The following is a 70,523-nucleotide window of genomic DNA, read 5'->3' on the forward strand; positions in this document are numbered from 1 at the left end:
TCTTGCCTGCATGCATATCTGCATACCACATGGATGCCTGGTGCCCACAGAGGCCAGAGAAGGTGTTGGATCCCCTGGAACTGGAGTTACTAACAGTTGTGCGTTGCCATATGGATGCTGGAAGTTGAATCTGGGTCCCCTGCTCCCCCCCTTCCAACCTCAACTTTGATTGTTTTCGTGACAGGGTTTCTCTATGCAGCCCTGGCTGTCATAGAACTCTCTCTGTAGACCAGGCTGGCCTCGAACTCACAAAGATCCACCTGCCTCTTCCTCCTGAGTGCTGGGGTTGAGGGTGTGAGCTCCCACCACCCAGCTGAGCAGTATGCATTTTTAAACTCTGAACCATCTTTTCTAGACCTGCTCACATACTTTGTATGGAAGAAATTGATTTTGTTGTAAACACTTCGAAGCGGAAGTAGTTGAGCTACAAGGCTGAGAGCGGGGACACTGGGTCACGCCCCTTTTAACTGTGGAAGACGCAGTCGTCTAAAAAGTCAATAGCACACATTTCTTGTTGTCTATGCCATGTATAGACAGTGCACACACAATACATAATATTAATCACGTCAATAATTCAGCTCTTGGGGAATGGCCTTCCTGCAGAGGGAGGCTGAGGCCATCCACACTTATATTCAGCACTACCTCAAGCTTTGTGAGCAGGCTGGATGCTTGTCTCTGCTCAGCATGCAGAGACCCAAGTGGTCTGCAGAGCCAGACTTATCTGAAAGCTGAGCTCTCTCTCTGAAGTACCTCGCAGCCCCTCCCAGCCTGCTTCCTTTGACTGTCTTGAGAAAGTCGTATTTACCCTGCTCCAGTGTTAGTAACAGGAAGTGTGGGGCTGGAGACATGCTCAGTGGTTAAGAGCTCATTTTTTTGTTGTTGTTGTTGTTGCAGAGAGCCACAAATCTGTCCCTTGAACCAAAGGTGGGCCACTCATGCCCACTCTAAATCCCAACTCCAGGGGATCCAATGCCCTCTTCTGGCCTCTGAGGGAACTGTACTTGAATGCACAGGCACACACATAAACACATATACACATGTTTAAAAATAAGAATAAAATCTTTTTTTTTTTCTTCTTTAATGATAGGAACAAAATATACCTAAAAGTGAAGTTTTTGGAAAAACCATTTGCTCTTCTCTGTCTTGTATCATTCCTCAAACTTGGCCATGGCCTCCCACCTGGCCTTGCGCTTCAGGGCTGGGTCTCTAAAGACATCCTTAGCGACAACAGTTTTGTCCAAGAGGATGTCCACAAAGTACCTTGTGTACATGAGGTTATTATAGTTATAAACTTTCACAAATGATTTGACCTTTGATCTCTGGGCAATTTTCTTCTTGCCCATGGCAGCTGTCACTTTTCGGGGATAGTGACATGCCCACTGTCATGGCTGTCAGGGCAGTCTGAGGTGCCATCAGCAATGCTCTTCACCATGATGGCTTTGAATTCAGCCAGGACTGGCACCACATTCCTGGGTTTCATGAACTTACCCATTTCAACATCAAGCAGCCAGCACCAGCAGAAAGGAAAGGACTCAAAGCTTTTTAAATAAAAGAAAAAGAGCTGAGCGTGGTGGTGCACGCCTTTAATCCCAGCACTCGGGAGGCAGAGGCAGGCGGATCGCTGTGAGTTCAAGGCCAGCCTGGTCTACAAAGCAAGTCCAGGACAGCCAAGACTACACAGAGAAACCCTGTTTTGAAAACAAAAACAAAAACAAAAACAAAAAAAAGAACAAGAAATATAAAGATCATCCTTTCTTTCTTGTATTAGATATATTGTGTTCCCCTCCAGACAAAGAATAGCAGCACATAGAAATGTGCTGGGAAAAAAAATGTTATCAAACAGAGTCAGAGAAAATTCCCTGAACAGCGCACAGACCGGTTTGGCCACACATCACTGCTCATGGCTCAAGGCCAGGCAGAGGCCAACAAAGGCTGGAGCCCAAGAACACCAACCCAGAGCCACATCTCTCCTTCTGCCACGCAGCCATGAAGCTTCTTCTTCCTCTCTTTGCCAGCCTCATGCTACAGTGTCAGGTGAAATCAGGTAATGTGGGCTCCAGGGCTTAGGGAGGGTTGATGTGAGGAAGCAGGATTGAGCCGCCTGTGGTGCTGCGACCCCTAACAGACGCTCAAAGAGGACATTCCCAAAAAAGATGGCTGGAGAGTTGACCCAATTCCCAGACTGCGTCTGATGGAGATGCCAAGGAGCTACAGGGAAAATGGAGTGTTGTTTGTGTGTTTAGGAACTGTATCGCATCTTATGCAACCTTCCTGAGGGGTGTGTGTGTGCGTGCGCGGATGTGCGTGCGTGGGGGTGTGTGGGGTGTGGGGGGCGTGTGTGTGTGTGTGCGTGCGCGCGAGCGTGTGTGTGCGTTGGGGGGATGTGGGGGGGGTGTGAGCTTGCTCTATTTCTGACTTAACCATCTTTTATATTTTTAAGATCTCTATGGTGTGTGTGTATGTGATGTGTATGTGAGAGAGGGAAAATATAGTGTGATATGTGACAGAGAGAGAGCGCAGGCAGGTTCATGCGTGTGGAGGTCAGAAGACAACATCAGGTGTCAGTCCTCACCATCCGTCTTGCTTACCACAGGGTCTTTTATTGTTTGTCACTTGTACGCCAGGCTACGTGACCCATGGGCTTCTGGGGATTCTCTTGTCCCCTCCTCCAGCTGCACTGTAGGGACACTGGGGTTTCACATGCCTGCACCACTGCATCTGCCTTTATGTGGCCCCCTAGTGCAAAGGTCCAATGAACACATATGCCTGTTCATGAAATCCTTACCTCTGTGCTCAAAATCCCTTTTAGGACCTAGTAAGCAGATCTATGTCTCCATGTCAGCTTTTCCAGGAGAGTCTTATACTTTCCCTCAGTGTCTGTCTTCCTGGAAACCCTCCAACTACCATGGGGTGGCTAGGGACACATTATAGCACACGACAGCACAGAGAACTGGCCACTGTTCTTGAAAAAGGAGAAAGGCTGAGGCTTGTTTCTGCAAACAAGAACCACCCAGCTGCTTGGAATAATTCCAATGAGTCAGACAAAGAAAATAAAGAGTCTCCCAGCACTCAGGAGGCAGAGGCGGGCAGATATCTGTGAGTTCAAGGCCAGCCTGATCTACAAAGTGGGTCCAGGACAGCCAGAGGTGTTATACAGAGACAAACAAAACAAAACAAAACAAAACAAAAAAGAGTCGAAGGTGCTTGTAATGTTTTTGTGTTGGGAATGTAGGCGGGTAAGTCTGCATCGCCCTTGAGTAAAGTCATTTAACTGTGTCAAACTTCAAAACTGACATGAGTGTAATGGTCAAATGAGTGTGACTGTCTCTAGTTCAAAATGTTTCCATTTTGTACTCCTTCAGTGAACAATGTGAAGATAACAAAAATAATATATGTGTGAAGAATATCATTTGGAAATTATTTGTTTTATTAACATGCATTACATATATATATACATATATATATATATATAACTGGATTTATTGTGATATCTTACTCTGTATATATTTCATTGTATTTACTCCCTACCCTCTCTTTGCCCCTTCTCACTCCTGCTGATCCTGTTCTCACTCCTCCTTTCTGCTCCCCTTTCTAACTTCATGTCTCTCTCTCTCTCTCTCTCTCTCTTTTTTTTTTTTTTTTTTTTTTTTTTAGTGGCCCAGTGAGTTTTATTAGGGTTGCCTTCTGAAGCGTGAGCAATGGGTTATCTACAGGGGGCGTGAAAAGAAAAATATCTCTCTTCCCCTAACCACCATCCTTAGCTACATAAATCTCAGGGACGGGGTAGCCTCTTGAACCCTCTTCCCTTCCACAGCAGGATGTTGACAGACCCAATCTTGTGCAGGTTGTCACAGGTGCTGTAACCTTTGGAAATTGTCTGATGCTAAATAAATCACTCCTAATTTATATAAAATTTATAAAAATCGGTAAGGGAGTAATAGAGAAAGACGATTTCTTAGTTGAGGAAAAAAAAGTGAGACACTGGGATGAGTCATTGCACAGATGAAGATGAGTTACTAAGATCAGTGGGGAATTAAGCTAGACATTATAATATATGGGTGATCTTGACAGAGACAAGGTTGGACTACAGTAATAAACAAGATCTCTGCTGAACAGAATGTCGGGAGAGGCTAGAAGTGACAAAATGTCATGTTCCAGGAACCATGAGCTAGTGATCGACAGAGATCAAAGCCCATGGGCTCAAAGAAGACACCTCTAAAAATCCTATGAACTCTGTTTTAGAATTCTTCCTTAGTTTATCTCACGTAACGCCAGCCCCATCCCACTTATTTTCTTGCAAATTATCATTGCATCCTTCTCACACAGAAAGAAAAGCACTGCGTATAGTGTCATGTGGACAAAGAGAAATAGCCCACCTGAGTCCACAGCAGCGACTAGCCGAGCTTCGACAAAGGAAAGCTTACCCTGACCAGCACACCTTGTACACATCTCACACTGAACTCACTGATGTGTTCACAACTAGCCTATGTTAACAGTCGTGACTCTTGGATTACTTGTATGGCAGATTTTACTGGCATTGGTGTTTGCTAGGAATATATAGAGGGGGATGGGAGGCTCTGCTGGTGTGGAAGACGCAAGACTGGAGATCCAAAATGCTGCATTATGGCTGGAGATGTAGCTCAGTGGGAGAGTGACTGCCGCAAAGTCCTGGGTTCAAAGTCCAGTACCACCAAACAAAAAGAATGGGAGGGAGAGAGGGAGGGAGAGAGGAAGGGAAGGAAGGAGGAACTGAGGGTGAGAGGGAGGAGGGAGGGAGGATAGGATGGAGGAAAGAAAAAGAGGGAGGGAGGAAAACAGAAAGAGGGAAGGAAGAAAGGGACTGAAGGAAGGGAGGGGAAGAGAGAGAGGAAAGAAGGACGGAAAGAAGAGAGGGAGGGAAGGGGGAAAGGAGTGAGATGCCATTCTGAAATCAAGGACTTAGGTTGCAAATCTTTCCTTCCTCTTTATAGCCTTGATGTGTGTGTGTGTGTGTGTGGGTGTGGGGGTGTGGGGGTGTGTGTGGCATGTATGTGTGGTGTGTGTGTGTCTGTGATGTGTGTGATGTGTGTGTGTGTGGTGTGTGCGTGTGTGTGTGCATGTGTGTGTAAGCCAGTATTAGGTGTCTTTTCTCAGGTACCATTCACCTTGTTTTGTTGTTTTCTGTTGTTCTTGAGACAGTATTTCACTGTGTAGCCCCTAGCTAGACTGGAACTCTCTATGTAGACTAGGCTGCCTTAAAATTCACAGAGATCTGCCTGCCTTTGTCCCCTGGGTGTTTTAGCAATATTTCTAAAGTTACTCAAGGAAAGGAGACTAAACAACAGATTTATTTTGGGCCCCACCAGTGTACAGTGACTGTCCAGGTCTTCCGTAAGGTGCCACCGTCATCAAACACTGTCCCTGAAGGCTGACACACTCCCACCAGCAGTCTGAACTAATCATTAACTTTGGCCCCTTGGTTTCTCTCCCCTGCCCCCCATGCAGAATTTTTTGTCATAAAAAGATGCCTAATGGGCTTTGGGAAATGCAAAGACAGCTGCCTCACTGAGGAAATGGAGATACAGACCTGCAAATCCAAAAAATGCTGCGTTGGCTCCAGAGTGACCAAACTGATTAAAAGCTACCTGCGACACGAAATACCCCGCTTACCCGATGACGACATCATCGAGATGCTGAGGAGCGAGAAGAATTCCAGAGAAGAGATGAGAAGAAAACAGGCCTTGGTCACACTCTCCCAAATCCGAGCCGCCAACCACCTTCCGCCCAGTATCAACTCCGCCCTTGTCCCAAATGCCTCCCCTGTCAAGTCTGTCACCACCAAGATCGGGAGAAGCTGCCCCAGTCACGCTGCTTCGGCCAAGAGGCACACCAAACAAAGCAAGGATTCTACCAAGGCCTCCCTTCAGCCCCCAGCTGGACCGCCTTAGACACGGCAGCGGGGAAGCGCGCCTTTCTCCTAGGGTGTCAGGCTCCTCTCTACCTCCACAAGCATTAAAATCAGATGTAACTGTTCTGTAAACACACATATAATAAATACCATCAAAACTCCAGTTTGCGTGACGTTGTCATTCTTGCAGGAGTCCCCCAGAGGACTGTGCTAGGGAAGAGAGCAAACCCAGGCTTGGCAAATGCTGAGCATCAGGCCTCCATATGTAATATTTATGCGACGCTCCCCCATTTGTGGCAATGCGAAGGAGAAAATAAAACATATTTTCTCTTATTGCAGATCTTGGGGTAAGGGCCCCTACACAAACCAGAACACAGAGAAAATAGAAGCTGGTGACACTCGTTTGAACTCGTTTCTTAGTGTAAGACATCTGACACAATGTCATATCAGTACAGAAATTATTCTGACATTTGTCATCTGTGCGGCCTTGGACAAATCACTTATCCATACATTACCATCGATTTAGTCACTCGTTACTGGAGATATCAATACTTTAGTGCAGGCCAGAATTTAACAATCTCAGAGCACACCTCCTCTCTAAGGTCCACATGACGATGGCATGACTTGACTCTCAACCCCAGTCTTTGGAAAGCTTTATTGCAGGATATATGTTTAAATACAGCAACACAAACCCCTGCCTGTGTTTCATCTGTACTGCTTGATAAATCTGGCACATACAAACACCAATAAAGTTGTTGCCAGAGGTGAAGGCTCTACTGACCATTGCTTCTACCAAAAAACTAGAAAATTCAGGGTACAGAAGCTGGCGCTGTCCTTGTTACTCTGACGTTTCAATAAAGTACCAAAAAAAAAAAAAAAAAAAAAAAAGCCTCTACAAGGAGAGAAAGGCTTGGGGGCTTCCAGGTTGACTTACAGCCCATGCTCATGGGGAAATCAAGGCATGAGCTTGAAGCTGTCGACCACATCCTAGTCAAGGAGGAGAGAGAAGGGCATGTATTCGTGCCTGCTCCTGTGCTCAGTAGCTCTCTCTCTTGCATGCTGTAGGGCCCTGGCCAAGGGAACGCTGCTGCCTGCTTTGAGGCTGGGATCTTCCCACATCAGTCGCCTAATCAAGACTGTCTCCCATAGACAGGACCACGCCACAACCTGATCCAGACAACTTCTCGTGGAGACAGTTTCCTGAGGGGATTTAAGAGAATGTCAAGTGGGCTGTTAAAAGTAACCATCACAGTGGAGGGAGAAAGGTTAATCTAAGGCTGAAACTTTAGAAAGGTTAGCAGATGCACCTCTCAGAATCCCAGTGTTTGAAAGGGGAAGTCTCAGAGGGGCGTTTGTTTGTTCGTTCGTTTGTTTGTTTGTTTTTTGTTTTTCCAGACAGGGTTTCTCTGTGTAGCCTTGACTGCCCTGGACTCACTTTTGTAGACTAGGCTGGCCCTGAACTCACAGCGATCTGCCTGCCTCTGTCTCCCAAGTGATGGCATTAAAGGCCGCCGCCACCACTACCACCCGGCCTACTTGTTTATTCTTTGAGAATTGTTTACATTATATGTTTATCATATTCTTTCCCATCCCCCAACCCTTAGCTTCCTCCACTTCCCTACCCCCCTCCCAAACTAGAGAGAGAGAGAGCCAGGGTTTCTTTATGAGGCCTTAGGTATCCTGGAACTAGCTCTGTATACCAGGTTGGCCTTGAACTCACAGAGATCTGCATGAATAAAGGTAAGAGGACAACTTGGTGGAATCAGTTCTCTTCTTCATCCTTTACAGAGGTTCCATTCCTGAAACCCAGGTCTCTAGTCTTCGCTACAGGTGCCATTGGTGTTAACTGCTGGTTCGTTGAAAAGTTATTACTTAGGTCTTAGTTCTTTTCTATAACAGAGATTTACATCAGTGTCTTCCATGGTTTTTCTTCCTATTTTTTTGAGGCAGGTTCTCTCATTGACCCTGAAGCTCTCTGACTTTGCTAGACTGTCTGGCTAGCAAGCCCCAAGCTCAGGTCTTCTTGCATAGGAAATATTTTGCAGGCTGACTCATCTCTCCAACCAGCTCTTTGTTTGTTTTTTTAATTTCAATATCACAACTTACATCTTTTCCAAGACCGTTTCTCAAAAAAAAAAAAAAAAAAAAAAAAAAAAGGTAGACTTTGGGATCTGGCATCATGGCTGTGAGGGTGAGGGCATTGGTCATCAATGCTTACAGCCTGAGTCCAGTCCCCCGAACCCACACAGTAGAGAGAGAACCAGCTCCCAAAAGTTGCCCTCTGACCTCACACACAATTTCCCACATGATCATGTACACACTCATAAACACACACATTAATGATGAGTTGAATTTAAACGGAAATGGCTTTAAACGTAGGAGAAGCAGATTAGAAGCCAGGCATGGAGGTGCATGCCTGTCATCCCAGCACTCAGGAGACTGAGGCAGGAGAACTGTCACAGTGCAAGACCAGCCCAGACGGCACGGAAGGAAGTGAATGAGAGAAGGAGGCAGAGACAGAGACTGAAGAGGTGGTTCAGAGGTTAAGAGCACTTTCTGTTCTTCCAGAGGACCTGGGTTTGTTTCCCAGCACCCATGCCAGGAGCAAGAAACTGTCCTTCTGGTTCCAGGTGATGAATGTTTTCTTCTGACTTCTGTGGGTAGCGGCACACAGTTCACACACACACACACACACACACACACACACACACACACACATACATACAGATACACACATATACATACATACACACATACATACACACATACACACATACACACATACACACACACGCACACACACACACACATATACATACAGATACACACATACACACACATACACATACACACAACACACATATACACACAACACACATATACACACACAACACATACACACATATACACACACACAATACACATATACACACAACACACATATACACACACAACACATACACACATATACACACACAACACACATATACACACAACACACATATACACACAACACACATATACACACAACACACATATACACACACAACACATACACACATACACACACATACAACACACATATACACACAACACACATATACACACACAACACATACACACATATACATACATACAACACACATACACAACACACATACACACAATATCTATATCTATCCTAATTAAATAAACGACCAAACTTTGCAGGTCACAGACGCGGGATCCTTATTGCTGAATCGCACAACACGAAGCGAAGAGTCAGCGGCCCTGAAGCAGGTTCTCTTCTCTTCAGCGGGACAGCGCACAGCTCTTGAGGAGAGAGCTGACAGGGAGGGCTCCACCCCAGTACAGTGTGCTGAACCGCTGAGCTTCCTGGCGCACAGTCCACTCACAGAAGTGCCACCGTAGACAACTGTTTGCCTCTGACAGTGACACTCGGACCCTCTGGGGAGGGGAACAGCCTCAGGTCCCTAGTGAAACATCTTTGCTCACTCTGAGAATTTTTTTTTTTTTTTTTTTTTTTTTTTTTTTGGTTTTTTGAGACAGGGTTTCTCTGTGTAGCCTTGGCTGTTCAGGCTAGCCTCGAACTCACAATGATCCACCTGCCTCTGCCTCCTGAGTGCCGGGATTAAAGGGTATGTGCTGCCACCGCCCAGCTGAGATTATTTTTTATGATTTATTTATTATTATGTATACACTGTTATGCCTGCATGTACACCTGCACACCAGAAGAGGGCACTCAGATCTCATTACACATGGTTGTGAGCCACCATATGGTTCCTGGGAATTGAACTCAGGACCTCTGGAAGAGCAACCAGTGCTCTTAACCTCTGAGCCATCTCTCCAGCCCCCACTCCAAGAACCTTAATACTCCAAACTTGGAAAAAATCTGCATGTCACAACTGCTCTGCCTCATGATGGTAGCAGCTATGCCCAACCCAGATAACAACACAGGGTGTGCCTGTTGAAGGAAAGAAAAAGATAAAAAAAGAAGAGACTGACTTCCTTTAGTGCCCTACAAGCCAGCTAGTAGCAGAAATGCTGGTGGGCATCCTCAACAGAACGCAGCATGTAAGTAAGCCTAAAGTTTACAGGGTCCCAGACATGGCTAGTGGGGAAAAATATCATAAACTGACAGTGTTGCACAGTCCGCTGAGAGTAGTGCAGACCTCTTGTAGCTGAGACAACCCTCGCTTGAGTGAGGGGCTTACTTGGCCATCCCTCGTGTCAGGGCCACTTGCCTAGCCTGTGAAGGGCTGCATTGGATCCCAGCAAAGATGGGCTTAAGATGAGGGCCAGGCCACTGAGTACTCTGTGAGTGCTCAGCCAGTGTGTGCATGGCTAACTAGTCAGTCCAAATTGGTTCGTCCTAACATGGAGGCTCTCGCTTCACCCTCGCTAAGCTCACTTGAAGTCTAGCAGAGCTGAGTGCTTTAGGCAGTCACTCGGTGGCTCTGTCTCTCTGCCTCACCGCTCCTGCCCAGTTGACACGTCCTCATCTCTCAAGCGTGGTGTTCTTGCCTCTGGCTCCTCTTGTTCCTATCGTTAGCTGACCCTGAGTAACCCAGAATGCCCTGTTGTTGAGAAGTAAACGACAGACAGGAGAGGCCGTGGGACACACCCGCTTTAAAGGGTGGAAATTTTCAAATGGATGGCAGTAGGCAGATGGGGGGTGGGTGTGAGCTGAGGCTGCCCCAGTGTTGCCCAGTGCTGCTCAAATTCGAAAGTTTTATTTGGGAACGACTTCAATATTTGTTGGTTATTTTTTTGTGTTTGTTTTTGTTTTTTTATGTTTTGGTTTGATTTGGTTGCTGTTGTCCTTGTTATTTTTCTCCAGATAGGGTTTTTCATGTAACAGCCCTGGTTGTCCTGAAACTGTCTTTATAGACCAGGCTGGCCTCAGACTCACAGAGTTCCATCTGCCTCTGCCTCCTGAGTTCTGAGATTAAAGGCATGCGCCACCACCACCCAGCTCACTTCAATATTTATACCTAATGAGAAAATACTAAAATTCAAAAAGCAGCCTTTAATCCCAGCACTCAGGAGGCAGAGGCAGGTGGATCCCTGTGAGTTTGAGGCCAGGACAGCCAAGGCTACGCAGAGAAACCCTGTCTCAAAAAAACAAAAAAAAAGAAAAAAAAAAAAAAACAAGAAAAAAAAAAATGAACACTTCTCTGTAGTTCTGTTCCTAGAATTTCTGAGGAAACTCAGGACTGCCTGTAACTCCAGCTCTACAGGACCTGAAACCTCTGACACACACACACATACACACACACACACACACACACACACACACACCCCGCCAGCTCCCGCACATGTGTGCTCATCCCCCCCCCCAGAGACATGCATGTATATAAACAATTTCAAAGTTGGATGTGGTGGTGCACAGCTTTAATCCCAGCACTCAGGGAGGCAGAGGCAGGCGGATCGCTGTGAATTCGAGGCCAGCCTGGTCTACAAAGTGAGTCCAGGACAGTCAAGGCCACACAGAGAGACCCTGTCTAGGAAACAAACAAACAATTTAAAATAAATCTACACACACACCCAGGCATAATCATGCGTGTCTGTAGTCCCAGCGCTCAGGAGGCTGAGGTTGGGGGTGGGAATTTGAGATCAGCATGAGCTGCATCGTAAGAGCCACGTTCATAAAACTGAAGTGAGGTGAGGTGAAGACAGGCAGCCATACGTGAGCCAGTGGCATTGGCCACACCAGAGAATCCCCTTACCTGGAAAGGCAGCTCTGCAGAAGCCGGAGGACAGCACTGCAAACTGTCACACGAGTCACACAGACACATAAAAGACGCGTAAGGTTACATCCGACTTCTCCAGTCCTCATCTGAACTCATGACTGTGGGAGGTGCTCTTTAAGACAGAGTCTCATGCTGGAGTACTGAGATGTAATCCCACACCCGGCAAGACTTTATTTTCAAACTTCTTTTTTTTTTTTTTCATCCTTGCATAGAGATAACTGAGCACCCAGGAACACTGGCTGCCATGGTCGTATGACTGGAGCCTCTAATTGCAAATTCCCAAAATCTCATGGAAGTCATCACGATCTCTTGGCCTGAAGCAAATACACAAAATAGACCTGGAGTACTTTGGTACACTTGAGAAAAGGCATCCAGGGTCACATCTAAAGAACAAAGGAGGAGCTGAAGAGATGGCTCGACACTTAAGAGCACTTGCTGCTCAGGCAGAGGACCAGAGTTTGGTTCTCAGCAATCACACTGGGCATCTCACAACAGCCTGCACCTCCAGCTCCAAGAAATACAATGCCCTCTTCCAATCTCCTTGAGCACTTGCATTCATGTATGTGCATGCACACGTTCACACAAGTACACACACATGCAGAGGTATACACACACATGTGCACATATGCACATATGCATACACAAACACACATACACACACTTAGTTAAAACTAAAAAATAAATCTTCAAGGAACAAAAGAGTCAACTTCAGGAGAGTTTTACTTGGCAGAGATGGAGAAATGTAGCCTCAATAAAAATAAAAACCATATGCATTATTCACATAGCCAGATATGGAGTCAGTTTAAGTATCTATAAATTGAAAAATGGACAAAAGAAAATATGGAATTAAGTCTTAATTAAAAAAAAAAAAAAGGTCCTGGGGCCTGGAGAGGTGGCTCACTGGTTAAGAGCACTTGCTGTCTTGCATAGACCCCCATGATTGCTGTGATTCCAGTTCCAACAGATCCATGCAGGGTTTCTGGCTTCCTCCAGCAGCAGACAGGCACACTGCACACATACACGTGCAAGCAGACATTACAACACATAACATTTTTTATTAAAATTCATAAATCTTTACATTTTTTTCTTTAAAGTCTAGCATGGACACCAGGTTGCAGTGGCACATGCTTTTAATCCCAGCACTTGGGAGGCAGAAGCACATGAATCTCTGAGTTTGAGACCAGCCTGGTCTACAGAGTGAGTTCCAGGACAGCCATGGCTGCACAGAGAAATTCTGTCTCGGGGCAGGGGCGGGAGGGGGCGCGGGAAGCTGTTCAAGCCTTGGATGAACCAAATTATTGAAATGAAGTAACAAAATTACAATGTCAGGCGTGGTGGCACACACCTGCTATCACAGCACTTGGGAGGGGGAGACAGAGACTTGTGAGTTTAAGGGCCAGCCTGGGGTATGAACCTTTACACCTGTCCCAGAGACGGAGACGACACTGTTTTTATAACCGTACATGAATTAGATGAAAACAGTAAACATAAGGAACAGGATCTGAACCCAAGCAAACGTCTCCGTGTGTGTCTCCCCAGTACCTGAGGCCCCTGTGTATTAATGACTTTCTTATCTGCTGACTTGCAGAGGGGCTGTCTCACCCTGGTCCTCCATCACAGAGGAGGCAGCTTCGCAAAGACCTTCAGGACATAAAATTCATACTTGCAGCAGGGCAAGGCCTGCCCTCAGTCCCCCTGCTGGTGTCCACGCTGAGTCCTCCCACTGGTGTCCACGCCAAGCCTTGCAGCGCTTGCCGAAGGCACATCAGCTCGTTGTCTGCGTGACGGGTCTGACGCTATGTGACGTAGGCAGGGGACTATTCGCATCGTGGACTTGGCCCCACAGCAGAGTCCACACTCTCCCAAGGAGAGCTGGTCCACCAAGCACAACATCCACTTCTTTCACCTTTGGATACTTTCCGTTCGTCATCTTGCCTGTGACGGTGTTCTACATGTAGGGCCCGCATTGTGGGTGAAGTGACGGCAACGCTGTCCCCTCAGCCACCATTCCCGAAGCCTGAGGCAGGGGAGCAGCTGTGACTTGTAGGTTCTTACCATCGAGGTGAACGTTTTTAAGGGTGTGTTTGGAGCAGGATTTTTTTTTTTTTATGATGATGATTTGAGTGTGCACATGACATAGCACGTATGTAGAGCTCAGAGGACATCCCTTCTTCCGCCATGGGCTCTGGGGCTCCATCTCTGGTCCTCAGGCTTGTATGGCAGGCACTCTTTGGTTTGTTTGTTTGTGGGTTTGTTTTTGAAACAGGGTTTCTCTCTGTGGTCCTTGCTTGTCCTGGACTCACTTTGTAGACCAGGCTGGCCTCGAACTCACAGTGATCCACCTGCCTCTGCCTCCCAAGTGCTGGGATTAAAGGCGTGCGCCACCATACCCGGCGTGGCAGGCACTCTTACAGCTGATCCATCTCACCAGCCAGACTAGAAGAAAACAGTGTGATTTTTCGTTTCCCCATTTTGGCTTTTCTCCAATCAAAGTGTTTCCAATGCCCCCCCCCCCCATAAACAATAAATAAATGAATAGAGGCCAACTTGGTTGCATATTTGGCAAGGGGAAAGAAGATTCTTTGTCTCTTCCAGGTTAGAATCCTACAGGACAGCCAGGCATGGTGGCGCACACCTTTAATCCCAGCACTTGAGAGGCAGAGGTAAGTGGATCTCTGTGAGTTCGAGGCCAGCCTGGTCTACAAAGCGAGTCCAGCACAGCCAAGGCTACACAGAGAAACCCTGTCTCGAAAAGCCAAGGAAAAAAGGAAGGAAAGAAGGAAGGAAGGGAGGGAGGGAGGGAGGGAGGAACCTACAGGACAAGACAAGCTGTGCTGGTGGCTTCCGTGAGACCACATTGCAACAACGGGATTAGTTCCCCACTATGGATCCCTAGACACTGAGAACCATTGCAAAGATCTTCTGCAGTGTGAAGAGGTCCAGGGAGCACCAGTAGATGTTCCAAGTGACAGAGCAGGACAGCCAGTGTCCTCCCCCAGCCTCTGCTCAAGCCCTGTACACACATGTGCATGCACCACACGCGTACACCACATGCATAGACTCTCACACACAAAAATAAGTAAGCGAGAGGGCTGGAGAGATGGGCCAGCTGTTAAGAGCACTAGCTGCTCTTCTAGAGAATCTGGGTTCAACTCCCAGCACTTATACGGTGGCTCACAACCATCTGTAACTCCAGGTCCAGGGGAATCTGACAGCATCTGTGGGCACTGCGTGCATATGGTGCACATATGTACATGCCGGCAAAACACCCATACACATAGAATAAACATAAATCAATAAAAATAATAACAACAAATGGTCTATCATCTCTAAGCCTTTAGTTGACATTAAAAAAAAAAATAGCTAAGTGGGCCAGAGTACCCTGGGAAGGACTCCTTAACCTTCCCGTGGCCTTCCGACAGGCTTCAAGACGGCTTGATGAGGGACAAGCACTTGCCACTAAACCTGAGGATCTGAGTTCCAGCCTCTGGACCCAAATGGTGGGAGGAGAGATCAGATTCCCACAAGCTGTCAAGTGTCCACCATGGTGCAGCATAAATAAATAAAGTGTAATATAAAGATAGAGACTATGGTATAGAATTCAAATGTAAGATTACTTTTCACACACACACACACACACACACACATATATATATATATATATTCTACTCTGAGGTATTGTACCCATATAACTCAATTATAATACAAGGTTTCTTCCAATGCTTTTGAAAGTGCTAGCAAGCTGTTTAGGAGAAACAAGTTATACAATACAAATTAAATGTTAGTAGATTAAATCATGGTCATGTCAATTGCTAGTCCACTTTTATCACAAGAATATACATCTCAGCTGCAGCAGATAGATATGACTCTATAGAAAGACAAAGTCTTCAAAAACCCCAGAGACATGCAGAATATGGCATTCTAAAATGTTTTTATTACTTTAAAGATTCATCGACAATGAGACAGGCTAACTCCTGGCAACTCCCAGCCGACCTCAAAGAGGATGATGAGCATCAAAGAACCTCCTTATGGAGATGGCTTCAAATGTGGCAACTAGCCAGTGGGCAAACGGTCCTCATTTCTACCACAGACAGAATTCTGCCTTTAAAAAAAAGGGCAAGCTTGGATGCAGACAGAGTCAACGGCCAAACTCTGCCAAAACAGGGTAAGCAAGTCCTCAATAGTTCCTGCCTCACAAATATGTCTGTCAGATATGCTGGGCCAGAAGGCTGAAGAAGATGCTCCAACACTATAGAGAGTTTTGGGTGACTATTCGGTTAGAAAACTGTCTCCGTCATCTTTTCATTTGGAAAGCTACTAACCTGCACTCCAGGCATACTCAGATAATCAAGTTTATCCCTTCTCAAGTCTCTAAGGGAAGTTTGTTTGTTTTTTTGTTTGTTTGTTTGTTTTGGTTTTTCGAGACAGGGTCTCTCTGTGTTAGCCTTGCCTATCCTGGACTCACTTTGTAGCCCAGGCTGGCCTCAAACTCACAGCTATCCATCTGTCTCTGCCTCCCAAGTGCTGGGCTTAAAGCCGTGCACCGCCGCGCCCAGCTGTCTCTGAGGAAGTTGAAGACCATGTAGCTTAGTTTTACAATGAAGCTTAAGTGTTTAGGGGTTAAGATGTTTTTAGATCTAGATAGGTGTTCTAAGTTGATAATGACAATATGTGATGGGGATTAATTTACATTCAGAAATTTAGATGCACCAAGATAGGAAAGATGTCTTCTTCAAGGCTGTCAAATACAAATAGCCAAAACACTAAGAATGTAACCTTTATATAATTCCTGATTGTGTCACAGGTCTTCTTGACATAGGTGATCTATTGTATATATGTGTAATCATAGAAATGTATATGTACAAAAATAAAATAACAAAAAATAAAGACAGAGACTATAAAAATACGGAATACTTAACAATTTGCTGAAGTATTTAGCAAGAGCATGTGAATTCTACAACTTAATGTGAAGTGCACTGTGAAAGTGACTGGAGCTGGCTTTGATGGCACATGCCTGTGAAGAAGATGAGGCAGGAGGATCAAGAGTTGAAGGCCAGCTGGGGCTGCAAAGCAAGAACCTATATCTGGGGCAGGGCGTGGTGGCGCAGGCCTTTAATCCCAGCACTAGGGAGGCAGAGGCAGGCGGATCGCTGTGAGTTCGAGGCCAGCCTGGTCTACAAAGTGATTCCAGGACAGCCAAGGCTACACAGAGAAACCCAGTCTTGAAAAATCAGAAAACCAAAACAAACAAACAAACAAAACCTATCTGAAAAAAAAAGGAAAGTTGGGAAGAAGGGAGGACAGGAAGGAAATGGACCTGTATGGGTGTGGGTAGAAGGAAAAGCATGTGTTTAAACCAGCACACTCCACCTGAACTGAAAGCAGAGAGAAGGGAGGGGGGGCGACCGAAGGGGGTGGGGAGTGAGGAAGCCAACTGGGCAAGAGGAGAGACTAAACCAGTGAGGTGTCACTCAGTTGGTGAGTGTATGGAAAACCTCGAGTTCGGTCTCCTGCTTGAAAAAACTAAAGATAAACAGTATGTAAATTTCATAACAAAACCCACTTATTTTAACCCAAAGACCTCGAGAATAGAATTCAAAGCAAGGGACCAGCTAGGGCACACAGGCCGGGCTTAGGGGAAACACTATATACCTATAAGATGTTTTTAGGTCTAGTTAGATGTTTTAAGTTGATAATGACAAGATACGATAGATACTGATTTACGTTCAGAATTTTAGATGCACCAAGATAGGAAAGATGTTTTCTTCAAGACTGCCAAATACAAATAGCCCAAACACTAAGAATGTAACATTTATATAATTCTTGATTGTGTCGTGCTTCTTCTTGCTATAGGTAGTTTATTGTATATACATGTAATAATATAAATGTATATCTAAAATGAAAATGTTTAATTAATTTTTAAAAATTGTCTCCCCAGAGACCACCTCTGTATACCCTTCCCAATAAAGCCTCCTACGTGGGAAAAACAAAAACAAAAAAACAAAAAAACCCTCCATCTCAGCCACAAACCTGCCGCAGATTACTTTTGATTGGCCTTTGTCGCCATCTGCTGGCACAACCCGGCATCACCGCATCATTGGAGATGGGTTTAGGGGCAAGGCAAGGAAACCACTGCTCAGGCATCCACAAAGTTCTCCCAGTTCCCGTCGGTGTCCCAGACGTGTGAGATTCAGATGGAGGGTCTCACTTCACTTCATAAGGCCCACGGAGAGAGCGCTCTGACGTGGGAGTTCTGTCCAGTATCACAATTAGTCCAGCTCACTGACCCCAGAGAGGCTTTTCAAACCCTCCTACTTAAAATAAAAAAAAAAATACCTGGTGTACAGAAAGGAGAAAGAGAATGTGGAGGCCTGGGGGAGAAGAGAAGAGGATCTGTAGGAGAAGACGGAAGAGAGGGAGGGAGGAGGGAAGGAGAGGCCCCACCAAGCATGGTAACATGTCTGCAATCCCAGCACTCTGGAGGCTGAGGCAGGAGGATCACTAGTTCCAAGCCAGTCTGGACCTGGAAAAAAGAAACAAAGCCTTATGGAAATCTGCTATGTTGTACAACTACAATACACTGAATTTGTTGCTGTTTTGGAACAGGGTCCCTCTGTGTAGATGGTGGTCTTAGAATTCCCTGTGTAGACCAGGCTGTCCTCAAACTCGTAAATATCCACCTACCTCTGTCTGTCTCCAGAGCGTTGGGATTAAAGGTGTGCTGTAGCGCGCCCATCCCTACGCTAATTTTGTAATGGTATGTATGTAGACACATGGCTGCTGCTGTGCCATAAAGATGAATGAGACTGTGCATACGATCCAGAAAAACACGTGTGTGTGTGTGTGTGTGTGTGTGTGTGTGTGTGTGTGTGAGACTGGAGATCCTTATACGAAATGAAACAAGAGCCAGGCTCAGAAAGGCAGCAAATGCATGCGTGTCTCTCTCATAGCTGGAATCCTAAGCAGCAAACTGGCTTACAAGTGGGGAAGGAAGCAAAGGGAAGGTGACAGGCATGGGTGTGGCATGTGTAAAATGTCGTGGGGGCACCCTTTGCTCTGTAAGATGTCCAGGAATTTTAAGAAGAATTAGCGAAGACATAATTCCTAGTCCTCTGGTGCCGGGGGCACACCTGATCATAACCCTCATTCTGATGACTCCCTGCTCTGGAGAGTGCAGTGTGCCCACACGCTCCAGGATCTGTGCAGGGGGGAGGCTGTTGGGTGCTCCGCTCTATCGCCCTCTGCTTTATTCCTCTGATGCAGAGTTTCTCCCTGAACCTGGAGTGCCAAGCCTTTCCAGCTAGGCTGGCAGACAGTAAGTCCCAGTGATCCTCCTGTCTCCACTCCCAACAGCACTGAGGTTATAGATACGTACAAGGCTATGCCCAGCTTGTCACATGCCGGGATCCGAACTCAGGTCTTTGCACTGTTGAGCAGCAAGCATTCTGGGTTTTTTGTTTGTTTTTTAAGATTTCTTTATTATTATGTATACAGTGTTCTGTCTGCATGTACACCTGCAGGCCAGAAGAGGGCACCAGATCACGTTATAGATGTTTGTGAGCCACCATGTGGTTGCTGGTAATTGAACTCAGGACCTTTGGAAGAGCAGGCAGTGCCCTTAACCTCTGAGCCATCTCTCCAGCCCACAGCAAGCATTCTGAACCACTGAATTAGGACCCCAACTCTAGTTGGGTGCAGCGGCACACGCCTGTGAAAAAGGACTTGGTTCTGTAAAGAGCTTATCTGCCTAAAGTTGGCTCAAGCTGTTGAAGCAGAATGCTTCAGACTCCGTAACTTACATACACAGATATTTGCTTCTTGAAGTCCAGAGGTTGGGAAGGCTGAGACAGAGGTGCCAGCCAGCTAACTGTCTTTAAGGGCTAGAGCTCTGCATCATCCAAGGTGTGACCACTGCACGCATCTTCATGAGGACTGGACAAGCCCTGTCTGCCCATGGCAAGATAACAAGAAGCAGTGAGTGAGCTCATCCCAGCAGACCTTTTGGAGGGTGCTCACCCCAAGGGGCCACACCTCCTAGCTTACTACCTTAGGGGATTATATTTTGACATGGCATTTGGAGTCAGAACCATATAAGCCACAGCTCCACCCCAGTGGTCGGGGAGCTAGCATCAGGAACCCTGTCCACCTTAGCTGAGTTCCTGGCTGACCATGGCTAAGGCTGGCTGCCTCTGTGAGACTGGCCTGATGACTTTGAAATTTAATTTCTTCACCTTTCATTCCTCCATCTACAAAATGAAAGTCACAACAATGCCTGCCTCTTTAGGGGTGTTCTCATGAGGACTTAAGGTGCTGAAGTATGTAACTAAAGAGGGGTGATTTCTATTTCCAAGATTTTTATATTGTGTCCAACATTGTCGATTTGAAAAACCAAACAAGGGAGCCGGAGGAGGCTTACTTTGGGAGACTGGCTCTCATCTGATGGGGACCTGCAGTGCACCGCTGTGAATAGCTCTGCACCTAGCCTGAGTTGGAGCCACATCCCTGTACATTTGAGGGAGGGGCAAGGCAAGGCCAGAAAAGATACTGCCATCAACACTGGGGACCCAGAAATCTTCCAGGTGAATGGATTCCAAGAGTCTCTCCTCTAGGCCCCCAACTGCAAGGGAAGCTGAGCTCCCACTGGACCAGGAGGGCGATGAGGAGAGGCATCATGCCGGCACTTCTCCCAGATGCCAGCAGCACAGCAGCCTGATCCTAACATGAAGGCCATTGCCAGGGCATGTCCAGCAGAGCTTGGGTGGGGCCCCATACACCAGAACCAAGCAAACACAAATCCAGCTTTATTGCTACCAAGGAACAAGCAGGCTGGACTGGGAATTCTTGCCTGGTCCAACCAGCAGGGAGACGGGGAGGGGAGAGGCAGTGGGCCAGGTTCATAACGGAACTGTCATCTCGTGAGTCAGCGGATGGAACTCGTGGTGCTGGGAAGGATGGGGGGCGGGGGGCCAGGCACCGCCATCTAGAAGGGGAACGGCTCCTGCAGGGGAATGTCGAGCTCAACGTCCATGTCTGGGGTGCACCTGGCAGGAAGTAGAAAAGGAAGGAAGAAAGGAGGTGGAAAATGGGGGGGGGGCAGCAAGAACAGCAGGGCATGGTGCTGTACAGGACCTTCCTCTGAACCAAGCTCCCACCACCTTCATATGTCCGACTGTGCCCACTTACAAAATGTCATCACAGCTCAATCTGTTGCCTGGTGACGTGCCCTCACAGACGGAGTCAGGAGGGTCACAGGGCCCTCAGCTGAGCATCTAACCACTCCTCCCAGCCAGGGGTCTTGGGGAGAGGCTAGAGTTTATAGATTGAGGAAGAACAGAGGAAGAGGGCTCCATCCACACAGCCAAGGGAGCTATCACCCATTCTGGATGCAGGCTGCCCAGTGTGGTTGCTTTGGGTTCACTTCACCGAGGCTCCATAAGCAAACTCAATAAAACTCGTTGGTTTCCCAGGAGGAACTTTGGTGGAAGCAAACGTTGGTTTGTCATTAGAACCTTATGGGGGTAGCTGTTGCTTAACATCCCCTCCTGGAAGGAAATTCTCTAGACACATGGTAATCCCAGCATTCGGGAGGCTTAAACCGGAGGACCAGTAATTGAAGCCAGTCTAAGCTACAAAAAGAGAGTCGGTCTCAAAATACAAAGTGGGGGTAGGACACAAGAGAAGGAAAGGCCGAAAGGGAGACAGGGAGACAAATGGGGAAAATTCTACAAGTTTCAAATGCTCTGCCACTACACAAGGTCCTGCAGTGGCCTCCTGAAGAGCTCTGGCCTGTTCCCGTTCTACCATCTGGTCCTGCCATTGAGCCCAATTCTGGGGGAAAGCAGGCCTTCCACCGTTGACCCTGAGTCTTCCTTGGAACCAACCACCAGGTTCAGCTACGCCAAAGGTGGGCAGGGAAAGCGAAGTCTAGGCTAGTGGCAAAGTGGAGGCACACCCAGGACTTCGCCCCCCCCCCCCCCCGCCTCCATGCCTAAGCTCTCACCACCACCACCACCACCACCACCACCACCACCACCACCACCCCGATCGCCTTTCCCTAGGAACGGGTCTGCTCGGTCCATCGTGACAGCTAGGGCTTCATACTTGGGTCTCTGAAGGAGAATATCCTTAAAAACGACCTCTCGGGGGTTCGAGACTTCTGCACACATTTGCTCCACTTCCTCCTCTAATGCCGGCATCTCTTTCCTCAACTGTGCAGTACGCTGAGAGGAGAGACACAGAAAGGAAGTGTGTGAAATCTAACCTTGGCAAGAAGGGAAACCACCACCCGTAGCAGGATGGTGTCTCGGGAGACGGCGTGGGCCTTGTTGTCACAGTGCACTGGATTTCATAGGGGCCACTTCCCTGTGAGGTGAAGGGACAGTGAAAAGGGGAGGCTGGTTACAAAGGGGTAGGACACACAACATGAGAAAACAGGGACTGGCGGACATGGGGACCTTGAGTTGAAAACGGATAATGGTGCCAAGATGAGGGCAGCCATTCCAGAGAGGGTGGGTGGGGCCTCACTCCCTAAACCCCTATCCTGGGCCAAGGGTTGAGGGCAGTGGTTAGTGCAGGTAGGGGACATGCGATGATGCTAATGGGTTGTGGCCTGCAAGGGCGGCCCGAGAGGCAAGATCCAGGCCAGCGTGAATGTCCTTTGAGATGAATGAGTGGGACTGCAATGGCACAGTCAAAGGAGAAGGCCGATGCCAGAGTGAGGGCCCCCTCCGAGGGACCGGGTCAGTATAAGCCAAGGCCCACCTGCAGCTAGCTCCCTCACAGAGACCATGGCCTTCCCGCTGTCCTCACCTCCCTCAACCAGTCCACGTGCCTCTGCAGGTTCTGGCTGTTCCGTGACTTCAGCAGAAGTAGTTTCTCATGGGGTTTTTGGGTTTTCTGTGGAAGAAAGAGAAGTGTGTCCCTGGGTCCCCTAGGCAGGAGTGCATAGGAGACTGACAGGGGCATGGGAGACGGGGGCCAGGGCAGCTGGGAGGACCAGGCCAGCAGCTGCCTACTCACCACTACCAGGGACATCAGGATGTTATTCTTCTTCTCCTGAATCTCGCGGGAAAAACGTGCCAGGACCACTTCACGCATCTCCCTGAGGTTGTCCAGCTCATCCTAGGTGTCAGCAGACAGGGCTTGGCTCCACCACTTGCACCTACCCTGCAGTCCAGGCTTAGGGGCCAGGGACTCCCTTACCTGTTGCCTGTCTTTTGCCTGCTGCACCTGGCGTATGCAGTTGGCAATCTGAACGGACCTGACTGGGTACTCGTGATCCATGTAGGTGCTCAGGAAATTGACTTCCTCCTGGGTCTTCAGGATCTCAGCATTCAGCTGATCCACCTCCTGCTGCAGGCCTGTGGAGAGGCAGCAGAGGGAAGCAAAGGGTACCTAAAAGGGCAAGTGTCTGGGCCTTCCTTCCGAGGACCTTCCCAGGAGGCCCCAGAAACCCAGATGTCCTTGGCCAAAGGACTGGGATCTGGGCTGAGGTGCGTCCACATGAGGTGGGAGGTGGTGGACGCTAAAGCTGCCAGTGTCTGTGGCCCCAGGAAAAAGAAAGGAAAAGGTACATGATCCCTGGGCCAGTCTAGTTCTGCTATCTGCTAAGTGGTCCTCACCAAGACTGTCCCTAACTGGATCCCAGCATCTTCAGACACATGCTCCTGAGAGAGCAAGACCAGGGAGACAGGGCAACACTGGGGCCCAACACATGATTGTTGGCACATTTAACACAAAATCTAAGCCTGACGCAGTGGCACATGCCTGTAATCCAAGCACTTAGGGAGGCAGAGGCAGATGGATCTCTGTGAGTTCAAGGCCAGCCTGGTCTACAAAGCAAGTCCAGGACAGCCAAGGCTACACAGGGAAAAACCTTTCTTGAAATAACAAAAGAAAGAAAGAAGGAGGAGGAGGAGAGGGAGAGAGAAAGAGGGAGAGAAATAGAAAAGAAAAACCTAGCAGAGATGATGGCTCACACCAGTAATCCCAGGACCAAGAGGGTAAGATGGGAAGGCTTCTGAGAATTCAAGGCAAGCCTGGCCACAGAGACCCTGTTTCAAAAAAGAAAATGAATAAAAGACAATGTCTGGCTTGCCTTCCTCCATGGAAGGAACCCTCAGGATCTCAGACTACCTGGCACAAGTCCCCCGCCCAACACACACACACACACACACACACACACACACACACACACGCATGCACACACCACACACACATACACAGACGCACACATACACACATGCATGCACTACAACACACACACACACACACACACACACACACACACACACATGCACCTCCTCAGCACCTAGCCTATGCAGGGAGGGAAAAACCCCTACAGATCTAGAGCAAGGGAAACCAGAAGACCTGAGTCCCAGCCACTGCCTCTCAGAGGGACCATAATAAAAAGCCAGGCTAGGGCTGGATTCAGCTCCTAGCCACATAGCCTACAGCTGGTACTTCCTCACACTCGTCTTCAGTCTCCTCATGGATAAAGCGTGAGAGAAGTCCCTGCACCCCGGGAGATTACAGTGAGTGGGCAGCCACAGACCAGCAAACGCTGGGCCTGGAAAACTGAGTTCTCTTTGTTCTAGGTAAGCTATTAGCTCTAGCTCTCAACAATGCGTTCTCCCTTAGAGGGCGGCAGTGCTAGGGGCTGCCCTCCCCCAGGCGCACGGGTGAGAGGCCCAGGCGGTCAGCCCTTACTGTTTGTCTTTCTCTCCTCCTTTTCTTTCCACTCCTGGAGTTCATCTTTCAGCTGCTGCACCCGCTTCTTGTTTGAGTACTCCAAGATGTCAATGGTATTCTACAGGAGGGAGGGGTAAGGTCGGCTCACCCCAGACTCTGCTGGCTCTCCAGCTCATAGGGGGCTGCAGCCACAGAGTGCCTCGACAGCCCCATTCCCAGGCCCAGCTGTCATCTCCCGCTCCAGCCCTGCATGGACTCCTTCTGGTTGAGAAGACTCTCCAGGATCCAATGGTCCCATATCCCTCCCTTACACCTTGCTGTCCAGTCATCAGAGCAACTCTAATGTCTTAGGTCACTCTCATCCCACGCCTGTTTCCTCTGCCCGCAGCACCCGTCCATCCAACCTCTAACAGCAGAATATGGCTTTCCCCCAAGAAGTCTTCCTGATGCTCCAATGTCTGTGTCAGAGGTCCCTTTGGGGACCTCCCCTCGCAAATTTCCTCCCTTCTAGTACAGCACATGCCCAATGCTAACTGCAACTTCCTGTGACCCCATTAAAGAAAAGGCTTCATGTGGAAAAGTGTCTCATAATGGCTGCTCCCAAGGGCCCATATAGGTGTACCCTGGATGGTCCAAAAATGCCCCGAAGCTGGAGGGATGGCTCAGTTGGCTTCAGTTCCCCATACCCATAGCACAAAGCCAGGAGCAGTGCTGTGGATTTCCTGGGGATCCCTGAAGCATGCCAGCCAGCCTAGCCCAACACACAAGTCTCCAGTTCCAGGAAGACTCAATAAAGAATATGGACAAGCCGGGCGCGGTGGCGCATGCCTTTAATCCCAGCACTCGGGAGGCAGAGGCAGGTGGATCGCTGTGAGTTGGAGGCTAGCCTGGTCTACAAAGTGAGTCCAGGACAGTCAAGGATACACAGAGAAACCTTGTCTCAAAAAACCAAAAAAGAAAAATAAATAAATAAATAAAAGACTATGGAAAGCTCCTAATGAACACCACCAAATGGCTTCCCCATGCAAGTGTTTGTGCATGTCTGTGAGAGAAAGAGAGAGAGAGAGAGACAGAGACAGAGACAGAGACAGAGACAAAGAGACACAGAGAACAGGAAGCTCCCTTGGGCTGAGAAACGGTGTGGCTTTGGTCTCTGGTAGGACTGGACTGTGTCCATCAAAGCTCCATATGTGTAACTGCTTCTGGAGCTGAGACCCTTAGGAAAGCAAATAAGAGTGAAGGAGAGGAGCTGGAGAGATGATGGCTCAGAAGTTAAGAGCACTGACTGCTCTTCCAGAGGCCATGAGTTCAATTCCCAGCACCCACATGGTGGCTCACAACCATCTATAATGTCATCTGATGCCCGCCTCTGGTCTGCAGGTGTACATGCAGGCACAGCACTGTATACATAATAAATAAATAAATCTAAAAAAAAAATAAAATAAAATAAGAGTGAATGAGGTCACAGGACAGGCCCTCGGCCCAGAGGACAGATGTGTCCCCACGAGACAGCAGCACTCTCTCCGTGCACACGGAGAAAAGGTATATAAGACCATCTGCAAAATAGGAAGAGAGGCTACAACAGAAACCGCCCTGCTGACCCCTTGACCTTGGACTTCTGACCTCTATCCTGTTGATGCCCCCCACCTCAACATCTTCCTACAGCAGCCTGAGAGACTAATCTCTGCACCTCAGAGTCCAGGTCACCTCTGAGCCAACTCCAGCAGGAAAGCAATCATTTGTCCACTCTCTGACTCTTCTCTAGCCCTGACTCTCGGTCCCTGGTCCCTGGGACCTTCCTGCCCTGGCACCCCAGCACCAGGAGGATGCTCTGTGGGCTCTCCGCAAGTGGCTCTTCACCCACACACCCTACATGCTACCACTGAGCTTCACAATAGCACAGCTGGCTCCAGACCGTACGCTAGTTACTCCCCCAGCAAGGTGACAGTGGACTCAATCAACTGTGCTTTCTAAAAGCAGTGACATCAGGGCAAGGAAGGCAGAGAGCCTAGGCTAAGACTGCCTGGGTTCAAATTCTGGCTCTGATTCTTGCTCTCTGGGTGACCTGGAGCAAGTTCCCTAACCTTGCACTTTCCATTCCTTCATCTGTAAAATGAGGGCAAGAATAGTGCCCAGCCTGTCAGGTTGTTGGAAGATATTTATGCCTGTATATAATGTATATAAAACATTTGCTGTCTCACTATGGGCATCTGGCAGGCAGTGGAGGCAGCACCAAATACTTTCTCCTGCACAAGTGCTAGTGTGCGACAGCTACAACCTCCCTTTTGAAGTGTTATGTGATCCATTGCACCAAGCTCCAACACAGAAGGTAAGGCCCCTAAGTCTCCCTTCCAGTAAGTAGGGATGAAGGAAGACACTGCATTCTCTCAGTGAGAGGCAGCTGGGCATACAGGAGTCGGAAGCAGCCAGCAGAGGGCGCGCCTGCGCGGGAAGGAGGAGGGCAGAAGGGAGGAAACAACTCACCCCGAGGACGACCTGCTGCTGCAGCATCGAGCGCGCATTCACCGCCCAGCTGTTCTCCATGTCCTGGATGGACTGGGCCAGCTCCTGGTTGAGCTTGCTGAGGAAGCCCTCATGGTGGTAGAGCTCCTGGAGTGAGGTCCGCTGGCTTCGAAGCATCGACTAGGGACGCAGGGCAAGAACAAGAAGGAAAATGCCACTGTAGTGTGCCCAAATCTGCTGGGGCCTGAGGACCCTCCCGCCCCCTGTGGCCTCCCGAAGTAAATGCTGCTGTTCCCCATCCCCTGTAGGATCCTCCTGGAAATGGAGGCCCTGTCATCTTTTCACCCACTACTCTCCAGACATCCTCCCTCCCAGACCCACCGCCGCATCTCTGCGATGATGCTGCATCCTACAGTTGATGGCTCATCGCTATCTAATTAGCAAACATTCAGTAGGTAAGGATATATGCCCTGTTACCAAAGACCTCTTAGAATCAATGAACACTAACAAAGAATGTATATGACAACAGCCCAATTAGGTAAGAAGGCAGAGGCGACAGGCTAGGTGTGGACTACAAGCAGGGAAGGGTGGAGGAGAGACCACACACATTTTCTTACCAAACAACACCCCTGTGGAAAGTGAGTCTGAAGGAGTAAGTGATTTGCCTAAGGTTACAGCCAGTGGTACATAAGACCAATAACGAAAAGCTGGGCGGTTGTAGCACTCGGGAGGCAGGGGCAGGTGGATTGCTTTGAGTTCGAGGCCAGCCTGGTCTACAAAGTGAGTCCAGGACAGCCAGGGCTACACAGAGAGACCCTGTTTTGAAAGGAAAATAAAAAGACCAATAACGTTAATAGTTAATGACAAACAGTAACAAATGACCTACTGGACATGAGGGTGGACAAGTGCTGTGACTTGCTCTACAGATGACACATAGAATCATCCTCCAGCTCCCAAGTGGAGGCTTAGGTGACACTGCCACACAGCCCAGAAACAATAGACTGCAGAGTCTCCATGTCTGCCTTTCCATTAGCCTACCTCAAGAACTCAGTGGAATTTGTGCTGCAAGAGGCTCACGTATGGTGGCACGGGCTTGTCACAGGGCTTATCACAGGATAAAGCATGAGATCACCTGGCTAATCCGGCCAGGGGAACACAGAAATACCCTGTCTCAAAAAAGAAAAGCAGCCAGGAGAGGCTGGCCCCATAGTGTCAGGAGGATGAGCTCTCCCATGTCTGCCACTTGTCATCTGGGGGAACCAGGACAAGTTAATTAACCTCAAATAACTCCGTAGTGTAAGCCAGCCTCGAACTCATGCTGCAGCCTAAGGCTGTCCTCCTGCCTCCCAAATGCTGGAATTCCATGCAGGGCCTACCATGTCCTCTGGTTTATCCCTTCACATTTTATATATGTGTTTAATCGCCTGTTTCCCCAAGGCCAGAGCCCAGCCCTGATGAACCTCCAAGCTCAGAACAGGGCCGAGCACACAGCAAGTGCTCAGTTAGGGCCTGCTGGCCGACTGACTCAACGCTTACAAAAGACAGCAAGAAGAACCGCTGAGGGACACAGTTTCCTGCAACAGCATCCATGTCCACGCTGTGTATCAAACAAAACCACATACACTCCCCTGAAGTCAGGGTAGGAGGAACATTGGAAGCAGATCTTCTAACGAACCATCGACCCACTAACACCATGCAGGAAGGCACTGGGTTACACTTCTAATGCAGAGAACTAAGGAAAGTCCAATTCTTTTAGTCTAAAGACAACAACCCAACCTTAAGTGTTTTGGCCCCCAAGCCACTGTTTTCTGGACCTGGCACAGGTAACTTCTTTCCCCATTGGCAGAATAAGAATGGTAAGCACGCCCATGGCCTTGCCCGTGGAGGAAAGTGACCAGTGCTGCCACACAGTGGAGCTGTGTGCTGGGTCCTGCCCTGGGCCTCTCTTACCCTCATCAGCTGGATTTTGCTCTGCGTCTTCCCATGGTGCGGATGCTCCCTTCTTCCAAGTCTTAGATTCTTCATTCGGTTTGCCACATCTACAGAACTGTAGGAGTGCACCCCTGCAAACAGATGGGAAAAGGGGGAGAGAGGGTGAGGGTGGACATGGGCCTGCATGCAAGTGGCTGAGCCCAGGCCCACAGTCCTACTCACTGACAGATTTACCACATGATACAGACAAAGGAGGAAACTGCAACCCACAAAGAAACCCTTAGCCCCACCCTGGGCCTTGTCATAGGGAGGGACAAGCCCATGAAAATGCAGGGACATGGGGACAACAGAGGGATGGCTAGCAAGGGCAGATGGCCAGGGACAGGACCCTTCCCCTCAAATAGTAAACTTCAGTTTCCCTTCAAGGTTCATTTTGTTCCCTGGAAAGTAAGCTTAATGGAAACACTTAGATAAGCCAGACCAACCCCACCATCAACCAGAAGGAAGCCAAGAAACACCAACCATCACCACCACCACCACCATTACCACCACCAGCACCACCAGCACCACCACCAGCACCACCACCACCACCATCACCACCATCACCACCACCACCATCACCACCACCACCACCACCACCCACCACCACCATCACCACCACCACATCACCACCACCACATCCACCACCATCACCACACACATCACCACCATCACCACCACCACCATCACACCACCCCACCACCATCACCACCACCACCATCACCACACCACCATCACCACCACCATCACCACCACCACCATCACCACCACCACCATCACCACCACCACACCACACCACCACCACACATCACCAACCATACCACACCACACCCCACATCACCACCACCACCACCATCACCACACCACCATCACCACCATCCACACCACCACCACCACATCACCACCACCACCACCACACCACCACCATCACCACCACCACACACCACCACCACACATCACCACCACCACACCATCACCACCACCACCACCACCACACCACCACCACCATCACCACCACCACCATCACCATCACCACCACCATCACCATCACCACCATCACCACCACCACCATCACCATCACCACCACCACCATCACCACCACCACCATCACCACCACCACCACCACCACCACCACCACCACCACCACCATCACCACCATCACCACCACCACCCCTTCCACAGCCAGGCATAGTGGCGTACGCCTTTAATCCCACACAGAAGGCAGAGACAGGAGGATCTATCTGAGCTCGAGGCCAGCCAGGACTACACAGAGAGTCCCTGTCTCAAAAAATAATAACAATAACAAAATAAAATAAAGAACCCCTCTCCATGTTCTTACAGGCCCTGACAGGGCAAGGAGGAGGAAGTGAGGGACAGGGCATCAGCAAACAATCCTGGCTCTCTCCACCTGGCTGGAGGTTCAGGGAGAGACCTTGCTTTAGAGGAGTAGGTGGGACGTCATAGAGGACAGGCAACAACATCTTCTGGCCTCCACATTTGCATACACGTATGTGCATCTGCTTACACATGTGCTTACACATCTGCACACAAAATGAAATCATCTTTTTTAAGAGTGAAAGTATGGAGTTGCATGGGAGTATCACATGGACTTCATCTGAGATGGCCAATGTTATCTCAGAGTGCTGCGTCTTTCTACAAAACACCAGCAATGTACACATGACCTAGTTTTTCTTTGCCAGCACCGGATGTTGTATGACTTTCCCTAGTGGGACATGAGCAAACATCTGTTCACCCAGCACAGGATGACAAACCCAAGGCATGCTTCCACTTAAGTCCGGCTTTAGAACCTGTGAGTTTACTGGGACCACTTACAAGGGTATCAGGACGGCACTGCAGCACAAGTGGCAGTTCCTGAAAGTTTCATGCCACAGCAGGTACAGAGGTCAAGGGACAGCTCTCTGCAGGTGAGTCGCTCCTTGCGCTGTGTAGGGCCTTGAGGCTGCACATCGCTCCTCAGGCTTCCTGAAGGGCACCTTAGCAGGTTGAGCCATCTCACTAGCCCCCGATTTTTTTTTTATCTCGATGGATTCCAGTATACCTACTTTTCTTCGCTGGATTTAACTGCTGATGTAACATCTAACAATTTCCACACTTGGTCATAGATTTCTGGCCTGCGTTTTTCTAAAAGTTGTACAAAGCTGTGTCTCATTTTTATCTCATTTTATCCTTTTTTTTTTTTTTTTAGTTAAGCTTTTATTCATTTTTATTGTTTGCACATGTGTGCATGTCTGATTTTCTGTCTGTGTGCCACATGTATGCCATGTGCCAGGAGGCCAGAAGATAGCATCATATGCCCGGGAACTGAAGTTACAAGCAGTTGAGAGTTGCCTGTGCCAGGAGGCCAGAAGATAGCATCATATGCCCGGGAACTGAAGTTACAAGCAGTTGAGAGTTGCCTGTTGTGGGTTCTGGGAACCAGACCTGTGTCCTCTGGACGAGCAGCAAGGCTCTTAACCACTGGACCATCTCTCCAGCCTCCCTGTCTTCACGCTACATTTTGTTTGGGATTTTTTATTGTTGTTCGTGTTGTTTTGTTTTTGTTTTTTGAGACAAGGTTTCTCTGTGTAGCCTTGGCTGTCTTGGACTCACTTTGTAGACCAGGCTAGTCTTGAATTCACAGCAATCCACCTGCCTCTGCCTCCCAAGTGCTAGGATTAAAGGCGTGCACCACCACACCCGGCTTTTTGTTCTGCATTTTAAGACCAAATCTTGTTAAGTTGCCCCGAAAAGCCTTTAGCTGACTATCCTGCAAACTCTTTTTGTTGTTGTTGTTGTTTTTCGAGACAGGGTTTCTCTGTGTAACAGCTCTGGCTGTCCTGGAACTCACTCAGTAGACCAGGCTGGCCTCGAACTCACAGAGATGCGCCTGCCTCTGCCTCCCAAGTGCTGGGATTAAAGTCTTTGAATAGTTAGGGTTGCAGGCCTGTTCCACAAAGCCTAGCTTGGCCAACTGACTTTTTAAAATATTCATATGATATTTTTCATCTACTCTGAAAAATGCATACATATATATAAATTTCTATCATATTTATTCCCCCTCCCTCACCCGACTGCTCCCAGATAACCCCCATGTCCTGCTGGGGGATGGTCTGATGTATTTGATGCTAATTAATAAAAAGCCATCCCACTTGGGCAGGGCAGAAGATAGAAGTATGGCTAAGGTTCTCCAGCTTAGGGGGGAGGGGGAGGAATCCTAGGAAGAAGAAAGGAGAAAGAAGATGAGGAGAGGATCCTGAGAGGAGAAAGAAGAAGGCCACCATTGGGTGGAGGAGAAGCACATGGCCGGTATGGATGGAGAATTCGGCCCACATGAAGAACATTAGCAAGTAGTTGGGATTATGGATGGGAGGTAGCTTGATAGAAGTTATTGGAAGCAGATGGCCTAGGATCCCTGCCCCACTATGGGAAATAGTTTAGAGGATTAATGTCTGTCCTGACCCAGGTTAACTAAGGCTATTTTAAAATATAACCAGTGTCAGGGTCTTCATTGACCGCTAGGCAGGCATACTGATAATACTAATAATACATACAATTAAAAACAACAATGTCCTCCACCCAACTTCACCTTCATGTCTTTATAACGGAATCCAGTTTCTGCTGCCCATATACGCAGGGGTGTGTGGGACCATCCACTGAAGCACCGGCAACCTCCAAGGGTAGCAGGCACGCAAGTGGTACATAGACATACATACAGGCAAAACAACAATTCACATAAAATTAAAGCAAAGCAAAACGAAACGAAGAGATGGTTTGGGATGTAGCTCCATGGCTGTAGAACTGTGCTGCCACGCCCACAGTGTTGCCACGCCTACTGTGCTGCCACACCCATTTTTACATGGGTACTGGTGATCTGAACTCAGGTTCTAATGTTTCTGTGGCCAGCACTTTTCTTACTCAAAGCCCCTCCTCCCCCCCAGCACCTCTTCACATAAGGGGTGTCCCAAATATCTGCTATTTAGTCTAAACTTGGTGTCAGAGGCAGGAGGATTTCTGTGAGTTTGAGGCTGACTTGTTCTACATAGTGAGACCTCCCTTGTCTCATATATATATCTGGTTTTTGTTTTTTGCTTGGGGGAGATAGGGTGCAGTGTGGCTTTTCCTGGGGAGGTGTGAGCTTTCTAGGCAGGGTACCAAACAACAGATCAGACACATTATGATACCCAAGTCTAGCCACTGGAACCAGTGTTTTCTGGGGTTACTTGTGGGAGTTAGGGGTTATGTACAGGAGCACCGATGGCATAGATGGCCCAGAGGCAGCTGCATCCCCCAAAGCCCACTCACATGTGGGTAAAAATTCATGCAAACAATGTTCCTAGAGCTCCTTGGTTGCAAGCAGCTCTGCCATATCTCTCTGTGCAGCTGTAATTATTCATAAACCCTAGAGGAGGGGTCCTGTGACTCCTGTTTAATGAACTTCCTGAGCCCTGTAAATTTCCTTTACTTCCTGGGCCCTGTAAATTTCCTTTACTTCCTGGGTCCCTGTAATTTTCCTTTACTTCCTGAGCCCTGTAACTTTCCTTTACTTCCTGAGCCCTGTAACTTTCCTTTACTTCCTGGGGCCTGTAAATTTCCTTTACTTCCTGGGCCCTGTAATTTTCCTTTACTTCCTGGGCCCTGTAATTTTCCTTTACTTCCTGAGCCCTGTAACTTTCCTTTACTTCCTGAGCCCTGTAACTTTCCTTTACTTCCTGGGCCCTGTAACTTTCCTTTACTTCTCCCTCCAGGGGGATGGGGAATGTTTCTGTTAGGAGGAGATAGCTACACACACAAGGGCTGCTCTTCGAAGCTCAGCCTCCTGAATGCTGGAGGGATTACCTGTGTGCCCCACCTGCCTAGACCACAACAATCCTTTTCCCCCAATTAAGCTCACTAAGCTTCAGAAAGATGACTCTTCCAAGTGAGTGACTAGCTCTGCCAGGAAGCAAACCCACATCTGTCTGGGCCAAGACCTCAGAATTCCCCTGGAGAGGATAACCATGATGTGACAGACAGGATTCTATTAATTCCCCCAGACCATGTGCTCCCCTCTTGAACATAAAACCAGACAGCTCCTCGCTTCCCAGTCAGGCACGCTCATGTGATGGCCGTTACAACCCCTGGAATGCGTCACTTCAGATCTCGGTCCCCTTGTTCTTGCTCTGTCACCCCTCTCTACTAACACAGGTCCTCAAGGACTGACCAAACATTAGATCTATGTGGTAAAATGAGCCTAGATCCCTAAATCATTGTCTAGAACAGACAACTCTCCCCCCCACACACACAAATGCATTCCTGAGAAATGAACTTCCATATTTGTCACATCAGTTATAAATGGTGTGTTGGTGGCCAAAAGCAGCCACTATAGCTTGTCCCCAACACCCATAACAGCTCCCAAGAGCCTCTGCCCACCTGGTTGCATACTAGTCAGCATCTTCATTTCGCTTTTGTTGGGGTTTTTGGTTCGTCCCAGGGGCGGCAGGGTAAACGGCTTCAAGTTCTTCTTTGACCGCTGTTAAGGAACACAATGCCACCGTACACAATACAGTCAGTCAGTCACAGGGACAGTGGGTTCAACTCCAGCTCATCCTTTCCAGGTTATCTGTGTCCTAGAGCAAGTGACCTAAGCTCTAAGGCTCGACTTTCCCGTCTGTAAAGTGAATCTAACATCACAAGTTAACTCCTTGGATTGGTGCAAGAATTCTGAGAAGTTTGTGTACAGCCTTCAGCGGTTCTGTGAGTATTGCCCTTCTCTTTTATTTTGTGTTGACCAGGTAGAGCCAAGGACATATAGGCTGTGAGGTGCTAGGAACCAGAAGAAACAGAAAGCAAGACCTCCCTGGTGATGAGATTAGTGTGCGGAGCCATTTGATTCACCCTTATGATCTTATCAGGTAATAAGTGGTGTTTAAGTGAGGTTCAGAAGCTTGGTCCAGCGGCATGGCTGGGCTTGGCATTCAGGGCTAGAGTCTATCATGCAGGTGAAACACTGCGTCACGGAGACCCTCCCCCACACCAGTCTGCCCTACCCTTCCCGCACTCACCGGTACTTGAAACTGGTGTCCTGAGGAGTGAGTCCTAGAGTGGGTGTTTCTAGAAAGAGTCGAGAGTAGGTGGGAAAACGTCCATTATCCCCAGCCCAAGCAGGGATCCTGCAGCCCGGCTTTACCAAGCACACCAGGGAACTGGAGCTTGGAAAGCGAAGGCTGAGGGATTGAAGCCCCCGCGTGCGTTCCCCACTCTCCAACTCCCATGCTCTCTGCTTACTTTTGCGCCATTGGGAAAAAAAAAAGTCCTGCTCCTCCGAGCACAGACTGCCTCCAGATGCAGCGAGGCTCCAGTCACCTCTAGTCTCTGAATGGACCTTAGTAGCATCTGGTCTCCAAGGAAACGCAACTATGGCAAGCCGAAGGAGACTAACCTAAGCAAAACGGCAGCGCCCCGCATTCTGGTTTCAAATTTTCAACTGGCTTTCCACTTTCATCAAACTTTCATCACTGGCTTCCTCGTCTTCACTACTGACTTTGCTTCGTATTTCGTGGAGAATAGTGTGGAGATTAGGAAACGTGACCTGTTCATCTCACTGAACACACACACACACACACACACACACACACACACACACACACACACACACACGTCCTACATGCATGGATTAACTGCCACCTGGAACCGGTTCCTACACATGCACTCCAAATCTCATATGCCCCTATTTTCTCAAATATATCTGACCAGCACAAAATCAAGGTGGCTCACTCTCCAACTTGGATGGGAAGGAAGATCCAGGAGAAGTTGGGGGTGGGGGGTGAGGAGGGGGGAGTGGGGAGGTGGGGGGGACGCAGTGGGATACTTGCAGTATGTTCTATTGCATGTGTGAACCTATCAAAGGATAAATGGGGGGAGGCACCTCTGGGCTTTATTTATTTTTATTTTATTTACTTATCTGTTTTATTTTTGAGACAGGTTCTTACCATGTGACTCAGGGTGACCTAGAACCCACAGAGATCCTCTGCCCTGCTTTTATTACAGGCTGTGGTCCAATTAATCCAACAATGGCTGACTATGAATGAGAAGTCCAAGAACCCAGAAGTTGTTGAGTTGTCCAGTGGAGTGCTCGAGGCTGGAAGTCTCAGCTGGTCTTCAATAGGTGCTGGAATCCCACAGAAGGCGGCTCTAATGCCAGGAGAGGAACAGACTTGGCTAGCAAGGGGAGGGCAAGCAGGCAAAGAACAAAAGCTTCCATCTTCTGTGTCTTTGAAAGGGCTCCCAGTGGAAGGCATGGCCCAGATTAAAGGTGTGTCTTCCCACCTCAAGACCCAGATTAGAAGTGGATCTTTCTACTTCAAATTAAGCAAAAAAAAAAAAAAAGAAAGAAAGAAAGAAAGAAAGAAAGAAAGAAAGGAAAAGGAAAAAGAAAAAAGAAGAAAAAAGGGGAGGGAGGAATCCCTCCATTTTTGAATTTTAGTTAATTTCAGGGGTAGTGAAGTTGACAGCCACCACAAAAGCATTACCATTTAACACCAACTGGGGATGAATAAATGACTTAAAACTCTCCACAACTTCAACAAAAAGAGGTTACTGTAGAACATTAGGGCTAAGCTCCTCACTTTTCTCACCCTCTAAAACGCATAGGTGCTAGCAGGGCATGGTGGCACTGGCCTGTAACCCCAGCGCCCTATAGATGCCCTCAGGAGGGTCACAGACTTCAAAGTCATCCTTATTTACAGAGCTGAGAGCCAGGAGAGAAAGACAGGGGGAGGGGGCAGAATGTTTTTGGGTTCTTGGTTTTGTTGAGACAGGATTTCTCTGTGTAGCCTTGCTCTTTTTGACTCACTTTGTAGACCAGGCTGGCCTCGAACTCACAGCGATGCGCCTGCCTTTGCCTCTCGAGTGCTGGGATTAAAGGTGTGTGCTACCACGCCCGGCCTTAACTAATACATTTTTAAGAAAATATTTACTTACTTATCGTGTGTACACTATTCTGTCTGCATGTGTGCCTGTATGACAGAAGAGGGCGCCAGATCTCATTATAGATGGCTGTGAGTCACCATGTGGTTTCTGGGAATTGAACTCAGGACCTTTGGAAGAGCAGACAGTGCTCTTAACCCCTGAGCCATCTCTCCAGCCCCCAACTAATACATTTTTAAAAAGCCACTGCAGAGGGCTGGGGGTGGAGCACTGCCATAGTATACACGCCTCTGGTTTCAATCCTTAGCATCACAAAAATGAAAAAACAAAACAAACAAAAAACTGAAGACCATTTCTGTGTTGGGGTGGCAGGCAGAGGAGGTCTCTAGTGAATGTGTTGACATGAGCACAGCCATGTAAAGGACCCCAATGCCTTAGACACACACGCCACTCCCCCACTCCCCACCTGCAGCTTTTCTTTTAACTTTTGTTTTTTTCAAACAAGGTTTCTCTGTGTAGTCCTGTCTGTGCTATAACTAGCTCTGTACACCAGGCTGGCCTCAAACTCAAAAGGCCTCACCTGCCTCTGCCTCCAGAGGGCTAGGACTAAAAGCATGAGTCATCACTGCCTTAGGGTTCCAGTTTTTTTTTTTTTTTTTTTTTAATGTGTGGTTGGTTAATCACAATTGTCAATTTAATGAGCTCTAGAATAACCCAACAGACTGGCCTCCGGGGCATGTCTGTAGGGAATTATCTTGGTTAGGATAATTGTGGAGTCCACCCAGTGTGAGTGCTCTACTCCCTAGCTAGTAGAAAGGAGAAAGTGAGCTGAGCAGAAGCAAGTCCTGCGAGCTTCTCACTGACAGTGGATGCCATGTGACCAGCCGCTTCAAGGTTCTGCTACTGCGACTGGCCCGCCATGATGGGCTGGGTCTGATTCCCAACACCCCATATACTGGCTCACAACCATCTGTAACTGCAGTTACAGGGAATCTGATGTCCTCTTCTTGCCTCCATGACCACCTGCATACATGTGGTGCACATTTCCATAAAATAAATTTTAGCTTTAAAAAAAAGCTGGGCAGTGTAGCATACATCTTTAGTCCTAGCACTTGGGAGGCAGAGGCAGGTGAATCTTTATGTGTTCGAGGCCAGCTCTTGTAGTCCAGGGCAGCCAGGGATACACAGAGAAACCCTGTCTCAAAAAAGAAAAACAAAACAACAAAAACTTGAAAGAAGATAAACTACACTCGAGGTTAAGTTGGCCAAGTGATCTGAACTGCTTCCTTATCTATGAAATTGGTATAGTTACAGCAATTTTTTGTTTTAGTTTTTCGAGACAGGGTTTCTCTGGTAGTCCTGGCTGTCCTGGCCTTACTTTGTAGACCAGGCTGTCCTCGAACTCACAGAGAACCACCTGTCTCTGCCTCCCAAGTGTGTGCCCCACCGTGCCCAGCTGCAGAACTGGTTTTATAGAAGATGAGTCTATGTGCTAAAGCCTGGAGTGTGCTCAGTACACTATGAAGGCACTTTTAAAAAGCATTTAATATATGATTCTTGTCCACTTGAGCAGAGTTCAAGTATTTTTTACATTTTTTATTATTATGCCTGTGTACATGTGGACTCGATGGCAAGCCAAGTGTGACAATCAGGAGGCAGTTGTGTAAAGTTATTTATTTCCCTTCAAGTAGGTTCTGGGGATCCAACTCAGAGCTCCAGGCTTGTGCTACAAGCACCTTGACCTGCTGGGGACCTTGTCCCTAGACCTGTTTTGTTTTCTTTCCATTCTTGCTGTGTCTTGTGTGTGTGTGTGTGTGTGTGTGTGTGTGCATGTGTGTGCTTGTTATGACACCTCTATAGAGGTGAGACAACTTCAGGTGACACTTCATGGGTTCCTTCTATCATGTAGGTCAGTCAGGTCCCTGGGATGGAACCCAGGGCAGGCGCAGTAGCCAGAGCCTTTACCCACTAAACCATTTCCTCCTCCTGTTTTGTGTTCTGTGACAAGGTCTTGTGTTTCCCAAGCTGGTCTGGCCCAGCCCTCTCTAGGTAGATTTCACTGTACTTGCTTCTACCTCCTTATAGGCGTGCGTCCTCATGCCTAGCCCACACAAGTTCTGAGAAATACAAGTAATGTACAAGTACCTCCAAATGGATCAAAATAAAATAATAAAAAACACCAGCGAAAGGATACAGGTGTTAATAGGAAAATTTAAAAGTAGTATTAAGTAGCTCTGGAGCGTGGAACTCAAGGTTTTGCCTGACTCTGCCTTTAGAGTGCTGGGATTGTGTACCACCTTACCAACACTGTGTTGTGTGTATGTGGTTTTTCGAGACAGGGTCTGTGTAGCCTTGGCTGTCCTGGACTCACTTTGTAGACCAGGCTGGCCTCGAACTCACAGAGATCCGCCTGCCTCTGCCTTGCGAGTGCTGGGATTAAAGGCGTGCGCCAGCACCGCCCGGCTCACATTTTTAGTTTTATGCGTGTGCTCGTATTCCGCAGAAGCCAGGGTTAGTTGTAAGCCGCCTGACGCTGAGCCCTCTCTCCAGCCCTTAAATTAAAAATAAAAAAAGTTAATGGTAAAGCCTTCACAGAAATCGTTCAACTTCACTGTATAATGAGTTCATAACCTAAAAATGGTGGGAGGGGGACGTATTGTAATGTACTTTGGGGGCCGCCATTTCTTTTGCTTTTTAACTGAAAGGACACTCAAAAGATGAGCGAGACCAAGGCGAACTCCTCACAGCCTTCGGGCGGTGAGCGCTCTGCTCCTGGAATGCAACTGAGGTCGGCTTTGCCAAACGCCAAAACCTCGAGAGCCGCGGGGAGGCGCGGCCGTGCGCGGAGGCGGCGGGCGAGGGCCCGGGCTGTCTCCGGCCAGCACGAGATTCGCGCACACACGCTTCGGAAGAGGGCGGAAGCCAGGAGAGTCGGATTTCAGAGCGGGGGCGGGAAGTGGCCTCCGCAGCCCGCGGTGTTCTCCGGAGCGGGCGCGCGCCAGGAGCACCTCTGGCCGCGGCGGGAGCGAGTGGAGGATGCTGGGAAAGAGGTAACATGGCCACCGGCGGCGGAGCAGAGGAGGAGCCACCGCGGGGCCGGCCGCAGGTCTCGCTCGCCGCGCGGCCCGTGCCCCGCGCCGAGGAAACCGAGGGCGTCCGCGAGAAGATGGGCTGGGCACAGGTGGTTAAGAACCTGGCGGAGAAGAAAGGCGACTTCCGCGAGCCGCGGCGGCGCGAAGAAGCAGGCAGCGGTGCGAGTGGCGCGCTCGATAGCCCCGGGGGCCTGGCCGCACCGGATCCCAGTGACTTCCCCCCCGCCGGTCGAGGGGACCCAAAGGGCCGCCGGAGAGACCCTGCGGGTGAGGCGGCAGACGCTTACAGAAAGAAGGGCGCGGGCGGCGCGGGAGACCCCGGTCGAAGGAAGAAAAGCGAGGTGGCAGGGACGGCGGCGGCCATGGCGACCCCCGCCAGGCCCGGCGCGACCGAAGATGCAAGTGAGCGACCGCTGCAGGACGAGCCACCGGCTGCTGGTCCCGGGAAGGGCCGCTTCCTCGTGCGCATCTGTTTCCAGGGAGACGAGAGCGCCTGTCCGACCCGGGACTTCGTGGTGGGAACGCTCATCCTGCGCTCCGTCGGCATGGACCCGGACGACATCTACGCGGTCATCCAGATCCCCGGCAGCCGCGAGTTCGACGTGAGCTTCCGATCGGCCGACAAGCTAGCCTTGTTCCTCCGCGTCTACGAGGAGAAGCGGGAGGTGGAGGACTGCTGGGAGAACTTCGTGGTTTTGGGGCGGAGCAAATCCAGCTTGAAGACCCTCTTCATCCTCTTCCGGAACGAGACCGTGGACGTGGAGGATATCGTGACCTGGCTCAAGCGTCACTGCGACGTGCTGGCCGTGCCCGTGAAAGTGACCGACAGGTTTGGGATCTGGACCGGGGAGTATAAGTGCGAGATTGAGCTGCGCCAGGGGGAGGGCGGAGTGAGGCACCTGCCCGGGGCCTTCTTCTTGGGAGCAGAGAGAGGCTATAGCTGGTACAAGGGGCAGCCCAAGACGTGCTTTAAATGTGGTTCCCGGACCCACATGAGCGGCACCTGCACTCAGGACAGGTGTTTCAGGTGCGGGGAAGAGGGGCACCTGAGCCCTTACTGCCGGAAGGTCATCGTGTGCAACCTCTGTGGCAAGAGAGGACATGCTTTTGCCCAGTGTCCCAAAGCAGTTCACAATTCCGTGGCAGCTCAGCTCACTAGCGTGGCGGGGAACTGAACGCGCATCCGTCTGCCAGGGTGGACACACAGCCAGCTTACCCCTCTTAAGTGCCAAAACTAATTGTTTAAAGACTTTTTTTTTTTTTTTAAATCGTTTTGGACGGAGATATTTCTAAAACCTACCAGAGACGTTCTCTCTATGCCTTTTTTAAACCGCGTGTGCTCCTTTTCGGCCTGTTTGAAATGGTGAATTTTACGAGTAAGGACTGTTCGGAACTGTAGAGTGCAGATCTGTTGCCTGTCCCCCCGACCCTCCCCCCCTTCCTGTTTTGTATTTGTTTTGGTACTTCGTTGATTCCTTTCACCTCTCCCCCGCCAGTCTCCCTACTTTGTACTTTGTACTACCTCCCTCATACGTTGTCTCCTTAACAAGATTTTTTGCGCTTTGGGCTGACTTGGTCATCTTTATGCCTCAGCCCGGGTCCAGGGCCCAGCGCGGGATAGGCACTCCCATCAAGTGTTTTATTGGATCGAAAACGTTGCTGACTGGCTTCTGTCAAGGGTGTCTACCGTCTGCAGCTCTCTGCTGGGCCCTTAGCATGTGCTACTTCAATGTGGTATCAGACTTGGTGAAAACGTGTTGCTGGGAGTGTGTGATCTGAATAAGCTCTGAATGGCGGCCAAGGGCCTCTCAGTGGCATAAAAAATGTACCGACTTTGTGACAGCTCTTTGTGGTGGCTCGGAAGTCATACATTCCTTCTGGAAAAGACCCAAGAGGTGGTTTGTTGGGTTTTCTTCAGGAGAGGTTGTTTTTGGGTTTGTGTTTAAAGACAGGGTCTCACAGTGTCTCGCCCTGGCCGGCTTGGAACTTGGCTGCGTTCATAGAACAGGCTGGCATCAAACGTGCGGCGACCCCCTCACCTCTGCCTCCCTGAAGGGTGTTTTCAACTAACCCCTTGGATTTCCAGCAAAGGAAATGACCCCAGAGAAGTTCAGTGATGTGTGGGGCCTCAGATAGTCCACAACAGAGTCCCTTGACCCCAAGCCCGGTGCTCATCTGCTACCTCTCACACCTCACAGCACTCCTCAACACTGGTGGGCCACGCAAGTCGGCTCTCTCCCCTGGATGGCCTCAGCACAGCGCTGAGAAACCATGCCCAGGAGGAGCGGAGAGAGAGGGCTTGCCTTGCCACTTCATAGTACTTGGGAGCCAGGGCAGGGACCAAGGCACACACTAGGCCGCCTGCATCAGCCCCATGGACTACCACATCTTACATGGTCCAGGGCCTTCCGGGTCCACGGTCCCCTCAGTGAAGAAACTTACCAGATGTTTACATTTGCACCTCTGCCTCAGCTACTAGGAACCCTAGGGAAGGTAGCACAACTCATCTTCAACCTCTGACCCTCAGGACGTAGGTGGTTTGAACCCAGAATCATGACTGAGCTGTAAACTCAAAATGTTCTTGGGGAACCAGGCCAAGATGGACAGAAGGCCTGGGTCAAAAATGTTTCCAAGTTAAAATGAAAGACAGTAAACTGCCCTTCTTCAGTTTTTGTCTTTGCTGTTTTGCTATTTCCTTGTGGCTTAGAATGTAAAATCAACTGTTAAGATTTGTTCTGAATAAATATTTATCTTTCGTATTACTGTGTTTTGTTTTTTTGTTTTTTCCTGAAGTGTTAGATGAAGTTGCAGAGCCCTGAGTTCCTCGCTGTTTCTCTAACCTGCAGGCACTAGCCAGGCCTTGTGTAGTTACCTAAACCCAGTGCTGTTGCCTTCGCTCAGTTCACTGTTTGTTGTTTGTTTTTCCTTTTTCCAGACAAGGTCTCTCTCTATGTTAGCCTTGGCTGTCCTGGGCTAGCTTTGTAGTTCAGGTCAGCCTCTAACTCACAGGATCCGCCTACCTCTGCCTCCCACGTGCTGGGATTAAAGGTGTGTGCCACCATGCCAGGCTCACTGTTAAACTATTTTGTGTGAGTTTTTCAGGTTATTTTTTTTTTTTTTGAGGGGAGGGGGTGTTGTTTCAGGTTTTGGTTTTTTGAAGCGGGGTATCTGTGTAGCCTAGGCTGTCATGGAACTCGGAGACCCCAGTACAGACTCACCACGCCAGGCACGGAACTCTCAATCCTGCCTGGGCCTACTTCCTGTTGTGTTTGAGCGCTCCCGCAAGCAGAACACTGCTGGAAATATGTGTGAAGTAGGCATCTGGGCAAAATAAGAGGCCAGGTCTCTGGACCCGATGCTGCTAATCCTTTGAAGGGCTAACAGCGGTGAAGTGTTTGAAGATTTGATTATTAACAGAATGAAGTTCCCAGCGTCGGATTCTCAGAGTTGGAGATTTGAGGAGTCTCTTGGGAACTTGCTTTCTTAACCAGCTCAACCCCTCCTTCCTGGGTCGAAAAGCCGTCAGACTCCCTCCCCTTTTTTTTCTCTTCCCCCCCCCCCCCCCCGCCCTCCATTATCCCTCCAACCGCGCTGGCAGCCTCCTAGAGAAAGCGGGCTTTCAGCACACTCCCCCTCCCCTTCCTCCCAGCAGGCTGTGTGCCTGTGCCTAGGAGCTGGTGTTTGAAGGAGCCTTCTCTCGACGCCCATCCCCCACCCCATGGAATCCCGAGGAAGAAACTGCTTCCCTGCCCATCCCCCTCGGGATGCACGCCAGAGCCTCCAGCAGACAGTGCAGGCCCTAGCTAGAACACAGCAAACCTCCCCCAGCTTCCTCTCCCCGTCAGAGCGCAGCCCCCGAGCTGCAGTTCCTCAGGGAGGCTGCCAGACCAGTGCGTTTGTTCAGCTTTCCAGAGCCTGCCCCGGCTGCAAACAGGCCCAGTGTGGCACTCTGAAGGACCACCATCCACTAAGGTAGGGCTTTGGTGGAGATGGGTGGACAGGTAACCAAGCCCGTACTTAAGCTACGTGTTGTCTAGAAGGATCTAAAGCAAATAAATGTCAAAAGGCAAGGTCTTGCCTGATTCCCACCAGAGGAAGCCACAGTAGACGCGGCCCCAAGCAGAGATCACACAGAGCTAGGGAGACAGCTCCGGGACGCCATGCCTTCCTGCCTGTCTGCCTGCCTGCCATGCCCGCATGTCAGCTGAGGGTTGCACATGTGGCCAGGAGACGATGGGGCTAGAAGGCCATGTCTTTAGGACAGTGATTTTTGTCTCTGGACTTCCAGTCACAGCTCTCCATTCTGGCAGCTTCAACATTTGTAAAGGGTCCTTTGGAAGTATCTAGAAGTCACAAGATGGACAAGGAAAGGTACTTTACACTGAGGTCAGAGACAACTTCGCACAAAAATACCCGGAATGGGCCTTTAATCCCAGCACTTGGGCAAGCAGAGGCCAGCCTGGTTGACAGTTCCAGGACAGTCAGGCCTACGTGAGGTCCTGTCTTGAAAACAAAACCAGCAAACCCTTAAGTGACATGGAAAGGAAAAGAAAGTAAGGAGGTAAGCTGAGAGAAAGCAAGAGTGCTGCTGACCTATGCAAAAGTGGGAGCAATTAAATAGAAGATTCTAGAAACTTGAGTGAACTGTGGTGCACCAGCCCAGGTGTGTGTACAAGCTGTAGGTATTAAAAAATGGATCCTGGGCTGGCTGGTAGTGGTGGCATCTGGATCATCACAGGTGAGCTACCGGTTATCAAGAGACAGGAGGCCACTACTGGTGGTTTGAGGGCACACTGCTAAAGCTAACGCTCAAGGCAAGCTGCTGCGATGAAGCACCCATCATCAATGCCACTGGTGAGATGGCAGAAATCAAAATCCCATGCCCGCCACAGCGAGGGTCAGAGCCTGGGAGAGGACAGTTTAACAAACAATAGAAAGGGTTTTTTTGTTTTTTTGTTTTTGGTTTTTCAAGACAAGAGTTTCTCTGTTGTGTAGCCCTGGCTGCCCTGGAACTCTTTGTAGACCAGGCTGGCCTCGAACTCACAGAGATTCACCTGCCTCTGCCGCCCAAGTGAAAAGAGATTTATTCAATGTGGCCACTCTGGGAAGAGGAACACAGAGGCCAGGTCCATCTTTGGGGTTCTAACATAAGTTTAACGTTTAAATAGAGGTAAACATTGTCCTGGCCAAGCTGTCAAATGCGCTTTGTGCTCCAGTGGGTCTCACGGCATGGTGATTGTCAGGACTGGGTGAGCTCTCCCTCCTGCAGACAGGCTTCCTGACCGGCGGCTGGCAGCCCTTTTTGTTTCCCAACATGGGAATAAAGGAAACTCAAATGTCTGGGTTTTACTGTGTTGATAACCTCAGAGTCAAAGAAGGATCACAAGTTTCTAGAATATTCTCCATCCCTGTTCAGGTGGGTAGCAAGGTGATGCACACTTGCAGTCCGAGCACTTGGTACTTGGGAGGCTGAGCCAGGAGAGATCAAGTCCAGCCTGGGCAACGTAAAATTTCACAGTGGTTCACGCCCATCATTCCAGCACTCCACAGGCTAAAGTAGTCGGACGGTGAGTTTGAAGCTAGCCTGAACTACAACGCAAGATCGGAGAGAGAGAGAGAGAGCAGATTTGAGTCGCTAAAGAATTTTTTGTTTTGCTTTGGTTTTTTGTTTTTGTTTTTTGAGACAAGGTTTCTCTGTGTAGCCTTGGCTGTCCTAGACTCACTTTATAGACCAGGCTGCCCTCAAACTCACAGCGATCCACCTGCCTCTGCCTCCCGAGTGCTGGGATTACAGGCATGCGCCACCACGCCCGGTTAGTCGCTAAAGAATTTTTAAGTGGGGAAGTCATGTACATTGTTTGGGATGTTTTTACTTATTTATAGTATCAAAGCTTGAACACACAGATTAGGCAGGCTCTCTACCTCTGAGCTATAACCCCAAGCCCAGGGATGAGGTTTTAAGTATCCAGTAAAGAGAAAAAAGAAAAAAGAAAAAAAAAAAAGAAAGGAAAATGAAAAGTCCAACTGGGGGCTGAGAACAGTATGACCTGGTGGCAATCGATACCTTGAATCTGGAAGGTGGGGATGCCTAGAGAGCAGCGAGATCAAGAGAGACTTAATGGCTGGCTGGGAAGAGTGTAAGCGTTAGAGGTCTTCCATACAACCATGAAGACCTGGATTCAATCAGCAATGCCTGTCAAAAAGCCAGCTGTGACTGGACAGTGGCGGTGCACGCCTTTTATCCCAGCATTGATAAAGGCTGAGGTAGGCAGATCTCTGAGTCCTGGCCAGCCTGGTCTACAGAGTGAGTTCCAGGACAGCCAAACACTACTGTTGACTTTTTTTTTTTTTTTTTCAATTTGGGGTATTGAAGCTTCTACCTTCCTTCCATCAACTCCTTAACCCTGGGTAAGTGGAGAGAGGGGTGCAGACCCCTTTACTTCTCCCAGCTGTTTAGGGTCAATTGGGTTCTTTCAGGGCAATATCAATCTCTGCCAACAGCAAATGCAGCATGCAGTCACCTCCAAGCTGCTGCGTTGAATTTTTTTTTTTTCCCCTGTCTGCCATATCTGTCTCTGGTCTCTCTAAACTGCTCCATGCCTATGGCACATTTTCTTTCTCTCCAGACCCTTTTGTTTTGTTTTGTTTTTTTGAGAGGGTTTCTCTGTGTAGCCTTGGCTGCCCTGGACTTGCTTTGTAGACCAGGCTGGCCTCGAACTCACAGCAATCCGCCTACCTCTGCCTCCCGAGTGCTGGGATTAAAGACGTGCAGACTCTTATTTATCTCCCTCAGAGTCCTAGACAGTGCCCTTCTCCATGTCGCACAAGGCAGGTCGTTACCAGCTGGCAACGACCACGCCCCAAACAAGACAGTAATCGGTTGAGGACAAACTAAAGCCCAAACTAAAACCCCATACTTGGGACAAAAACAGAAACATGTTTACATAATATAACTGAATTACAAACAAACAGGGGGCTGGAGAGATGGCTCAGAGGTTAAGAGCACTGACCTCTCTTCGAGAGGTCCTGAGTTCAATTCCCAGCAACCACATGGTGGCTCACAACCATCTATAATGTGAGCTGATGCCCTCTTCTGGCCTGCAGGTGTACATGCAGGCAGAACACTGTATACATATTAATAAATAACTTAAGGTGTGGTGTCAAGTGTTGGAGAGTTACAGACATATAGGCAAACATCTGAGGCTCAGAACCAGCCAATGATAAATACGCTACCTATTTGCCAGTAAGTGACACTATCTCAAAAAACAAAACAAGCCCAGTGGTGGTGGCGCACGCCTTTAATCCCAGCACCTAGGAGGCAGAGGCAGGAGGATCTCTTTGCGTTCGAGGCCGGCCTGGTCTACAGAGAGAGTTCCAGGACAGCTAGAGCTGTTACACAGAGAAACCCTGTCTTGGGGAAAAACAAAACAAAACAAAATCTGTTTGGCATGTGGGCACAAAGCCCACTATTGTACTCTGGTTTACACACACGTGGTATATGTATACCCACATGCACATTCAAGAAAGATTTAGGAATCTGGATATCCTATCTCATGTTTGTAATCGCAACTGTTTGGAGGCTGAGGCAGGAGGACTGCCAAAAGTTGGAGGCTAGCCTGGACTAAGAGTGAGACTGTCTCTAATAAAAAATGAAAACAATCATAGGCATTCTTTCTGCTTCCTGGCCACCGCTGAGCCGTTAGTTCACTTTGTCAAAGCTGCCCTCCCTACTATGATGGACTGAAAACTGTGAGCTAAAATCAATTCATTCCTCCAGTCTGCAGCAGGAATGCTGTCTCAGCATGGATGGGTAGCTAGGGGAGGAGGGGAGTGGGCAGGTAGCACCGCCCTCAGCCTCCCAGGAGAGGGCTGAGCCTGAGAAATAAAAACAGGAACCACACAGCTGTGGCGTTGAGACTTCAAAACACACAAACCTCGTTGCATTACACCTTACTTGGTATGTATGTTTTTGTCTAAGGCTGTCATAACTCTGGCGCTAGGAGTTCACAGGGGCAGGTACTGGCCTTACACCAGGCCTATGGCCTTCATCTTCAGGCACCCTCTACCTTCGGGAGAACTAGGGGATAGCCTGTGTCAGGATCTGGGTTCAAAATGCTGCCAACCAAGGAGATCAGGACAAGATGGAATTACAGGTCAGTTTTCTTTCTTTGAGGATGGCTCTTCCAACCCCCCTCCAGGTAGCAGTGAGTGTTCCTTTAGCCCCCAAGCAGGGCCCCAGTACTCCTCCAGGCAGCCCTGCCCCCCCCACCCCCGCGCAGGGAGCTGGGGGCGGCACCCCTCTAAATTGCTCGCCCAAGCCTTGGTTGCCATGGGAACCGCAGCGCGGGCCGTCAGTGGTCCATAACTCACGCTCCAGCGACTCAGCCAATGGGCAGCAAGCCCCAGAGCACAGGTCACCAATCAGCCGGCTCTCACAACTGAGTACCCGGCCCCGCTACGGGGACGCCACCAACCAACAGTGACCCTGACATCCTTTATGGGTTCTCTAGAACGGGACTTGATTTTTTTTTTTTTTTTTTTTTTTAAAAGGAATGCTCCAAATTAGAAGGAACTGAAGAAAGGCCTCTCTTCCAGTTGCAGCACAAGTGCCCTCCGGCCTCATTTTGTGGTAGAAGAACGAACAATACATATGTTCAGGCAGTGAACTTATGTGCCACGGGCTTGATGTACCCTGGCTTTGCCAGTTTCTTTCACAAATGATCAAGAAATTTGTCCTCCTTCTTTTGTTCGGGTTTATTTATTTAGGCATGTCGAGACAGGATCTCACTATGTAGGTCTCCCGTGGCTATGAATTCGCAGCAATCCCTTTAGCTCGGCCTCCTGAGTGCTGAGTTACAGGTCAACATCACCTGCTCCCTCTTCCTTGCTGATATTTTAAATACAAATTACAAGTTGGGCGTGGTGGTGAAAGACTGCACTCCCAGCTCTTGGTAAGTGAAGGCAGGAAGGTCAGGGAATCAAGGGCCTTGCTGTAGGCTAGCTTTCACTAACATGTGACCAGTGCCTTTACCGGCTCAACCGTTCGGACTTTTTGACGCCGAGCCCATGAGACGTTGGCCTAATTAATATCTGGCTTTTATTTAATCCAGCCTAACTCTTGGATCCCAGACATATTAAAACTGAGGGATAAATTATCTTAATCCGTGGAAAGAAAAAAAATTCTGTTTTGGTTTGGTTTTGAAATAGAATCTCCTTAGCCAGGGTGGCCTTACTCATGGCACTGGAATTATAGACACGATCTTGCCACCTAACTCGAGAAATTTAGATTTTTATACTTGTAATTTCTTCGTTTCTTCTTTGCTTGCTTCTTTTAGATTCTGCTGCCTCGGCTCCCAAGTGCTGGGGTTGGTCACAGGCCTGAGCCACCAGGCCCCATAAGTCAGCCACATAACTGCTTTTTGTTTTGTTTTGGTTTAGTTTAGGTTTGTTTGGGGGGGGGGGTTGTTTGTTTGTTTTTCAAGACAGGATTTCTCTGTGTAGCCTTGGCTGTCCTGGACTCACTTTGTAGACCAGGCTAGCCTCGAACTCACATTAATCCACCTGCCTCTGCCTCCCGAGTGCTGGGATTAAAGGCGTGTGCCACCACGCCCGGCCACATAACTGTTAAGACACCCTAAACAACCTTCTAGAGACCATCTCCAAAAATAAGGTATGGAGCCACAGAGGACAACACCTGATATGGACCTCTGGCCTCCACATGTGTACACACGTGCATGCACACACATTTACACAATAATATCCTAATGACACACTTACGCTATCATAACCTCTGAGGGTTTTTTGTTTGTTTGAAGACAGTTTCTCTATTATATAGCTCTGGGTATCCTGGAACTCACTCTATAGACCAGGCTGGCCTCCAACTCACATCAATCCACCTGCCTCTGCCTCCCGAGTGCTGGGATTAAAGGCGTGCACCGCCATGTCTGGCTTCATAATCTCTGGGTTTGGTTTTGGTTTTTGAATACGTGACTGTACACGCGTATGATGCTTTGACAAAGGTGCCCCAGTGTATGTAGAGGTCAGAGGACAACTTTGTGGTTGCCCTGTCTCACCTTTGTGTGGGTTCCAGGGTCAAACTCAGGTTATCCTGTCTGTATCCTCAGACAGCAGGCACCTTTACCAACCTGCTGAGCCATCCTCTGGCCCAATCTCTGAATTTATTTTTTATTAAAGATTTATTTACTTATTACTGTGTACACAGTACTCTGCCTGCATATATATTTGCAGGCCAGAGGAGGGCATCAGAATTCATTACAGATGGTTGTGAGCCACCATGTGGTTGCTGGGAATTGAACTCAGGACCTCTGGAAGAGCAGTCAGTGCTCTTAACCCCTGAGCCATCTCTCCAGCGCTTATTTATTTATTTTTTTTTTTTAAAGAAATTTATTCAAGGGCCAGACATGGTGGTGAATGCCTTTAATCCCCGCACACAAGCGGCAGAGGTAGGTGGGTCTCTGAGTTGAAGGGCAGTCTGTGCCATACAGCAAGTAGTTCAGGCCGGCCAGGCCTGCCTGCATCAGGGTCCCAAATGCTCGCTTGTCTTCTCGTCCTGAACGTTCCCATAGAACCAGGTGAGGCTGGAAGATGGGGGTGTTTGGGGACCAGACAATTGGTGTGGGTCTAGCACGGTCACGTCCACACTAGCTGACGGTATCTTCCCTCTCTGGACACACATGGGGAGCCGCCAGTATGTGAGGGTCTTCTAGCTGCTTGGCATATACCATAGTGAGAAGAGAGAACAGGACGCATCCACCAACCTCATGGAGCTTCCGGGGCACAAAGAAGGGGACATTACAGAGATGCTGTGCAGTCTGGTACCAAGCAGCTGTGTGGGTATCGGGTACCTTGTCTGCAGAAAATTCAAAAAATAATAAAACGGATTCAGGCCAGCATGGTGGTGCATGCCTTTAATCCCAGCACTCGGGAGGCAGAGGCAAGCAGATCACTGTGAGTTTGAGGCCAGCCTGGTCTACAAAGTGAGTCTAGGACAGGTAAGGCTACACAGAGAAACCCTGTCTCAAAAACAAAATAAATAAACAATATTTACAAAAACAAAAACTGATTCAAGGGCAGGAGAGATGGCTTAGCAGTTAAGGGCACTAGCTGGTCTTCCAGAGAGGTTCCAGGGTCAATTACCAGGACCCACAGGGTTGTTGACAAGTGTCTAACTCCATTTCTTCTACCTCTTTGGGTACTAAGCACACATGTTGTGTGCTGACATACATATAGGCAAAACACTCATACACATAAAAAAAAATTTTTTTAATTGAAACACAGTCTGCTTTTTTTGTTTTTTGTTTTTTGTTTTGTTTTTTGTTTTTTCAAGACAGACAGGGTTTCTCTGTGTAGCCTTGACTGTCCTGGTCTCGCTTTGTAAACCAGGCTGGCCTCGAACTCACAGCTATCCACTTGCCTGTCTCCCAAGTGCTGGGATTAAAGATATGCATCACCACTGCCCAGCCCTCCCCCTCCACCCCAACCCCGTTTTTCGAGACAGGGTTTCTTTGTGTAGCTTTGGCTGTCCTGGACTCACTCCGTAGACCAGGCTGGCCTCTACCTCCTAGAGTGCTGGGATTACAGGCGTGTGCCACCACACCCAGCTCTGCAGTCAGCTTTCTATAAAGGCCTTGCAACCTCAGCTCTTGAACCACACCAGAGAAATAGTGTCTCTCTGTAAAGGGCACTCAGATGGTCTACCTTGAGTTTTCACAGCACATCTGTAAGCTCTAAACCGCTTACAGACATTTATAGGTAGCAGTATACAAGCAAAATCCATTCAAAGCATTCCAGCCACACAGTCAGCCCTATACCCCAGAAGCCAGAGGCAGCTAGCTCCATGCATCAGTTTTGAGGAAAGTTCCTCCCTGTACACGTTGATTCCTGCACAGACATGCCTCCCTTGGTTATTGTATGAGTCTGAGTTTACACAGCAGATTCAGACTAAACAACAGTAACACATCAGCTCTAAAACCGAAGAATCTGCTTTTTTGAGATGTTTACATCCTGTATTTTCATGTGGCCATTTGCAGTGTTTGCAATTAATTTCTTTTTTAAGTTTTGTTTATCTATTTATTTATTTGGGGGAGGGAAAAAAATGCCCCTGTGCCTGTCTGGATGGAGATCACAGGGCAAGTCTTAGGAACTGGTTCTCTCCACCATGTGGGTCCCAGGAATTGAACTCAGATTATCAGACTTGATGGCAAGTGCCTTTCCTTACTTAGCCATCTTGCTGGCCCCCTGCTTAAAAATTTAAAAGCCACAACATATAATTTAGTAAAGTTCTATTTCTACTGTTTATTAAAATATCATTTTACCCAATTTGAATACTTAATGCTGAAATTGGCTTTCATGTACTTACTTAATTTTTTTTTTTTTTTTTTTTTAGTTTTTAGTTTTTGTTTATTTCTGCAGCTCTGGGGATGGAACCCTGGGCTGTGACTTGCGTATTGGACAAGCTCCACAGGGCTGTGACTTGCGTATTGGACAAGCTCCACAACTACAGAGCCACAGCTGCAGCTGGCTCTTAGTTCTATTTTATTTTTTAAGATAAGAGTTTCAATATGTAGCCCTGACAGGCCTGAGACTCAATATAGAGACAAGGCTGGCCTCGAACTCTGCCTGTTCTTTCCTTAATGTGAATGGGAGTTTTGCCTGCATGCACGTCCCACACCACTTGTGTGCCTAGTGTCTACGGAGGCCAGGTAAAAGTGTTGGTTCGCAAGCCGGCCGTGGTGGCACACACCTTTAACCCCAGCACTCGGGAGGCAGAGGCAGGCAGATAGATGTGAGTTCTAGGCCAGCCTGGTCTACAAAGGAAGTCCAGGACAGCCAAAGCTACACAGAGAAACCCTGTCTTGGAAAAAAACAAAGAAAAAAAGGGTTGGTTCTCCTGAAACTGGCATTATAGATGATTGTGAGCCACCATGTAGGTGCTGGGACTTGAACCCTTGTCCTTTGGAAGAGCATAAGTGCTCTTCATTATTGAGCCATTTCTCCAGCCTTTATTCCACTTCTTGTTCTGAAATAATTACATATACAAAGTTCAATCAAAGAGATTTTCACTACCCATCCTTTTTTTCCCCCCAGAGACAGTTTCTCTGTGTAGCCTTGGCTGGCCTGGAACTCTCTGTCAGAAATTATATTAGTATTACTCACTTTTTAATGACTGCTACTTGAAAATATCATTTAAACACAGTGACTGTTTAAATGTTGTCTGCCCCAGGTGTCAGTGAGCTGAGTACACTAAAGAAAAGAAAGGTGGGGGGTCAGGGGCTGGTGAGATGGCTCAGCAGGTTAAGATGCTGTCCTGAAACCTAATGACTGGAACCCACATTCTGGAAGGAGAGAGGTTGTCCTCTGACCTCCATCCATGTGCCGTGGCATACACATGTGTACACACACAAGTGAATAAATAAATAAATAGAACCCAAGGTTGACCAAACCTTGTTATACCTATGGAACATATAACTGTACCTTTTGTTATTTTGGTTTAGGCCTGGGATTAAACCTAGAGTCTCATTTACGCCCCAGCCTTAAATGTGTATATATTTTTAAAATTATATACATAGGGGTATGCACACATGAATGCAGGTACTTGCCAAGGCCAGAAGTGAAGGGTCCCCACGAAGCTGGAGCTTAGCAGCCAGCTGTGAGCTATTCAATTTGGGGTTTTGGAATCAAACTCAGGTCCTCTGGAAGAGAAGCACACGGTCTCAACTACTATGGCGTCTCTCCAGCTCTACTACATGTGTGTATCTTTAGCTAGCTAGCTCTCTTCCTGTAAACTCATCCTAAGGAAACAGGCAAGGGGAGAAAGAAAAAAAGAAGAAGAAGAAAAAACAAAAAAACAAAAAAACAAGGGTCAGTTTTCAGTAACTTCAGCAATTACCTGAGCCAATCAAGTTATAAACAGGTTTATTTCAGTTGAGTGTTTGTGAGGTTTTCAGTCACAATTGATTGACATTGGCCCTAGAAAGCCAGAGAGCACAGCATGGTGGATGGGGATGGCCAAACAAAACAGTAAAAACAAAACCCCTGTTTACCTCAAAAGGGAAAAAAATTGGGAAGGATGTGTATTCAGATACTTCCTACCAGGGCCTGAGGACCCCCACCCTCACGCTGTACCTCTCTTAAAGCATACACTGACTTCTGAGAGCACCACTTTGGGAAACAAGCCATTCACTTATTCATCCTTTCATCGTTCATCCAGAAAGATTTCATGTAGCCCAAGCTGTCTTCCAGCCTGTACAGCACATGGTGATCTCGAGCCTCTGGTCCCTCTGCCTTAACCTCCGGAGTGCTGGGATTACAAGGGTGCACCACCACACCCAGTTTTATGTAGTTCTGGGGATCTGAAAATTGAAACCTCCATGGCTTCACGCATTCTTGGCAAGCGCTCTGCCAACTATCTGCACACACCTGTCATACACAGGGACTGGAGAGACGACTGCTATTGATCGCCACATACCTGTGCTTCTGTGGCCAACCATACGGGCGAAGTAAATCAAGTAAAACAGGAGTCACTTCTGTACTCCAGTAATCCTGCCTGCAAATGCAATGTCCTGCCCCTTAAATCTCTCATTTAGGGAGGCACATAAATGTCTCTTGACAAGGGGGGGGGGGGGGAATGGGTGAATTTGTTTCTCTCCATGGAACTCCCAGGCTGTCCTGTCTGTTCTAACCCCTGTAATAGAGAGGGCAGAATTTTTGTTTGCTTTCTAGTTTGTTTGCCAGCAGACCAGTCTCTGCCAGATGACCTATAGCTGTGCGGCAACCAACACAGGGCCTGTTACCTATGGAGTGCTACTAACTGAATGCATGAACACATGGCTGGAAAGGTGGTGGACTAGCCGACGTCGTTTTTCTTCTTCTGAGAACACTGAAGCAACTGGAAATTGCTTCTAAGAAATTAATCTAAGGATATGGTTGGGAATGACTCTGAGACACTGGCCTAATAGTTGCAGCTACAGGGTCAAAAAAAAAAAAGGTTGCAGAGAGGCTTAGAGCAATGAAAAGAAAGCTCTGCCAGCAATCTTTAAAAAAAATGTAGGCTGGGGTTGGTGGGGGCTTCAACGGGTTTTTGCTGGCTCCGAAGATGGGGCTGGAGAATGCCTCCACCTCACTGTGTGCCCTTTCCCCAGCCGCCTTGTCCGTCATGTCCTGCACCATGTTGGAGGTCGCGCAGGTGGAGGTGGGGGAACACAAGGGCCCGCCTGGTATAGCTGAGTACTATCACGCCAGTGTGTTTTGGGAGGACCAGAGAGTGATGAGGAGAGACCGGGAGGAGTCCCGACAGATGGCGGGAGTACTGTTGCAGGGCTGGGCCCTCCAGCACCTTGTGGACTTTGACTGTCACCTTGATGCCATTCGGCAGGACTGGACCAACCAGAGGCTCAACACTCAAATCACCCAGTAGGATGATCCTACCAATGGAAACGCCTGAACCAGGAGGGTCTGAATACAATAAAAACATGGGCTGGTGGACAACTAAAAAAAGAAAGAATATATTTACCTGTTTTGTGTCTGTGTAGGGGAGTCAGACACTGAGAACGAATGAGAAAGGACACACGACACAGAGCAAGCTGCAGGGGTCAGTTCTCCAGTTGCAGGATCTGGATATCATCTGTTACTGCTAAGCTGTCTCGATGGCTCCCCATATCGTCTTAAACGTTCTGACCAGTAAATTGCAAAAGTACTAATTTTAAAAAGCATCGCAAGCTCACTAGATGTTTTCCTCATGAAGTTGGTATCACTGCACTGCTGGTGACCAAGGTTAACTGCTAGGAAATCTAACTCCAGATAACTTGTCCTTTAGACATCACGAAGGTGTTTACATACATTATCCCACTTAATCCGTAAGGCCCCTATGCCAAGGAGAAACAGCATTATCTGCACTTGAAGATAAATAAAAGGGGGAGGGGCTGGGTAGTGAAAAAGGATGTCTGACTCCACGGAACAAAGAACCACCCAGGCCCCAGTTGGGCAGATTAAAATACAGTGATTTTCCAGCTTCCAATGAGAAGGCACCCCGGGCAGGAAACGAGTGAGAGAGAGCCTTTCCAGAATCTGTGCCTTTTAGAGCTGCCCCCTCCCACTAGGGACTCTCCAACCATCCGCCTCGCCCTCCCCACCCCCCAGCCCCGCATCACCATCCCGTATCCCGCAACTCTGCCCTCGCTGGCTCACTACACCTAGCACTCAGTCCTTGCTGCTCCCAGAGTTGAGCGAGAGGTCTACTACTCGCTGCCCACCTTGAACCATGCCCACGCCACTACAGAGGAGTCACTTTCCAGATACTGGCCAGACCCCTCCTAGTTCGGGCATAGAGGGGCGAGGCCTCTACGCCCCCTCCCATCGCCAAGCCCTGGCGCCATGAAGGTGACCTCCCCCTAGGGCTGCACGCGCCGGGTGGTGCTACAACTGGCTCACACGTGGTGAGCCTGGAGAGCGCGGCCCCTCCCCGCCACGCGCCGCCTGCAGTCCTCTCGGTCACGCCCCCAGGAAGGCTCCGCCCTGGGCGGGGCGGGGCGCCCACCCGCCGGGATTGGACTAGCAGCGCGCGCTGGGCTAGATCCAGGACGCGCCCGAGGTGCAAGAAGCGCACGAGGCGGCTCAGCGCAGGATGGCGCTGCCCCTCGGTGCGCTAAGGAGCGCGCTGGGACCGCCTGACAGGCTAGGGTGGCAGCGCGCATCCCGCGGGTTGTCTTTAGAAGGCGGGCATTCTAGTCCCTTGGGGATTCTTTTAGTGCCTCAAAAGATGAAGAAACAAAAATAAAAACCATTATTGGACCCCAAAGCATTTGTTAAGCCTTCTTGTGGCTGGACCATGTACCAAGTATGTAGTAGGGAGGGGTTTGACGGCAAGGTGGGTCTGTCCCCTTTAAAACCTTTTCCAAGTCTTGGTCCCTCTGTGGCAGTCAGTCCATCGGTGTCCCAGAAAGAGACTGGGAAGGAGTCCTACCTAACGGCAGGTGTCATTCTAACAATCTAAACGTGCAAAAGCAAGGCGGATAAAGGAACCGCTTTGAGGGACAGATGGGAAGCGCCCCACGTCCCACCCCCTTCACTCCAGCCCCCATCCTAAGAAAAGAAACCGATCTCATCCTTCTCCCCCTACATCTCAGGCGCGAGACCGCCCCGCCCAGGCAGCCAGCGATTGGGAGATGCAAATACAAAGTACTCTGCCCAGCAACGGATGACGCGACACCGAGCGCGAGGCGTGGCCCAGCCGCTGCCCGAGCGGGCACCTCGGTGTTTACACGGGGCGGCCCCGCGCGCGCCGCAGCGGCCCGCAGACGGCTGGAGGGAGGGGAGTGCGCGCGCCTCCGGGGCCGCGCCGGGAGAAAGACATTGGAAGGCGGCGGCGGGCGGGCAAGCGCGCGCGGGGCCGCGGAGGAGCGCCAGGCCGCGACCAGAGCCCGCGGGGGCCCCACGAGTCTCAAGTCCTCGGCCCCGCAAAACAATGCACGGCGCGCGGCAGAGCTCTACTAGCCCGGGACGGCGGGGACGCGCCGAGCCCGCCTGAGCCCGAGCCGCTGACCTCCCCCCTCACAGACGGCCCGAGCGCCGCGCTCCTAGCTCGCGGGGGCCGGGCCGAGCCGCGGGGCGGGGCCGCCCCTCCGTCGCCGCTGCCTCCTCCCCCCCCACCGCCGCCGCGGAGGATGCGGACGGCCCCCGGCGGTGTCTAGCGGCCCCGGCCCGGCGCGATGGTGCAGCAGCGGGGCGCGCGGGCCAAGCGGGACGGCGGGCCGCCGCCCCCGGGGCCCGGGCCGGCCGCCGAAGGGGCGCGCGAGCCGGGCTGGTGCAAGACCCCGAGCGGCCACATCAAGCGGCCGATGAACGCGTTCATGGTGTGGTCGCAGCACGAGCGGAGAAAGATCATGGACCAGTGGCCCGACATGCACAACGCTGAGATCTCCAAGCGCCTGGGCCGCCGCTGGCAGCTGCTGCAGGACTCGGAGAAGATCCCGTTCGTGCGGGAGGCGGAGCGGCTGCGCCTCAAGCACATGGCGGACTACCCGGACTACAAGTACCGGCCTCGCAAGAAGAGCAAGGGGGCGCCCGCCAAGGCTCGGCCCCGCCCCCCCGGAGGCGGCGGTGGCGGTAGCCGCCTGAAACCCGGGCCACAGCTGCCGGGCCGCGGGGGCCGCAGAGCGACAGGAGGGCCTCTGGGGGGCGGCGCGGCGGCGCCGGAGGACGACGACGAGGACGAAGAGGAGGAGCTGCTGGAAGTACGCCTGCTGGAGACCCCCGGGCGCGAGCTATGGAGGATGGTCCCGGCGGGGCGCGCCGCCCGCGGACCCGCAGAGCGCGCGCAGGGGACATCCGGCGAGGGGGCGGCCGCCAATGCCGCCTCCCCGACCCTGTCGGAGGACGAGGAGTTGGAGGAAGAGGAGGAGGAGGTGGCTACAGCAGAGGAGGGCGAAGAGGAGACGGTGGCGTCGGGGGAGGAGCCGCTAGGCTTTCTGTCCAGGATGCCCCCGGGCCCCACCGGCTTGGACTGCAGCGCCCTGGACCGCGACCCTGACCTGCTGCCCCCCTCGGGCACGTCACACTTCGAATTCCCGGACTACTGCACCCCTGAGGTTACCGAGATGATCGCAGGGGATTGGCGCCCGTCTAGTATCGCCGACCTGGTTTTCACCTACTGAGCCCACCGTCAGCGGGGCGCGCACGCCCCCAAACCAGCTGTTTACATACAGGAATCAGGTATTGGGGCCCCTCGGAGGCCGAGGCTGGCACCCCGTCTCCCGCACAGCCTCCCCCCCTCCTAGTCGTGCCCATCCCCCTTCACAGATCCAGACATACCCCTCCCCCGCAGACACACCCCAAGGCCGCCCAACCCCCACCTTCTCCCTGACATCTAAGCCCCTCCCTATCCAGTCCTGTCCCGCGTAGCCACCAGCAGCCAGCCCCCCATACACCTCCTACATACCTGAACCCTCCCCCCCCAACTCTTTGCACACGCCCCTCCTCGTGGCCGGTTGGCACGCCCCTTCGCTCCAGAATCCCTCCGCCCTCACCCAGGCCTGCCTTGGTGGTTAGGGGGGCGCTGCGGTCTGGCGCTCCTCCGCTCCTCCCAGGTCCCTCCTCTTCTTGGGGGGAAGGGCGCCATCCCTTTTTCCCCCTGGATCTCGTGGCCCCACCCCTCAGCTGGAACCATCCCCTTCTTGCGCATGCTTCATGCTTCTTGGAGGGGGCTGGTCCCAGTTGAGCTGCAGGCCTCTGTCGCCAACTCCGAAAGGGAGGGGGCGATTCTAGAATGATCTAAGAAATCCTTTGATCCCGGAGCCTGTGGCTTCCTCTCAACCCAACGGGGCGTCACTGCCTTAATGGGGGGGGCGCACTCAAAGGGAGAGATAGAAACTAGCTAGCCCTAAACTCTGCAAGTGTCAACCCCTTTTCTATGACGGGGTCACCCACGCCCACTACCACCCTCCACCGCGTGACTGCCTTTACAACCCATCTTGGTCGCCGGAAACTTCCTTTCCACCAAGTGGGAATTTGGAATTCGGTCTTTGTCTGGAAATCCACCCAGATGGGATTGTCCACGAGAACTCAGAACCAAGACACCTAACCAGTCTGGGGACAGAGTTCCTGCTGCCCCCTCAATCCCCCTCCACGGGAAGTGCCCTATCAGCTCAGGGCATCCTCTCTGGGCTCCTCCCTAAGCCCATCGACCTTTTCCAATCACACTCAAATCCAGTCTCAACAACTATAGCTGCAGTATTTAGTGGGAGACACTGAAGCACGTTGTTGCTAGGGTTCAGGACGGGCATACCAGCAGAGGGGGTGGCGGGAGTGAGGACCACCACGTCTAAACAGTGGCTCGAGGAGAGACCAGGCCAGGGCGACTGGAGGTGGTAGCCAAGCTTGTGGACCTGGTGCTTTGCACCTCGGTCTGCCCTTGTGAGAAATGGGGGTGGTACTGCTATAGTTAGGAGGAAGCTGTGTTGAGATTAGATTGCCCTCCTGAGCCCTGCCTAGGTGCCAAGTCTTCTCCACCAGTCTCCCGCTTGAGCCCCGCCCCTCCCGCCTCCTCATCCTCCCTCTGCCCTCACTACCTGTATCTCACCGGCGTGTGTTCACCCTCCAGGTGGCTCACACACACTCATTCACACACACAAATCTCAGGAACAAACGGTCCCAGAGTCCTCGACCCCCTCCCTGCCCTGGGTCGCTGCAGGTCTCTGCCCCACGCGTTCCCTTCGCTGACAACGCCACCAGCTGCCTCCTTTAAGCTTGGTGCTCCGGCTCTGGGCCTTTCTCGCTCTCTCTCTTTCTCTCTTTCTCTCTCTCTCTCTTTCTGTTTCCTTTTTTCTTTTTTCTTTTTTTTTTTTAAGAAAACAAGTAACAAAAAAGACAATGAAAAAAAGCAGAAAACGTCATGTGAGTGAAGAGATGTCACTGTCTGTGGTCTTTGGAGAACTAGTCTTGTAGCGGAGGGGAGGGGGTTCCCTCCTCTGGGGCGCTGGCACCCACAGCAGGACTCGCCAGTCTGATGCCAGGACTGAATAAAGTGTATTTGCCCCGACCTCACCCTGTGGTTCTGCATGTGTGTCCTTCTCACCTCTGGCCAGCTACAAGTGCCTAGAAATATGGGCTGGTGCAGGGAGAGCTGGATGTCTCTCTAGGCCCCTGCCACCCTCTTATCTCAGGAATCCCTGCCTTCATTAAAGATGGCAAAGTCATCTTCACAGTGGCCAGGCAGGCATCATAAACGGGAGGGCCGGGATGGGTGACAGCCCTCTTTAGCCCAATGTCCACATTTTTTCAAGAGATGCAGGAAACAAGTCATTGTAGTTACAAAATCCCATGCAAATATTTAAGTTTCCTTAGGTCAGATGAGACAAGTGTGCAGGTAGGACTGACCCAAGGAGGTCAACTTGGCTGTTTAATGAGGATTGGGAAGAAGGATTGATTGGACGGGTCTAGCCCAGAGCCCAGCTCCTGAGTAGCTCTACGCGCGTGTGTCTTGTGAGGCACACAGTGGTATTTTCAGAGTGAAACCATGCTTCAGATGAGCAGCATTTAGGTTAGTATGCTCCATCAGCTGTGTTGCCTCATTTCCAGAGTAGAAAGCTGGGGATCATGGGTCTTACAGCCCCCACCGAGCACCTATGGCTAGAGGCGCACTGAGCTATCACCTCAGATGTGGCCAGTGGCGTTTCACAAGAGTGTGGGCCAAGGTCCCGGCCTACACAGGCCTGTGGTGTAGGCGTGACCAGAGGGCAGCAGGCCGTGAGTCTTCATACGAGGGTCTAACTCTGTTCTCTTAGCTAAGATGGGGTGTGGGTCTTACCAGGGCATCCTTTCCGCTTCTGATTGGAAGCAAAGTGGGGAGAAATCGTGAAGCCATAGCATTGAGAAAGGGAGGGCTTCCTAGGCCATGGGAAACTGGGTCAGTGAATGGCCTCCTGCAAGGTCAGCCCATGCTGGGCATCAGCTTGCCCAAGGCCACACCCTTCCCCTTCCTAGAACTGCCCCAGTGTACGCTAGGTTGTTTGGGTGCCTATGGGGCAGGCTTTGTCTGGCCTGCAGTTGAGTTCTTGATGCCCAGTCCCGCCTCTTTTTTCCACAGGTGTTCATCCTAATAAATGTCTTACGCCTAAACTCGGTCTTGGTTTTCTTCACTGGACGGTTTAGGGGTTGGCAAAGGGGGACATGTCACTGACTTCACGGCGGTTAGGGCACCTCAGCTACTCCCTCCCACCTCAGCTGCTCTCTCAATGTGCCTCGGAAGGTCAGCCTTGAGGCTGGCCCTTTCTAAGCTTGTCCTCCATGCCGAGGCTGCTAGTTATCTGTCCTTCCTGGGTAAAGGCACACAAAAGGTGAGCTTGGTTGAGTGTCCTTACCATGATCTGGAGAGGTGCTAGGAGAATCCTCTAGTCTCCCCTCGCAGACCTTAGGGTCCCACACTGCGGCTGGTGGGGATACAACTGATTGCATTTCAGATGCTCTGAAGGGAGGGCACGTAGAGATCTGGGGACATCTAGTGAGTGAGGAGTAGATGGAGGTCAGGCTCCCAAGGTCGTTTGGTTTGGTGTACTTCGGGGGTTTGGTTTGGTTTGGTTTGGGTTTTGTGACACAGGCTCTCTCTATAACCCTAGTTAGTTTGGAGCGCACTATACAGATCAGGCTGGATGTGAACTCAGAAATCTGACTGTTTCTGTTTTCAGAGTGTGGATTAAAGGCACATGCCACCACATACAGCTAGCTCCTCTTCTGCTTTTGGGGGACAGGGTTAGTTTTTAGCCTAGGCTTGCCTCCTGAGTGCTAGAACTGTCTGTAGACGTGGACCACCATGCTGGGGTTATGTAGTATTGAGGCTTGAACTGAAGCCTTCATAGATGCTAGGCATGCATTCCAGCAACTGACATCTGTCCCGAGCTCAGCATTTCCTGCAGGTGGGCGTTAGCCAGGCGAGTCTTAGCTCCTAGGTATACAAAAGTGGAAAAGACAAACACGCACAGTCTTCACCCAGCTCACGGATCTTAGGAAAAAGACGTAAGGGCTGGAGAGGTGGCTCAGAGGTAAAGGGCACTGGATGTTCTTCCAAAGGTCCTGAGTTCAATTCCCAGCAACCACATGGTGGCTCATAACCATCGCTAATGCGATCTGGTGCCCTCTTCTGGCCTGCAGGTGTGCACGCAGGCAGAGCACTGTATATATAATAAATCTTTTTCTTTCTTTTTGGTTTTTCAAGACAGGGTTTCTCTGTGTAGCCTTGGCTGTCCTGGACTCATAAAAAAATCTTTTAAGAAAAAATATTCTGATGAGCCGGGCGGTGGTGGTGCATGCCTTTAATCTCAGCAGTTGGGAGACAGAGGCTGGCAGATCTCTGAGTTCAAGGCCAGCCTGGTCTACAGAGCAAGTTCCAAGACAGCCAAGACTACACAGAGAAACTCCTGACTCAAAAAAAAAAAAAAAAAAAAAAAAAAAAAAGAAAGAAAGAAAAGAAAAGAAAGAAAAGGAAAAAAATTCTGGTAACAGTAAATGAGTCCAAGGAATGCAGAGTCACGATAGGGCATAGTCACATCACTTAGCCCTGTGACCTGAAATCGCAGTAGGTGGTGGTTTTAGAGCATGGCTACAGGTTCTGATGTGCTAGGCTGGCCTTTGAAATCCCTTTGTGAGGAACGGGATGTAGCAGTAAGGATTTCCAGGCTAAGGTCACTCGGAGCCACCACATTGAAAGGTCAATATAGACCCTGTCGTGTGGATGGAGCGCAGAAGAGACCGTGAGGATTGAGGTCTGATACTGGGTGTGCAAACACAGACACTTGGGGACAGTTCCAGCCTAGAGTCATTTATGTCCCTACCAGCTATTGGAGGTTCTGAAAGCTCAGCTCTCATAAGATGGAGCCAAGCCGTTCTACTGTGTCCTTTCTGAACTCAGCGCAGTGAAATGCCTGTTCACACTAAGGTTTCAGGGAGTTCATTAGGAAGCAGTAATGAGGGAAAGCAGAGTCATGGCCAGAAGAGACAGTTTAGATAAAACAAAAGGACTTGAGAGGCAGGCAGATCACTGTGAGTTCGAGGCCTGCCTGATCTACAAAGCGAGACCAGGACAGCCAAGGCTAATACAGAGAGACCCTGTCTCAAAAAAACAAAATTTAAAAAACCCAACAACAACAAAAGGACAGCCCAACCAGAGGAGCTGGCCTAGAAATGGCTGCAGGAGGTAGTGTGGGACAGATGAGGTGGACTGACAGGCAGGAAGGATCTTGAGCTTTATTTGGATTTTATCAAGGGTCTCCACACAGCAGTCCAGGGGCCTTTGGAAAATGCAGACAGTGGTCAGTGCAAACCTTCGTAGGCTCCCCATTGATCCCAGGATCCAGTCTCCCAAATTCTCGGCTTTAGTTCTAGTCCCGTTTGCACTTGGCTCCTTCACTCTTCTAAACTCATCTTCAGTCATTAGCTCTACTTTGAGACTGCCTCAGCCGCACCTGGCCGCTCCCTGGTGGTGGCCCTGCCAAAGCAGTTACCAGCTCCTGTGAGTTTCCTTAGCTGTGCACATGGGCCATTGGACTAGAAGGACCTACGCAGGCTGGCACTCCAGGGGTCTGCAAAAGGGAGAGCGAGGGTTTGCAGGCAAACCTGCCAATCTAGTTTCTTCTAGATTGCTTCGCTGTGAATGCCAACCCTCTCCCCATCCTGAGAGGTTTCTTAGCAACCTCAGAGGTTTCTGGCCCTCCACTGTTTCTGGCCTCCTTTTAACTAAATGTCAAGTTCTTTTCTTTCTGCTCCAAAAAAACCTAAAGCCATGGGACTGTGTAGAGACCAAGATACAACAGGCTGGAATGGAATGGAAAACGACCTGGGCTGGAAGTACGGGGAGGGGGTGGGGGGGGTCGTTTGCCGTGTCACTTAAAAGAGCCACCCAGCCTCTCTGGCTTTTATCTCAGACTGTGCTTACCCGTCATCGGCTCCTGTGGGCTCTGTTCTCTTGTATGTGTTTGAATAAACTGACAGATTTGCTCATATTGTGACAAGCTTTTGCTGTTTTTTTATTACTACGGTACAATTTTATCTGGGTGGTGGTGGCACACACCTTGAATCTCAGTTCTCAAGAGACAGAAGCAGGCAGATATCTGAGTTTGAGGCCAGCCTGGGCTACAGGGCCAGTTCCAGGGCAGTAAGGGCTACACAGAGAAGCCCTGTCACGGACCTCCTGTCTCCCCCCAAAAATAAATTTTATTTTATTTTTTATGTCTACGTGTGTGTTCATGTATTTGCATATGCATGTTGGTGGTCATGGAGATGGAATTAAAGGCTAGAGTGGAACCCTTCTCATGGAGGTGTGGAGAACTCTGGTACTTTGCAGGAAGAGTAATGGCTCTTTTTTTTTTTTTTTTTTTTCCTTTTTTTTTTTTTATGTGCATTCATTTTGCCTATATGTATGCCTGTATGAGGGTGTCAGATCTTGGAGTTATAGACAGTTGTAAGCTGCCATGTGGGTGCTGGGAACTCAACCCAGGTTCTTTGGAAGAGCAGTCAGTGCTCTAAACTGCTGAGCCACCTCTCCAGCTCCCACCTCCCCCCCCGCCTTTTGCAGCAAACTTTGATGACAAACACTATCTGCCAGGCACTGTGTGTGTGTGTGTGTGTGTGTGTGTGTGTGTGTGTGTGTGTGTGTTTTCGAAGCATGGTTTTTCTGTGTAGCCCTGGCTCTCCTGGAACTTGATCTATAGAGCAGGTTGGCCTTGAACTCAGCAATCCACCTGCCTCTGCCTCCCGAATGATGGGATTAAAGGTGTGCATCACTGCCCAGCCTACCAGGCACTGTTTTTTTTTTTTTTGGTTTTTTTTTTTTTTTTTTCTTGAGACAGGGTTTCTCTGTGTAGCCTTGGCTGTCCTGGACTCACTTTGTAGACCAGGCTGGCCTCAAACTCACAGCAATCCACCTGCTTCTACCTCCCAAGTGCTGGGATTAAAGGCGTGCGCCTGGCTTTGGCATCATTTTTATTACACTTATTTATGTATTTATTTTGTGCGCTCATGTGGCATGGTGTGCATGGAGGTCAGAGGACACCTTTCAGGAGTCAGTTTTGTATTTTTGTGTATGGATGTATGTATGTATAAAACAGGGTATCATGAGCTAGAGAGGTGGCTCAGCAGATAAAAGCCCTTGTCATGAAAGCCTGATGACTTGACTTAGATCCTTAGGCAAAGGTAGCAAGAGAAAGAAGACTCTACAAGTTGTCCTCTGACCTCCACATGCATGCCATGGCATGCGAACACACACACACCATACATACAGACGCATACAAAAATAATAAATCATGCACACACAACAACAATAATAAGTTGCCCACATACAACAGGAAAGTGGTATGGCATTGGAGGCTGGATATCATGTTGGTGTGTGAGGAAGCTGAGGCAAGAGGCCAGAAAGGAGAGAGCTATACAGTGGGGCCAGCTTGTGTGGTGAAACACTCAAGGTGAGTAGTTCTGGAAGATGTGCAAAAAATGGCTGCATATAGTGCCTAAGTTGTACTGCAAGATGGAAATTTTTGTTACATGCATTTTTACTAAATTTATAAGAGTTATTGGTGCTTTAAATAATGATCCTAGAAGCTGGGTGTGGTGGTGCACACCTTTAATCCCAGCACCCAGGGAGGCAGAGGCAGGAGGATTGATGTGAGTTTGAAGCCAGCATGGTCTACAAAGTGAGTCCAGGAGAGCCAAGGCCACATAGAGACCCTATCTTGAAAACACACACACACACACACACACACACACACACACACACACACACGAGGGCCAGGTGTGGTGGCACATGCCGTTAATCCCAGCACCCAGGGAGGCAGAGGCAGGTGGATCGCTGTAAGTTTGAGGCCAGCCTGGTCTAGAAAGTGAATCCAGGACAGCCAGGGCAACAGAGAGAAACCCTGTCTCAAAAAAAGAGAAAAATAATGGCAATGCTTTTAAAAAAGCAACCACAAAAACTAGATTGTCGCTAAGTAGTCCAGGCTAGCCTTGTGAACCTCCTGCAGTAGCCTCCAAAGTATCTGGGAATACAGGCCTGTGCTCATAAGCCTGACTCACTCACTATACTGTTTTTCCCTAGTGTCAGTACCATTTTTTACTGTTACCAACAATTCAAACAAGTGGTCCCCCTAGCACACAGGGTTTTTTTTTTTTTTTTTTTTTTTTTTTTTTTTCTTTTCTTGTATGTTTCTTTTGTCTTCTGTTTGTTCATTTCAGACAGCTGCATGTAACCCAGGCTGGCCTCAAAAGATGTGTAGCTGTGAATGACCTTGAACTCCTGATCCTCCTACTTTTACCTATGGAATGCTAGAATTAAAGGCAAGTTTATGTGGTACTGAGGACAGAACCAGGGCGTAATGTACACCAGGCAGGCCCTGTACCAACTGAGCCACAACCTCAGCCATTTTATTGTGCCATACAGATGACTCCTGAGTTCTCCTCTGACTTCCATATGCTACGACATATACGCACATACACAAATGCACATACTAAGTAAAATGAATAATTTTATAACCATTACAGGCTGGTGAGATGCTCAGCTGATAAAGGCACTCACTACCAAACCTAAAGACCCAAGTTTCACCCCTGGGACCTACACAGTGGGAAAAAAGAGCTGACTCTGCTTTCCACTGACCGCCACATGTGTCCACGCACATGTGCATCCATACATGTACACACAGGCCACACACGAAACAATAAAACGTAATTAAAATCCTTTTGTTGTTCTTTAAGACAGCCCTGGCTGAACTAGAACTTGCTCTGTAGATCAGGCTGTCCTGGAACTTGCTCAGTAGACCAGGCTAGCCTGGAACTCAGAGATCAGCCTGCTTCTGCCTCCCATGTACTTAGATTAAAAGTGTGTGCCACCATAGCTAGCTAATAAAAGAAATTTAAAACAGACTCAAAAGGCAACTCAAGGACAATTTTTAAGATTTGAGGGGAAAAAACCAACAGTACAGGCAAATGAGAAAAAAATACAGATGCTGTGGGCCATAAGGCCATTGACCCTTTTAAGGCTGTTTACATAATACAAATGCTTGTCCCAAGGTTACATATACAAGGCTTTTCTCACATGTGCTGTGTTCCTCAAGAGGACTCCTGGTCCTCTACAAACCAGCTTCTTGGGCTTTTTAGTCCATGATGTGGCTGCTTTGGCAGTCTGATTCTCTAAAGACTTAGTTTTCTTTCTTTCCTAACTCGTTCTGTCTATTTATGTGTATGTGTGTGTGTGCATGCTCTGGCACATGTGTGATGATCAAGGACAGACCGAGGGGCATCTTCTGCCACGTGAGTTCCAGGCACTCAGGTCGTCACGCTTGGCAATGGGACCCTTTATCCATCTCACTTGCCCCAACTGCAGTAGCCCTGGCTGTTCTCGAACTCACTTTGTAGACCAGGCTACCCTTGACCTCACAGGATCTGCCTACCTCTGCCTCCTGAGTGCTAGGATTACCAGCCACCACCAGCTGACTACTCTGGTTTTTTGTTATTTGAACCCTCATTGGTCTCACATACTAAAACCATAATCAAGGGAGCAGAGCAGGCTTAATGTTTCCAAGGCCTCAGGCTCCATTCCCAGGACCAAAAACCAAACACACCCGCAGACGTACCTGCAACACTTTTTGGGCGTTGCTGTCATGGTGCCAGCAGGTTGGTGCCTGTAATCCCGGGCCTTCAGCCACCTCGCCTCTTAGCTTCCTGAGTGGCTGCAGACACACACTGTGCCTGGTTATACTTTTCAGTGTATCCTTAGCTCTGCTTTAGGGTTTGGCTCTCTTACCCGAGACTGCAGCCTAACAGCTGTCAGGAGGACCAGGCATTGGCAAAGCCGTGTATCTGATGGGATCTCAGCTCCACATCATTTGATCCATCTCGGAGATTTTATAGGCTTTCCCCCCTCAAAAATCTTTAAAATACAACCTTTTACTTTGATGTGGGCCTAGAGTGCTTTGCTTCAGCCAGCGAAAAGCTTTTAAGTGAGTTTGTACCCATGTATAGGCCAATAGCCTTAGCTTTGCCTGAAGCTCTTTTGATGAATTGTTAGGTTTTACTATGCTTAGCACCCTGTTAAGTTTTGTTTTGTTTTTCTGGTGTTAGGACTACAACCCAGGGTTTTGCCCTGCTAGGTAAACTCTACCACTGAACAACACGCCATTCATTTTTGGGCTGTGTCGTGTGTGTGTGTGTGTGTGTGTGTGTGTGTGTGTGTGTGTGTGTGTGTCTTTTTTTTTTCTTTTCTTTCTTTCCTTCTTTTTCTTTCTTTCTTTCTTTCTATTTTTCTCTTTCTTGTTTGAATCATAGTTTTGCATAACTGTTGTGTGACAAAACTTTTCCTGGGGAGATGTGACATATATATCTGCTCACCCCAGATAGGGAAACCCATGACAGATACCAGCAAAGTATGGATACCACCAAAGCCCAACTTAGTGAGCCATAAATTTTGTTGGGGTTACTTACTGGAGTGGGGTGAGCAATTACAGAAGAAATGACTCAAAGACAGTTGCGTCACCACGGCCCACCCCAGCTTGGGTGACAGCTCACAAAGCTGGGGACCTGGAGCTCACTGCACAGGCTGCGGACAGCTCAACAGGTTGGAAAGTGTCTTGCATGAGCCTCGGTTGATCTAAGGTTCTTCTAGGCAGCTCAGCTGGTTTCTGCTTCTTCCGAGTGGGTAGCTGGTCTCATCTCAAGGGTCTTCTTTGCAGCTTCACTCCTCTGAGAGAGGCTCTCGGGCTTTGTTGCTTACTTTGGCAGGGAGGGGGGGCCTCATGAATCTCATCAGTTTCAGGGACTTCCTGAATATATACTGAGTAACCTACTCCCTAGCCACGGCCTCCTCCTCTTCTTCCTCATCCTCCATGTATTTTGAGACAAGGTATCATTCTGACCCTGAACTTTTCCCTCTCTTGCCTCAGCCTCCTTAGTGTTTGTTTGTTTGTTTGTTTGTTTTAGAGACAGGGTTTCACCATGTAGCTGTGGTTGTCCTAGAACTCACTTATATAGACCAGGCTGGCCTGGAACTGCAGAGACTCCCCTGTCTCTGCCTCCCAAGCACTAGGATTAAAGGCATATGCCATCACACCTGGCCCCTCTGCCTCCTTAGTAGATGGAATTACAGGCCGATGCCACCAAACATGATTTAAATCAAGCTTTGAGGGTTGGGGTAGAACTCAATGACAGACCATTTATTTAACGAGGCCATTTTTACTCTCCAGCATTGCTATTAAAAATTAGAAACAGAGGCTGGAGAGATGGCTCAGAGGTTAAGAACACTGGCTGTTCTTCCAGAGGTCCTGAGTTCAACTCCGAGCAACCACATGGTGGCTCACAACCATCTATAATGAGATCTAGTGCCCTCTTCTGGTGTGCAGGTGTCCATGCAACCAGAACACTGTATATGTAATAAATAAATCTTAAAAAAAAAAAAAAAAAGCGGGGCCTGGTAGCACATGCCTTTAATCCTAGTACTCGGGAGGCAGAGGCAGGTGGATCACTGTGAGTTCAAGGCCAGCCTGGTCTACTAAGCGAGTCCAGGACAGCCAGGACTACAAGAGAAATCCTGTCTTGAAAACAAACAAACAAACAAACAAACAAAGAAAAAGAAACATTTTCTTGGGTGGTATGTGAGCAGAGATCCAAGGCAAGCAAGGCACGCTCTGTGCAGATACCTGAGGAAGAGGAGCTACAGGAAGAGGAACAAATGTGTACAGAGACCTGAAGACCCCAGGTCGGAGTTTGCCAGGGTAGGAGCTTGGCTTGTGCAAGCAACCGAGCAGAGCCAGGATAGCTGGGGTCAATCTGAGTGAAAGACTTGAAAGAGATGTGGTCAAAACGTAAGGGGGCCCAAACTCAGCGCGGACCTGACTGTCTTGCAGTTTGTTTTTCTTCTTCTTTCTTTTCTTGAGATAGGATTTCACTCTGTACCATAGCCGGCCTTTAAACTATCTTCTGCCTTAGCTTCCTCAATGCTGGGGTCACAGGTGTGAGCCACCATGCCTGTCTGGCTTTGTATTTCTACTGCTGTCTAACAAACCATCTTTTTTTTTTTTTTTTTTTTTTTTTTTTTTTGGTTTTTCGAGACAAGGTTTCTCTGTGTAGCCTTGGCTGTCCTGGACTAACTTTGTAGACCAGGCTGGCCTCGAACTTACAGCGATCCGCCTGCCTCTGCCTCCTGAGTACTGGGATTAAAGGCGTGCGCCACCACCGCCCGGCTCTAAGAAACCATCTTGTACCCTGGTAGCTGGA

General features: G+C 49.4%; 4 protein-coding genes across 4 annotated transcripts; 3 read left to right on the forward strand and 1 right to left on the reverse strand.

The window, feature by feature from the left end:
• The first annotated feature begins 1,986 nt into the window (after positions 1-1,986).
• On the forward strand, positions 1,987-5,927 carry Defb129 (defensin beta 129). Its single transcript, XM_051143522.1, has 2 exons — positions 1,987-2,044; positions 5,485-5,927. The coding sequence occupies exons 1-2, from the start codon at positions 1,987-1,989 to the stop codon at positions 5,925-5,927; spliced, it is 501 nt and encodes a 166-aa protein (XP_050999479.1).
• A 14,586-nt stretch (positions 5,928-20,513) lies between these two features.
• Positions 20,514-35,039, reverse strand: C4H20orf96 (chromosome 4 C20orf96 homolog). The gene is made up of 11 exons (XM_051144814.1): positions 35,029-35,039; positions 34,806-34,854; positions 34,174-34,273; positions 28,744-28,856; positions 26,815-26,973; positions 24,349-24,448; positions 22,843-23,000; positions 22,660-22,761; positions 22,450-22,536; positions 21,742-21,860; positions 20,514-20,681 (listed from the first exon to the last, which is right to left on the reverse strand). The coding sequence occupies exons 1-11, from the start codon at positions 35,037-35,039 to the stop codon at positions 20,621-20,623; spliced, it is 1,059 nt and encodes a 352-aa protein (XP_051000771.1). The 3' UTR covers positions 20,514-20,620.
• Positions 35,040-39,652: 4,613 nt separating this feature from the next.
• Zcchc3 (zinc finger CCHC-type containing 3) lies at positions 39,653-41,179 on the forward strand. The gene has a single exon (XM_051143500.1). The coding sequence runs from the start codon at positions 39,725-39,727 to the stop codon at positions 40,934-40,936; it is 1,212 nt and encodes a 403-aa protein (XP_050999457.1). The 5' UTR covers positions 39,653-39,724; the 3' UTR covers positions 40,937-41,179.
• Positions 41,180-57,487: 16,308 nt separating this feature from the next.
• Positions 57,488-60,071, forward strand: Sox12 (SRY-box transcription factor 12). The gene has a single exon (XM_051143510.1). It carries the CDS (start codon positions 57,488-57,490, stop codon positions 58,430-58,432), a length of 945 nt encoding a protein of 314 aa, XP_050999467.1. The 3' UTR covers positions 58,433-60,071.
• Positions 60,072-70,523: the final 10,452 nt, after the last annotated feature.

This window comes from Acomys russatus, chromosome 4 (genome assembly GCF_903995435.1).
Source record: "Acomys russatus chromosome 4, mAcoRus1.1, whole genome shotgun sequence".
Taxonomy (NCBI): domain Eukaryota; kingdom Metazoa; phylum Chordata; class Mammalia; order Rodentia; family Muridae; genus Acomys; species Acomys russatus.

Bases quoted from the DNA above. Each gene is read 5' to 3' on its own strand.
- C4H20orf96 (XM_051144814.1), bottom strand. The intron at 22,762-22,842 runs GTAAGGGAGTCC...GCTGACACCTAG, and splicing joins AGGCAAAAGACAGGCAACAG to GATGAGCTGGACAACCTCAG. The intron at 22,537-22,659 runs GTGAGTAGGCAG...TTTCTTCCACAG, and splicing joins TCCTGATGTCCCTGGTAGTG to AAAACCCAAAAACCCCATGA.
- Sox12 (XM_051143510.1), top strand. From the start codon at position 57,488: ATGGTGCAGCAGCGGGGCGCGCGGGCCAAGCGGGACGGCGGGCCGCCG.
- Defb129 (XM_051143522.1), top strand. From the start codon at position 1,987: ATGAAGCTTCTTCTTCCTCTCTTTGCCAGCCTCATGCTACAGTGTCAG. The intron at 2,045-5,484 runs GTAATGTGGGCT...CCCCCCATGCAG, and splicing joins ACAGTGTCAGGTGAAATCAG to AATTTTTTGTCATAAAAAGA.
- Zcchc3 (XM_051143500.1), top strand. From the start codon at position 39,725: ATGGCCACCGGCGGCGGAGCAGAGGAGGAGCCACCGCGGGGCCGGCCG.